Source organism: Mangifera indica, unplaced genomic scaffold (assembly GCF_011075055.1).
Source record: "Mangifera indica cultivar Alphonso unplaced genomic scaffold, CATAS_Mindica_2.1 Un_0038, whole genome shotgun sequence".
Classification (NCBI taxonomy): domain Eukaryota; kingdom Viridiplantae; phylum Streptophyta; class Magnoliopsida; order Sapindales; family Anacardiaceae; genus Mangifera; species Mangifera indica.
This window is the reverse complement of record NW_025401130.1, coordinates 197742-255554: the sequence shown is the minus strand read 5'-3', so window position 1 is coordinate 255554 and position 57813 is coordinate 197742. Positions and strand designations below refer to the sequence as shown.

Here is a 57813-nt window from a genome sequence, read left to right as displayed (position 1 = left end):
ACTGTATCTCTCGGCCTGAATCTACAGAATAAATGTTTCGTGATATGAATTTTGCAGGTTACGATAAGATCTTGTTGCTTTGTTTCTATTTATTGATGGGAATTTTAATTTCCCTTTTTTTCATTTCCTATGTCATCTTTTCACTTTTGTCGATTTCACCCTCACCTTTACGTATTTATATCTACCTCATTGTCAGCTCCTTTCTTTCCTGTACTGAGTTGTTTAACCATAAAAAAAATCTATGTCATTGATCTTTCATGGTATTTATTATTGTCGTTGACCATTGTTCTTTAAAAAACAAAAAAACAAAGAACAAAATGGACTGGTAGGGATTGCATCGACTTGGTCAGTATTAATTATTCGAGTAAACCATATTGAAAGAATAATATCAACCAAACAACCCAAAGTTTATTGAAATTACATTTTATATCTATCAAGTTTGAAAAAGTCAATTTATCAGTTATATGATAAATTTGTTAAAAAAATATGTTAAATTTTTATAAAAATATCGAAAAGACAAAACAACCATATAGCTAAATAATGTCATGCCCCCAAAAGTTTATGAAAAATTTTTATATCCCTAATTTATATTAATTTTGATAAAAATATCGATGACACATAATCGTATATTTGAGGTAAATTATACTGTTTCAAATTTGAGAGGTGATTAATAAAAGTTTTTTAGGGGGTTTTAAGAGTTTCTAAAATGTATGGGAGTAGTCTTGAAACTTTTAAATTTCAATATGTCCCTTCGTTGTTTAAAAAATTACTATTAACCTTGAAAGAAATTAATAGAATGCAAAAAATTAGGTGGGGGTGTTCAAATCTGATCGATCAACTAGTTTGATAATTTTTTAAACTGAATCTAAATTTTAGTTTAGAATAAATCATAAACCAAAATTGAACAATTTAAAAATTAATCAAATTTGAATCAAACTGAAACTACTAATTAATGGAACCAAACTTTTGTTTAAACCAATTTTTAACTGAATTTCAAAAGAATATCATATTTTATTAATTTTTTTTCATTTTTAATTACGTTCAATACTTTATTATTTCTTATTCATTTTTTTAAAATCGATTAATTGATTTTAAAAAATAGACAAACTGATACCCAAAATAAAAAAATGATTTTTTTTTATATTCTTAAATAACCTATTTTTTTAGTTTTATTTTCAATTCAAAATTGGTTTTGTTCGATTACCGGATAATTTTGAACATTTTTAAAATTAGGAGTATAAATATCATAGTAAAACTATTAAGACTATAAATATATTTTAAAATATTTAGGAAAAACATGATAATTTTCTAAATAAGATAGAGGACATGTTTATTTGTCTCAAGTAACTTTTAAAAAATGATATTTACACCCCACTTACACTTTATATTGTGATATTTGGATAAAATGATAGAAATCTCTTTAACTATTAAAACTATCCATTGACTTTGACAAGCAGGTGAAAAATTGCTATTTCAAATTTAAAGGGTGGAAAGTATCATTTCATCAAACCTTGGATGGGAAATAGTCATTTAGCCTAATATTTAACTACTAAAATTTGGAAAAGGCCAAAGGATTTTTTCCCACCCAAAGTTCATTGTATTCTCAAAATAATACCCTTTAACTATTGAAAATTCAAACACCCACCTGTGGGTGATTAAAATTAATAGCACCCATTAATATTATTTATTTTCCTCTAAATTTAGAAAACTAACAATTTTCCCTTATGATTAAATTTTAAAATGTTATTTTTTCCTTAGATTTTTTTTCTTTTCTCTCTCCCATTTTTTCCGGTGTCGTCACCTACCAGTTCTCTCTCCCTCCCTTTCATTGTAATTTTCAAAGCCTTCTTTTTATCTTTGTCACCGAATGAGGACATTTAATGACAAAGACAAGTCTTTGTCACTTCTTCCAATGACAAAGAAGATGTCTTCGTCACTAAATGTCTTCATCCCGTGATGAAGATGAGGAAAAGGCTCGAAATTACAGTGAAAGGGGAGGGAGAGAGAACCAGCGGATGATGCCACCAAAAAAGGGAAGAAAGAAAAGAAAAAAACTTTAAGGGGGAAAATATAATATTTCAAAGTTTAATTCTAAGGAAAAATAGTTAGTTTTATAAACCTAAGAGGAAATAGATATATTTTATTATTTTTAATATTATATGATGATTTTACTTCTGAAACTTAATTAAACTGCTAATTTCAACCGTCGATAAATGGGTCTTTTGGGTTTTCACTAGTTAAAGGGTACCACTTGGGGAAGGCAATAAACATTGGTGGGAAAAAGTGCTTTGGCCTTTGGAAAAATTAAGAACTGACTTGCTACCATCATACTTCTGACTGAACCATAAATATGTTTTCCTTTGTTTCAAAGAAAACCAAGCATAAATAAGGGAAATTGAAATTTTTAGCCTTATTTTAATCCGTGTATATATATATGTCACTCATCTCAAAACTTAAACAAATATATCACAACAGTAATCTACTTTCCTAAAATATTTCTCTTGGAATGACCCATACAGAGATTCTCTCTTTTTCTCTGCAATTTTTCTCTTCTTCCTCAGCTTTCAAGTGAGGAAAGAATCCATCTTGATGCATTATTCAATATCATATCGGTATATTATTCTATCTTGATACATTATTCAATATCATATCAACATATTATTCCATTTTAAAACACTTGAAATTTAAAAAAAATATATTCATAACAGTACAAATTTTAAAAATTTTCTCTCTTCTTTTTCAGCTTTCAAGTGAGGAAGGAATTCATCTTGATGCATTATTTTATATCATATCCGTGTATTATTCCATCTTGATACATTATTCAACATTATATCAATATATTATTCTATTTTAAAGCACTTAAAATTTTTAAAAAAATTATTTATAATAATACAAATTTTTAAAAAGAGCTTAAAATAAAAAAGAGTTGGTATTATAGCAAAGAGGGTTGGCCACGCCGACCCTTTTAAAGTAAAAAGGGTTGGTGTCATGCTAACCCTTTTTGCTATAAAATGGGTTGGCCCATGCCAACCCTTTTTGCTATAAAAGCATGCCAACCCCTTTTTAAAATTTGTATGGTTATGAATAATTTTTTCAGAAATTTTAAGTGCTTTAAAATGAAATAATACGTTGATATGAAGTTAAATAATGTATCAAGATAGAATAATATACTGATATGATATTGAATAATACATCAAGATGAATTTCTTCTTCATTTGAAAGCTGAAAAAGAGAGAGAAAAAAATTACAGAGAAAAAGAGAGAATCTCTATATAAATCATTTCAAGAATAATATTTTAAGAAAATAGATTACTGTTATGGTATATTTATTTAAGTTTTGAGATGAGTGATATATATATATACATGGATTAAAATAAGGCTAAAAATTTCAATTTCCCCATAAATATTAGCCTAATCAATCTCTTCTGAACTGTGTCTTCGTATACATACTCTCTCCCTCAGAACAAACACAGAGAAAACTATAGCTATGGCGGCCTCCTCTTCCTGCCATTACCAGCCATCGTTGTCCGCAGAAATAATTGCAAACAATGAAAATCTTTTAACCGAGATATTCATCTTCCTCCCTATCAAATCTTTGCTCAAGTTTAAATCTGTATCCAAACACTGGTTTTCCATCATCACCGGTCCCAACTTCTCCATCCGCCTCAGCCGTGTCCCCAAGCCCATAACTGGCCTCCTTATGCGTTGCAACAACAGCCCAGAATATAATTTCATCAATCTTGGTTCCAATCCTTCTCCAGCTCCTTTTAAATCTCTCACTTTTGGAAACATCCCATCTCGGATTCACATCAAACAATCCTGCAGTGGTCTCTTATTGTGCAGTTCTTTGCAAGAAAATGCACCTCGCCCCCACTATTTTGTTTACAACCCCACCACAAACAAATACACGATGCTTCCTCCAATCCCTAATGATAAGGGGGCTTTGTTTCGTGATTTTGTTTTGGCATTTGATCCTTTGCAGTCACCTGATTACAAAGTCGTTTGTGTGAAAGATAGTTTTCTTTATGAAAGTTCTTTTCAGATAGAGATTTACTCATCCCAAACAGGAACTTGGAGACTATGCAATTCTTCTTTCAATTATCCGAATAGTCCATTTTTCCTGGAGGGTGTTTTCTGGAACAATGCCATTTACTGGTGCAAATCGAGTCCATATATGTATTTCGACATGGATAAAGAGGAAGTCCGAGAAATGCCAATGCCTCCGAATATCAGTGGATTGGATGAGAAATGGAGATGGTATTTGGGAACATCTCGAAGCCATTTGCATCTCATAGACATTTACTGCCCTTTCAATACCATATTCAACATCTATGAAATGGAGAAAAGAGAGGATTGCTGCAGGTGGATCGTGAAGTATCAGGTTGATCTTAGTCTGATAGTAAAATCATACCCTGAGATGATTAAAAACTTCCATAGGGACTTGCATTTCTATTTATTTTCCATATTATGTGTTGTGAGGGAAGAAAACGACGATGATTCGTATTTGGTGGTGCATTTACCTGCAAAGGTAATTCGTTACAATTTCAAGGATAAGAGTTTCAACAAGATCCATGATTTTGCTTCAGCTGATTCTGAACTTCAAGGTGCAAATGAAAATGGAAATACACAAGTAACCGATTTTGATTTTGTGGGCACTGCTGCTTTTCAATTCATAGAGAGTCTTGCCTGCGTTTGAAGACTCATCTTTTACTTTTGATCTCAGCAGCAAGTGTACGTTTGTTTTATGAAGTATAATATGAATTACTTCATGCATTGAATTGAATAATTACATTTCATTTCTTCCTGCAAGTCAGTTTACTAGTTCATATAAATTCAATTACAAAGAACAAATGGGTTCAAGAAGTGCTTATTTTCGTGGCTCGCATGTTGTGATTGACCAAAAACCTACAAATTTTAAATTACAGAAGAGGGGTCGGTTTAGAAATTGTTTAATTCCCTTGGTTTCATGCTGGCTAACTAAACCGAAGAAAACCAAGCAGGTTTCCGGTGTATGTACTCACAGACACCTTGCAACAAATTAATTAATCTATGAATTTTGACCAAGTATAATCTCATTTCTTTATTCTTTTTTTATACATATAAAAAACAATATTAAATACTTCTACAAAAAAAAAATAAGAAATATCTATCCATTCGTTAACTATTTTCATGAATTTCATAATTAATTATCTATATTCTCGTTAAAACTAAATATATTGATACTTTTAAAAATAAGTTTTTCAAATTTCTAATTAAAAAACTTATAAGTCCATCATTATTGATCTTAGGGGTGTATAAAATATTACAATAGAACTCCTACTGAATTGAACTATGAACGATATTATGTAAGGTTGGATGCTAAGCAAGCTGACTTAATCTCAAAAGTCAGTTTGGCTAGATTTTGGTTTGAATTCATAATTTGAATATGTAATTTAGATTCGTGGTTTGAATTCAGTATAAATTCATAGTTTAAATTTATGATTCGAATTTATAGTTTGAATTTATTGTTCAAGTTTGCAACTTACTTACAAAATGACTTTTTTTGTCTATTATAAATAGTGATACATCAGTTCGTATAAATTAATTTGTATACATTACTTTATAACTACAGGGCTTAATGTTGACAATTGAGGTGGATAGATAGGGAAAACACGATAGAAAATCAAAAACAATTAGTTAATTCTTTTCTTAGAGATGCTTGATTCAGTCAATACAATGATTATAGAATCAAAATTACTAAATTTGTGATATATTAATTTAGTATAATTGATTTAATTTCAAAAAAATAATCTAACTTCAATAGGATTCTCCATCAACCAAAAAACAAAAAAAATGAAAATGGAAACTTAGAGGCTAACAACTCTAATGGGGTTGGTATAGGATAAAGAATGGTCAATGTTATATAAAAAAAATGTTTGTTAGAATGTTATACCATATATTATTATGTTTGGTGTATGAATTATATTATATAATATAATATTATTTTCCTGATACATGTCGAATTATCCATTTAATATCTAAGTATACAACAACAAATAAGGGAGTAATGTTGTCGGCCTCCACTTTTTTATTTTATTTTATTAATCATAGAACCGAACAGCGGAACAGGATAAAAATGTATTTTCCATTGAACAATTAGGTGTCCGAGACATGGTGGGATCATCGCAACAGAAGTGGACTATTCAATTGAAATTCGCCCAAATGAGTATTCTTCTACTCTCCAATGGGCTCAACTAAACCTGCAACACCTTTGTGCTTAATCCTTGGTCCTCGTCAGTCCACGTTGATTCCACATGTGAACAGACACAGGGTTGGAGGTCTCTTTCTCTCTAGCTATGCTTATTCCTGGTGGGTGCTTTCTGTGGTTGATGAGAGAGTGTGGGAAAAGGTGCCCTAGAATTGGGATTGCCATTTGGTAGCTCAAATTTTTTAAATGAAATGAAGTTTGATTTACCTTCCAAGTAATATTATGTACACCTATTTTAGATATATAATTATGTACAAATTTATATATATTATCATATAATTGAGTATTATTTTATCTTTAATTTCAAATCATACAATCATGTGATGATGTACATAAATATATATACATTTATGTATCAAAAATAGGTACACATAATTTTATTGTTTGTCATCCAGGGAAGGAGGATAGATTTTAGGGGGCATTTGGTTTCCGTTTTTTAAGATTATCTTGGTAATCTATCTTTTATTCTCTTGTTTGGTTTGTCAGTAATAAAATATTACAGTAATTTTTTATTACTAATGCTGACGTGGCAGGTAATATAAGTGGTAATCTGATTACCACATTCATCTTAGGTATTTAAAGATTACCAAGGTAATATTGATTTTATTATAATTATATTATTATTTATTAATTTTTTGAGACAAAAATGAATTTATTTTTAATTAATATGACAAATAATATAAAAAATATTTAAAAATAATTATATTCAAGGGCATTTAAGTAAAATAATTTACTGGTAATTTTTTATTACCTTTAATCAAACACAATAATTATTTATACATACCAAATTTTATCAAACATAGTAATCATTTATACCCAATAATCTTCTAAGTAATCTATCTTCAAGATAATCTTTCTATTTTGGTAATAAAACATTACCTAAACCAAACACTCCCGGGGCGTTTGGTTTTCGATAAACAAAGATTATCTCACTCATCAGTCTTTTATTATTTAGATTATCTTATTTAATATATCAGTAATAAAATATTATGATAATATTATATTTACCAATGATAATGTAACAAATAATATAAATGATAATTTAATTATTATATTATTATAATTATATTATTATTTATTAATTTAAAAAATAATCTCATTTTTAATTAATATAATAAGTAATATAAAAAATATTTCAAAATAATTATATCTAATATCATTTAGGTAAAATAATATACTAATATTTTTTTATTACATCTAATCAAATACAATAATTAGTTATGTCTATCAAATTTTATTAAACATGAGAATTATTTATATCTAATAATCTTATAAATAATCTATCTTTAAGATAATCTTTCAATTTTAATAATAAAGCATTATCTAAACTAAATGTCTCCTTAAAGTTTTGGGATTATTTTTGTTTTTGTTAAAAATTGGAGACCTGTGTGTGAATATTATTATACTTTTAATATTGGCTTCTTTATCTGGTTTCTAAGGAGGATGGCAAAAAGAAGTGAAAACAACCGCATGACATAGCAATGGCCCAATTGATTCAACTTTTTGTGTGTAAATATTAAATAATGAAAATGATTCAACTCTTTTTTGTGCATCTATGTGTCATTCGACCGATGCACAAATGGTTAGACATAAAAAAGATCTATTCGATATCGCACAAATCATCAATCTTTTTTAATTGTTTTTCAGTGCTTTCTACACCGAGAAACCACTAAGGAAGATGGTGGTGGAAAAGTTAGTTGACGACCTTCTCAAAGTGATTGTCGGATTTGCAAAAATCAAACCTTGGGGTGAAAATGCAAGTTTTCAATCTTTGGGAGGGAAGAAATATTAGTTTTTTAAAATAAGGAGGAGAGGGGAATGAAATGTAATTTTATTTATCTTAATATTAATGTTAAAATAATAATTTTATCTTTATAACTAACTGAAAAATTTAACGGAAGATGATTGATGAATGGGTATTTGAGTTTTTTAAACCACATGAGTAAATGATTATAAATGTACTAAAATTTGGGTGAGAATAAATCCTTTGGCCTTTAAAAATTTACTGGCAAAAGAACTTCCCCTATCAATCCTTCGCTCCCATTTGAATTATTTCACACTCTCATTTGTAAAATCTTACATTGAAAACACGAATTCAAACAAGAATGATCAATAAATCAACGTATTAAAATATATAAAATCTTTACTTGAAATTTGGGAATCTAGTTCTAGAATCATTATGTTGATGTATTGCTATATTTTTAGGAAAATCGGTACTGAATTTCAATATATAGCATATGACAATTTTGCATAATATGCTAAATGTCAAGGTCTAGTCAAAGGGGGTGTAAGTAAAAACTTTATATTCTAAGGTAGACATGACAGTGGATCCCAAATCTCTTTGGTCATCTTAATTTCAATGCCTCCAATTCCTGAAAGATGAGACGAGAGGAAATGCAGATACTTTGGTCAGCCTGGAGGCCATTTGCACCTTCTGGAAAAGAAGTCATGATCCAGGTGCTGTATAATGCATGAAAAAAAAAAAAGAAATTATCTCAATAAAGCTGACAGAACATTAGCAAAATATTGCCCTTGTAATCCTGGTAACAATGCAAGTAAAAGTTGCTCTTGAATATTTAACTATAGTGTATTTCATACTAAATTTAACCTAGGATAAAGCTACTGTAGTTCAGTCAAGCATGCCATGGTTCTGTATGCTGGGAAACTCGACATTAGTTAAATTCGTTTAGTATAGGTAGAATATTTAAAAACCCTTCTTATTGTTAAATTGTTAGTTTAATAGGTTTTTACATTTTTTCATATGAGCAATGTTATATATACCTATTTTTGATACACAATTCATATACACAGTGATGTGTCATCATATAATTAGATGATTTTAAAATATGTGTCATCATATGATAACATTTCATCTGTGTACGTAAATTGTGTACCAAAAATGGATACACATAGTTTTATTGTTTTCATATATATGGTATAAAGATAGCAATTTCGCCCATGAAATAAGGGTTTTTGAGGAGAAGATTCTCTAATAAAAACAAGTATAGGATGACAATGAAGATGGATAAAATTATTTTAAACAAGGATAAGATAGGGACGAGAATAAATATATTATTGACTCGTCTTCTCTCCGACCTATCTACACATTTTTTTAACTCTTATATATTGAATTATCCTTAAAAATTTTAAATTATTATAAATATATTATTATATTTAATAAATGTTCTATTTTTTTTTAATGAAAATCAGGAAGAGAAAGTATGAGGAAATTTTTTACAAAGTTGGTAAAGGGAAGGGGACAAAAATTTTTACCACGAGAAGGAGATAGAAATTCTCTGTCATCCTCATATTAGGGACAAGGTGAGAAAATGAAAAGGTTTTCTCTACAAGAATAAGGACGGAGATTAAGGTGTTCAACTCTTACCACCCCCATTGTCATCTCTAATATGACACACTTGATACAATTTGTATTTTTTTGTCATTTCATTTTTAACAAATGTATTTCATAAATTTGAGTTAGTTTTAAGGAAGAATTTTCTAGCTTAGATATAGCAATTTCGCCCATGAAATAAGGGTTTTTGAGGAGAAGATTCTCTAATAAAAACAAGTATAAGATGACAATGAAGATGGATAAAATTATTTTAAACAAGGATAAGATAGGGACGAGAATAAATATATTATTGACTCGTCTTCTCTCCGACCTATCTACACATTTTTTTAACTCTTGTATATTGAATTATCCTTAAAAATTTTAAATTATTATAAATATATTATTATATTTAATAAATGTTCTATTTTTTTTTTAATGAAAATCAGGAAGAGAAAGTATGAGGAAATTTTTTACAAAGATGGTAAGGGAAAGGGGACAAAAATTTTTACCACGAGAAGGAGATAAAAATTCTCTGTCATCCTCATATTAGGGACAAGGTGAGAAAATGAAAAGGTTTTCTCTACAAAAATAAAGACAGAGATTAAGGTGTTCAACCCTTACCACCCCCATTATCATCTCTAATATGACACACTTGATACAATTTGTATTTTGTTGTCATTTCATTTTTAACAAATGTATTTCATAAATTTGAGTTAGTTTTAAGGAAGAATTTTCTAGTTTAGATGGCTAGAGTTAAAGGCCCAACTAAACCAGCCCATAATTCAAGTAGAGCCCATCTGCCTTATTGGAACTGTCAGCACTGCGGCACCACAATAAGATAGAGATAAACTTAAATTTTTGGCTTACAGTTGTAGTTGTAGAGCTGTTCTGTATAGTTTCAGTGCCACGTTCAAACTAATCGAAGACCAAAAGCCAAAGGCCAAAATACATTGTCCACCCAAGGTTTGATGGAAACTCATAGTCATACCCATTAATTTTTAAAAACTTAAATACTCATCTTTCTGATAAATTTTACCTTTAAAATTAAAAATAAAAATATTATTTAACTAAAATTATTTTTAAAATTTAAAATTTATCATATTTTTTCTCTTAAATTTAAAAATTAACAGTTTTTTCTTATTCAAAATTTAAAAATTGATAATTTCCCTTTTCGGATTTCTTTTTTTTTTTTCTTTTCTCTATTGTTTTCCAGCTAACCTCACATACCAATAGGCCTTCCAATCTACCAGAAGAAAATGAATCATCTGTCGGATAAAAACTTTTAAAAGTCAACAGATGAGAACCTAGATTTGAGAATATACCCAGCCAGTCCAGTGACGCTATTTATTTCTGTTGACCTTTGTGATAGTGCTCATGTACCACATCACAACTATGATTGTTCTGAGCTAAATGTCAACAATAGCTGCTGAGACATCAACTATTTTAATGGCTATATCATTGAAGTCTTGAATAATGAATATTACAAGAGATTATATGGGGAACGTGTTTGCCGTTATACTACAAAGTAGATTGATTTTCAGATTGCCAACTCAGTACAGGGGATTCTGTCTTCAATTTTAGGCAAGGGATTTATTCCCACAATGATTATTGCTTTTCAAATTTTCACCTTAATTTAAAAAAATTATTTTATCCACCCATGAAAAATTTAATTTAATTAAATCGGTTAATTTTAAAATTTTATCATTTTTTTTCTCTAAATCCTATAAATTAATAATTTTTCTCTTAGACCGAATTTAAAAAAACAATATTTTCCCCCAAGGATTTGGTTTACATTCTCTGGTGTAAACTTAGTTTAAAAAAAAAAAATCGTTAGTTTTTAAGGTTTATAAGAGGAAAAGAAGATAAAACTTTAGTTTATTTTTAATATTACAAGTAAACTGATAATTTTACCATTAAAATTATCACATTTAATCATCTATAAGTAAATAAAAGGGTTTTTTAAAGTTGAAGGTAAAAATTTCATAAAACAATACGCTTTGGGTGGGAATAAGTCCTCTGGCCTCTATGTTAAAGGTTATTATTTAGAGTCTTAATCGGTTTGTTGGGTTGCACTGTCAAATAAAGCTTCGAATGAAATTGTCAACACTTAATACGTTTCAGTTCCGGTTGACTTATTAATTGAAAGGTATGTTTCATGAGTCTGAAAAACATAATTAAAATACAGATAATTTAACCGAAATGGGATTGTTCAAAAATTCTTCTACAGCAGGAAATATGTTCATTTCAGGATATGCTTTTGTAGCACTTTCCCAGAAAAGCATTAACAACTATTTTCAGAGAAAGCAGTACTCTTTTTCCTGAGAAAAGCCACCAAAATAGAAAATTTGGGGCAGCTTGGTTGAAGTAAATGGTGGCAAAGATCTACATAAAAATACTTCAAATCTTCTTGTAGTGATGACAAAGAAATAGTGCCTTGATTTAGTGGCAGAAGATATTACAGAATTAAAAGGAAACTTGCATCAGCAATGGGCCAATGTGTTTGGATAAGTACCATCTTAACTTATTATTTAAAAGTTTAAGAATTAAGTAATCCCCTTCACAGCTAAACATTTGAAGGGTTCAACATAAGAATGTTCTGCAGAGAATATCTGATATATGATAAGCATATTTATTTGTCTGATTATACAATTAACAAGTTCATAATTAATCAGAACAAATCTGAAAATCGATGATCCTTCAGGCAAAATATTGCAATGGCATTAACACTATGGTATTTCAGGAAGTGGGTCAAAGAATTAACCAATCATCAACCATGAAAACCGCAAATTTAAGCCAACTATGGGCATGGCATTAGAGTTTGGACACTGACCTGTTGTTGGAAGGAATAAAAACATCAGCTTCACTCCAAAGTCCCCGCAAATTTTAGGGCCATTCGAGTCTTTGAAGAGGTAACATGTTCTACTTTATTCTTCATGCAAATATCCAAACACTTTAGAGGTCCTGCTGCTGAGGTCCAAGAAGAAACATACAATTTTCCTATTGAAAATTTGGCTCTTCTCACAAACTTATGTGCCTCCACATGCTCAAGTTGGGACCAGAATTGATCCGCCATGTTGTGCCGCCGATATATTGATATTGAAAATGAACAAATCCAACCACCAATCCGCTAGGCTTTTTGGATATATGGCTAAAACATACGCAACCTTTGCCACCCAGCAATAAACTTTCTCCAACAATGTCCAGAGTCTTTGTTCCATAGCCAAAAAATTTCAACTTTTTGCTTTAATAAAAATACAATTTTCATGTGCTCCTTACATATGTCATTGTCATCACTATTGTCACACAATCAAAGATGTTGATGTTAGAAAATTTTAATATAGATAAATCAACCTTACAATGGCCTATCACCAATATCAATTTCAATTTCAGCACAATGCCAAAAGTTCCTATCTTCCAATTTCTTCAAGCTTCTGTAAGACTTGTTTAGTGTTTGGTCTAAGAGAAGGAGAAGGAGAACAACAAGACATGGCAAGCTGAAAGAATTTGAGAATGCATTCTTCGGTGACTGGGTTTTCATGACTATCGTTTTTGCTTATGAGCACATCTGGATGATACAAATCGAGGATTCTATGATCAAGGAGTGCATTTCGCATGAAATTTGGCAGATAAAAGTCCTCATCAGGAGTTGGATTCTCATTGATTGGTTCCTTTCCTGAAAGCAGTTCAAGCAAAATTACCCCAAAACTGTATATATCAGTCTCTTCACTTGCATCCTTCATTTTGATAAGTTCAGGAGCTTTATACCCCTGAGAAGCCGAAACTTCGAGCATTCCTTGCCCAGCAGTAGGATTTAATAGAAGATGTAATGCAAAATCAGAGATGTATGGCTGGTAATTCCGACCCAATAATATATTCCTCGACTTAAGGTTTCCATGAATTATGGGCTTAAGCAATCCTGTGTGGAGATAATCCAATCCTCTAGCTATACCAAAGGAGATCCCATAAATGATGGTCCATTTGTGAGACTCACCATTTCTACCTGCACATTGGAAACATTTTCCATTCATAATGTAAACTATTCAGACAAAGAAATCAAAAGTTTATTCAGACAAAACAAATCTAAATCAAGTAATAATCCCCTAGTAAGGAATAAGAAGGAAAGGACACAAGAATAAAATAAATAAAGGAAGCTACTATCACAATTAGCAATTTAAGTTAAAAGACAAATTAAACTGGTAAAAGTTTACAACTAGTTTAACTTTTATTTTTAGTACAAGTTAAAAGATGCCAAAATGAACACGATACTGCTGTTCAATTGAAGATTACAAGACACAGCAAAATATTAACTGAATCAAATGAAAATTCCAGTGGCATATCCCAGAAGAATAGTGCTAAGATGCTAAAGAACTCAAAAGAGGAATCTAAAAGAACTCCATGTAATGTTCTAAAGCTATTATTCAAAAATATCAGTAAGTATTTTGCTTTCAAATGGGTCAAGATCAAGCTTTGTCACCTTGATTGAATTTAAACATTGATCTTATAAGAAAATCGACAACTTTTCAGTGGGTAAAATTCAGTCCTCAGAATCAATCTAGAGCAGATATATAACCCAGGAAAAAAGAGACTGAAACTTCTCTCTGAAAATAAAACAAACACAAGTCAAAGAAACTCACCTCTAATAAACTCAGCCAGGTTCCCTTGCTTATAAAACGGATGAACAAGAAGCTTCTCACCTCTCGGCCCTGCATAAAATCCCAAAAGAGGCACCAAGTTGGAGTGCCTAATGCACCCTAGCAACTCAATCGAATCACCAAACTCCTTATCTGTTGCAGCACACACAGGTCTTAAAAATCTGAGCAACCTCACCAAGCCACTCCTCTGCAGCAAGGCCTTGTATAAAGTTCCATAATTTGATTTACCTATTACTTCTCCAGGCGCATCGAGAATGTCACAGATTGTAAGATCTTCACCTCCCTGGAACGTTACAAGATCCTCCCTTTCAATGTCTTCCTCTCCATTTTTGTGGTTATTGTTTACTTCCAAGTCATCTTGCTCTCCTTTTCTAGCTCTTTTGAGGTAAAAGAAAACTATGACAATGAAAATGAGAAAAATAGTGGCTGAAGTCAGCCCAAGGACTAGTTTCAACATGCGGGTGTTTCTCATATCATAAGAGTAGTGATTGTATCTGGTGTATTGACAAAGAAAAGAAAGAAACAAGATCTGGGTAGAATGCAAAAGACATAAAAGAGATAGAATTAATGGGAATATAGAGTGTTTAGCTGAGTATAATGGAAAGGGTACAGTTCAGGTGGAAAGAGAAGCAGGGGAAGGAAGACAAGACAAGAAGAGGAAGATAGATAGGAACTTTGCAGCCCAACGCAGCAACGCTTATAATTGAAAAAAAGAAAAGGATGAATAATTAGGACAACGGTTCGAGGAAGAAGGAGAGAGAGAGAGGATGATGTTTTTGCAGGTAGAAATTAGATGGAAAAGAAAGGAGAGAGCAAATGTACTTTTAACAGAATCTAGTAAGACAGATCAATGTGCTGTTGGTATGCAATTCGACTCCATTGTTTTGTACAACTCTGTAAGCGACAGTATTCATGGGTACAATATCATTTACAATATGATATATTACCAATATGGCAACATATTAATAAAAAATAATATATATTAAATTATACCAAATTAATATAATATAATAAATAATTATAAAATAAAAAATATATATTTTTAAATATAATATATATTATTAATATAAATTAATATATTTTTTAAAATATAATATAATAAAATATATCTAAAAATTTTTGACGATATTCATAATGTTTTTTAAAATAATAATATATTTAAGAAATATTATTATATAATATTTAATATATAATAAAAAAATTAAATTTTTAATATTCTACCCAACACTGATTTGATTGTTGCTGTGTTGACACAAATCTACTGCCATCCCATAATCATTCCTATCTGTACCAAACTTTTACTTTAATATTATTAATAAGAGAAAGTTTTTTTAATTATTAATTAATTAGTGATTTTAGCCAAATGTACAAAAATTTATTTATTTTAATATTAATAAAATAAATATTTTTAATATATAATTTAGATATATAAATAATATATTATATAAAATTATTTAATTATATGATATATTATTTAAATATTTAAATTATATATTAAAAACATATATATATATATATATATATATATATATATATATATATATATTACCTATCTATTAAAAATAAATATATTATTTCTTTTCCCAATCCAACATCATATATAACCTCAACTCAACACCCAGTGTACAAACAAAACTGTATGAATAGCATTGTTTTAAAGTTTGGATAGGATTTGATTGATCCAATGACCAAGATTTGAATGTAACAACAATTCACTTAAGGGTGTATGCAGTTTAATTTAAAAGAATTTTTAAACCAAATTTAAAATAAAAACATCAACAATGTTCATAAAATATTGAACACGATGTTTGGTGAGCAATTCTAAAAATTATAATACTTGAGTTATATATTATATTTTATATTAAAAATATAATTTTGATATTATATATTTTATCATATCGTATGATATATTTAAAAAAAATCTAAAAATTAACTTAAAGTTTATTTTATTTTATTTTTTATTTAATTTAATGTCACTAATATTTTTAAAACATAAATGAAAAACTAAAATTATTTTATCAAATTGTTACTAACATAGTCAAGAAAGAATATAAACTAAAAATTGTAATTAAACTTTATTATACAAAATAAGTAATGTTAAAAAAAAAAATCGAAATATGTAGCTATATATTAAATACCTAATTACTATAAGAAAATTATTTTTTTCTTTACAAAAGAAAATAGATTTAGTTGAGTGACCCATTTTTGAGCTACATCCAAAGTAAATCGGCTCAATTCTCAAAAATAAACTTAACTCGATTTGGTTTAACTTGAATTTGTTTAATATAAATTTGAGTTAAATTTAAATTAAAAGATTTTATTTATTTTTAGAACCAAAACAAACTTAAGTTAGGACATTTTCAGTTTGGTTGGGCTCAAATTTGGCTCAAATCAATAGTTTTGTTTATTATTTGAGACAAATAACATTTCATCAATAAGGTATGAACTCGAGTCATAAATCTGTATCACAAATTGAAATCATCAATTTAAACCATAAATCTAAATCAAACTGAGCCATAAATATAAACTATTAATTCGAATCGAATCATATTATATTTGAATCAAACTCAAGCCAAGGGATGTGCGAGCTCAATTCAGTTTGTATCTATCTCCTAATTATATGCCCAATTGAGTAAAAACAAGTGTATCGATCTATATCATTAATTTTATCAGTATTTATTATATCATATAATATATATACTATATTATCTCAAATTTTAATATATTTTAAAATACATATTATTTTTTGTTTATATCATATTATATTATACTATACGTCATTATAATTATGATAATAATGCCAAGTATTTTCATGGCGAACGAAATCTTCAAAGTGAAATGAAAATGAAATTTTGTGGGGGTATTAAAAATTGAAACAAATGATATAATTTAGTTCCTAGACAAACCGGTGTCATTAATTAAAATTTTAAAAAAATATATGATGGTAGAAATTGAATATATATAATATATTAATTAAAAAATTTTATTATTTTATTATTTTATTTTTTAAAAATTATAATTAATGTACGGTAGAAAAAGTAAAATTTTTGACGCATAGAGCACATTATCAAAGAATTATTGGCCTCACCCATGCTACTTTCTGTTTTTCCAGGTCACTTGCATACCTACGAAGTGTCCAGACAAAAATTGAAAGGCGGCAAGGGCGTCTGACATTGGACCACGTGTTTTATAAGAGTTTTTTTAATTTACGTAATCTTATATTATTTTAATAAAATTATATATATAAATAATAAATATAAATTTATACATAAATAATAAATTATTATCATATAATTAAATAATTTTAAAATAAAATAAATAAAATATTTAATAATATAATAATATTTATTATTTATACATATAATTCTGTTTATATTATTTATATATTAAAATTATTTATATATTTAAAATGGTTGAGGGCACAGGATGATGAGCTAACATCATGTCGGGTTTTCAATTTCATTAGTTGGCCACGTTATCACATTTCATCATTCTTTGGTAAAACGTGCGTAATCCAATCCACTTATATCTCTCCGCATAATCTGGCAAGATAATATAAATTTAATAATTTTAAAATAAAAAAATAAATAATTATATTATTTAATCATATATTATTATCTTTAATTATATCAATTAATAATATTTATTTATATATATATAATTTAATATAATAAAATAAGAGTTTGACAAGAAAATTCTAATGTCGATGGAATGTGCTTTTAGACTAAGAGATACTGTTGAGCAATTAATATATTTGATAACGCCTTCCCAAGAGTTATTCGTATGCTTGAATAGTAGATTATATTGATAGTCTATTTTTTATTATTAATATAATTTTATTTAATTTATTAATAATAAAAAATTTTAATATTTTTTTATTATCTATAATAATATAAACTTTTATCTTAAGTATTAAAACATTATCAACGTAATTTTAATTTTATTTTAATTATATCTTCATAAATTTTTATGATAAAAATATTCTAATTTTTAATTAATATAATAAATAACAGAAATAATACTTTAAAATGATTATGTCTAAGGGTATTTAAGTAAAATAATATTTTAATATTTTTTTATTATCTCAAACCAAATATAATAATTATTTATACTTATCAAATTTTATCAAATATAATAATAATTTATATTTAGTAATATTCTAGGTAATCTATTTTTACAAAAATCTTTTGTTTTTAGTAATAAAAAATTATCCAAACTAAACATACTTTTAAAGTCAGTTGTCTTACTCTTACATCGATATATATTGGTTCTTATTACATTACTTTTTTCTTTCAAGTAAAATATTAATTATTATACAATATTTTTAAAAAATTCACTATAATGAATACACATATGAGGTGTCATTATATGATTAAGTATTATTTTATCTTTAATTCAAAATCACTTAATCATTTGATAACATATATTAAATATGTACCTATTTATGTATTCGAAATTGGTATATATAATTTTATTGATATAATAACATGTATAAGTATAAAGGTGTTTTAATAACAACACTACACTTGTTCTCCAATAAGCATTTCAAATATTCTATATACTTATATTCCTAAAAGCTATTCAGTTTATCAACCCTAGATCTTAATACAACTCATTTGTACAAGCCTATTTACAATTTAAAATTCCAGTCAAAATCAAAACATATATTTTCAAACTCCCTATATATCCTTTGATTAATTGATAATCTCTAGTTCAATAGCATGATTTATTATTAAGATATTATCTATTTTAGACATACAATTTATCATAAATTTTCTTTTAAGTTTTGTAACTAAAAACACGTTTTAATATTTAAGGAGTTTAAAAAATATTTAACCAACCTCACGTTGCGCCCTCCACTTTAGGAACCACATGGTTTGAGCCTTCGCCTAGTCCAGAAGGTTCAACTCTCTACTTGGATTAGGCAAGCCAATTTAAACCCCACTAATTCCAACCATTTGTTTGCTACTGCAAGATCTTTAATACCCAACACCCAATAATTTCTGTGATTGGTGCATGATAGGTAAGGAGTAAATTGGGAGTATTTGAGTCCTAGTTACCACTTGAGTATCCGAGGAAGACACTTTTATCGATGCATGAGTAGGTAAAGCCTGAACTGAATCTAACAATCTCCAGAGATGTCATAATAAATTGTGTTTATAGTGAACAATATTTTGACAGTGAACTGAGTTATAGGACTAGGAGTGTTACATCAAATACAATAAGCAATTAAAACAACAAAAAAGATGGGTCATTTACCGCATATTGGGATCCTACCATATTTTGCTCATCAAAATATACCTCCAATTCTCACTTACCAACTAAACACATCAAGAATTAAGTGATCATTTTACTTGAAAACATTGTCAAATTCTTTATGCTACTACTTGCTCTAAGAAATCAAGGCATCTTTCATGTGTGATACCAGAGAAAAAATTTAAAAAAAAAATGTTCAAAGAATCAAATATCATGTATTGTATACTTGAGTGTATGGAACTGTTAGTTATTCAGTTCAACAATCTTTGTGAGTTCTTTACAGTTGACAAGAACAATAGTCTATATGTTTTATCAGAACTTATTATAAATATAACCAATTGAAATACAATCTCTGCCATCAGGGAATATAATACATTGGATTCGGAAGCTTAAAAGAACGAGTGGACATTGAAGAACCTAGTATATCACTCCATTGGTCTCCAGAGTTTCCAAGAATTCGAAATCCATTTTTAACCATATCATTCCTCTTCTCTGACTTGTAAATTATTGCCAATTTTCCATGGTCCTCAGCGTCTCTGCACAGCAATAAAGAGGCAAGATTCATTCAGACTTTGCATAAACATTAGCAGCACTGTGATTCTGATATATGACATAGTGGCATACAAAAAGAATGCATATAATTAAAGTAACTCATGCTTTGATCTAGACCTATTTTAAAATGAAAAATAAAGTTTCGTCAGTTCTCTTTCCATCTATTTATGATTTAGGACATATACAGAGTAGAAAAGTACAATTGATTTACCTAATAAGGATACTAAGAACAAATAATAGAAAATAAGATGAATGCTGCTATGAGGATTACAGTAAATCCCTATCCCCACCCCACAAGGAAATACCTTTCCTCTTCCCTGCCCCAACCCGTCCCTGCTTGACAGACAAGTTAGTTATGAAAGCACATAGAAACAATAGAGGAACACAACTGAGAAAGATTGAACAAGATGGATCCTACATCTGACAGAGGAATTGATCATAAACCCTGAACAGATGATTTCATTTAGAATTGGAGACATGAATCTCAAACATCAAAAGCAAGATATTCAACATCGAGATTTACAAAAGGAAAAAAAGCTCTCTTTTTTGGCAGAGTAACAAGACAATAAAAAAATTGTAGTAAAAATGGCAGGGTTCAACTCTCTGGGGTTTTGGATAACACCAGAAGCCAACAAAGCCACAAAGATAACAAGCAAAACAATTGTCTTTTAGAGTGGCACAAACTTGGCCCTTGAAAAAACAGGACAAGGGAAAACTAGAAGCGCTTAAGATCTAAATCTCAAAGGAGGAAGAGATTTTTGAGAATAATGAGGGGCAATTTATAGAAGAATACAGTGATTAGGTATGTGGGTGGAGACAAAATTTCCAATACACTCCAATTATAGTTGGTGACGAAAACTCTCATAATTAAAATAATAAATACAAAAAATTACATTTCCTCACTTTTACTATTGAACTAGTGGTTAATGCTAAGTGGCATTGAAGGGTCAAAAGGAATCTTCAAGGAACAGAGTGGGACGAGGAGATTTCTCTCCCCGTCACTGCTTGTGGGGAATTTTTTGTCCCCATCCCCGCTTATTTCGGAAATCGCTTCCCTATACGGTGTAGGGAGGTGACATGGACTTTAGGGTACAACTATCATCCTTAACACTAAGTGCACACATTCAATATATATGTGGTAGAATGCACAAACGACTATTTAAATAGCTTAACAAAGAGTGAAAAGAATTGATAATAGTGAATGAATGGATATCTCCTACCCAGAAATAAATAAATAAAATAACAAGGATAAAATGGGTTTCAATACTCTCTTCTTTGAAGATGATGCCATGCTGGCAAACACCACATAAAAACCCAGGAAAGGCATCCCTGTCATCACTCCTCTAATCTCAAAGATATAATATTTGGATTACTGTTGATTAGAAAACTAAAAAAATAACCCAGTATTTTCCCAAAGAAAAGGACTACTCATGTTTATCCTCAAATACCCTTCTGTTTCTCTAAACACAACAAAATTGTGAACTAGACTACCTTCAAAGAATCACTCTCATTGACACACAAGGAAGCATTAACAGAAGGGAAAGATACGGTGAACTTACCAACAGTCAGCATTAACCTAATCCAACAAAAACCATTTCTCCCACATACTTTAAGATAACAGACAATGCAAAGACTGTTATAATATTCACCACTTTCCAACACATAATTCACACATGCAGGTAACACATTTTGCGAGGCCTTCCCTTTTGATTATATCAAAAGTAGTAAATTCCCTAACTAAAATTCAAAATATGCCCTCTTCACAAAACAATAGAATCTGAACTAGAAAGAATGATTTACAACTTATAAGGGAAGTGCCATTATCCTCAAGATACTAAAATATAATGTATTTGTTAGACCATCAATCAAGCAAGTTAACAAAAAGCGAATTAAAAAATTCAAAGACAAATTTTCAAGCAATGAATTGGCTATCATAATCTCAGATAAAAATAACTGAAAAAAAAAAAAAATCAAACAAGACATCAAGATAAAGGCATCCATCCAAGCAAAACAAATAGGCTTCAATTAAGGCAAAACCATTAGGCAAGAATTAAGCATAATGAAGGGAAAAATGAAAACTGAAACAGAAAAAGGACTATAAAAAGAGAGGAGAACAGGAGGTGAAGAGCAAGGAATTATCCAAGGGGGCCTTCGGCTAAGGGCAACATTCACACCTCTTATCCCCAAACAACTTTTCTTCTTCAATCTATATTTTTCATTTTTCTTGCAATAAACAGTGTACTAGCATGTTGAGAGCAATAAATCAGTTTGTTCTTGTCCAGTTGTTTGTGTTAGATTAAGTAAGCTTGAATTGTTAGAGGAGTTGTTTATCAGTGTTCAAGAACAATATCAAGAAAGCTTCTATGGACGCAGAACTCAAAGTATCAGAAGCTTAGGAAAGCAGCTAGACCATGCTATTGTGTTTATTCTCATGATCAAGCCTAAAATCATATTAGAACTGAGATGCATCCACAAGATAACTAGAGCACAAGTTGCAAATGTTTTATTATAAACATACAGATATGCAAAACTAAATTATCCCAAAATTTATGTTGCAAATCATAAAGGAACCAAGACGCACCTCAAAATGAGTTTGTCCCAATTCTGAAACCCAGCATTGATCAAATTATCAATTGTTGCAGCCCTTTTATTTTCATAACGCCCGGTCAACAAGAAAATCTTAAAGCCCGATTTCAGAACCTCTTCATAGAGTTTCAAACTGGGTTCTATAGCTGGTGCCATGGCTTTCTCAACCCATTTATCAAACTCTACTGGATCAAATATCTCGGTGCTATACATTCCCAACAATACCCACATGAGAAATTAATAAAAGTAAACAAAACAGATAAGGATCAAAATTAATTTCAATAAAGGTCACCAATCCAATCAACTCAGATAGCATAATTTGTATGAACAAGAATAAAATTATAATGTTAAATCAATACAAAGTGTCAAAATAAGTCCATTTCCCATCTTCCTTCCATACTTTCCAGCCACCAAACAGAAAATTATATATGTTTTGATTAAGAAAAAGAAAGAACTTACCCATAACCATGCTCTTGATAATAAGGAAGATTGGACAACAAAGTATCATCAATGTCAAAAATCCACACATCTTTACCGTCACCGATCAATTGAACAGTATTAGCGTAAACTTTAGCCTCGTTAGAAGCCCTCTCGAGATCCATTTTATAACCTCGACCCATCAAGTAATCTTTCACGTACTCCAAACATTCACGAGGAATCGTCTTCCACGGCCCAATATTGTTGGCTTCAACCGAAAATCTCCAACTCGTACACTGTAATTTCACCTCTTCATCGAGCTCCGTCAACCGGGTCTCGATTATATTATCCGGGTATTGAACAATCAAAGGTCTCGGGAACTCGTTAGAGCCCAATGCCTCATTTGAGAAAGCAAGAGAACACAATCCAAACAAAATAAAAAGTCTAAAGAAAAATCCCATAATTGACATCATGAAAAGTTTGAAAGAAGTGAAATGTGGATTATTAGAAATGGAAGAAAAGATAAAAAGTCAATTTTTTTATGTTGGCACGGGGAGAAAGAAAAGAAAAGAAGACTTTTGAAACAGCAATGGGTTTGCAGAGAGTTGACGTGAGAGTGAAGGCAAGTGGAGGAGGAAGAAGGACGGTGTTATGGGTAACTAAAACGTTAGGGTTTGATGTTGATGGGTGATTTTGTTTGGAGGGAAAGATGTGATGGTCCACCACAGGAATAGATTTAAGGGGTGGCCGGTGGCGGGTGACGTGTGAATGACGTGGCAAATGGGACCCATTTTATCCTGTTTAATGTCCGTTGACTGGTGCATAAAGTGAGAGAATTAAAGGCCCTTTTACATTAATTCTAAATCTTTTTTTTTTTTTTAAATATTAAAAAATCACTGGGCTGAAATCAATTTAAAAATAATTTTATTTTCTAAAAACAAATTAAATTTCTATTAACCTTATTTAAAAAATTAATATTTTGTGTATCTATTTTAAAAATATAATTATATATATATTTGTATATATTATTATCTAATTAGATATTATTTTTAATTTAAAATTATTTAATTATATAATAATATATATATTTATATATTTAAAATAAATACAAATAATTTTACTTTATTGAAAAGGGTAATGCAATGATGCATTTTTAAAATTAAATATATTTACAGTTTGCTAAAAGACGTGAGTATTCAAAACCTAATTTAATAAAAGTAATCCAAATAAGTCAAATTTAAAGAATATGCTAAGAATGTGGAAAATATTTTAATGAAATTGCCACGTGCAGCATGCCCCCAATTGCACAAAATCACGAACTAAAGCGAACCTTCTGACATGGGTGTTAGAGGTGGGCCCATAGGACCCATGAGTTTAACGGGTTTTTATGTTGAGTTGGCCTAATAAAATCTCAAAATTTGGAGTATGATTAGGGTTTATGTCGTGTTCTTATGAACCTTAACGGGGCTTACTCAAAAAATGAACTTTTATTTGTTTATTTATATCAAGTTAATTTTTTTAAGGGATATTATATGAAATGCCTAAAATAAAGGGGGTTAAAAAAATTATTCAAAACTATAAAAATTAAGTAAAAATGTTTTTATTTTATGAAATGACCAAATTACCCCTATATATAAACAAAAAATTTTACATAATTCCTACGACTTTTTTCCCCTGGAATCACTGTTTAAATTCAAAGAAAAAGGGTCTTCTACAAGCGCAACAACTTTTTGTCTTTTCCATCGACTTTTTGAGCTTTTTGGCTACCAAAAATAGTAAAGAAGGTTAGTACATTATCCCTAGTATTATTTGGATCAATTTATTGGTAGGATTATTGAAATTTGAGGGAGATTTTATAGTTTGAATTTTTAAGATTCTGATCTTGATTAATACATAAAATGTTTTGATTCTTAGTTGTTTTGCTTGAATTTGTTGAAGGGTTTTGTGTTATAAAATATGTAGATTGATTTGTGTTAAAATTGGAGACAGAAATGACAATTTTAGGGCCAAAAAATGGGTTAGAATCATTGATGCTCTAGTCTGTGGGAACAGTGGATCCTACGGACCAAATGAATTCACCCACGGGTAGAAGAGATTGCCCATGGGTTAGGGGGGAAGTAGTTTTTCCAAAATTTTAGGGCCCTGGGGAAGGGGGGTAGTCCACTGGGGGTCTTTGAAAATTTTACATAAAACCATGGGCTAATGTGTGAAAGCTATAGGTTGGGGGAAAATTGACTTTTTTTAAACTGTAAGGGCTTTAAGAAATTAGAAAATTGTTGGGGGCAAGGAAAAAATATTGGACCTGTGCCAGTAGAAATTTTTCTAAGGGGGTAAATTGATATTTTTTACATCTAGGGTTTTTCGATATGTAATTTTCAAATTTGATATTTGGTTTTTTATTTTTGTGCTTTTTAGGCACATTTTGCAATGTAATGACGAAATTTCTTATCGATATTTTAGTTTTTTCGTTTCTAGAGTATTTCAATGTTTAGTTTTCGAATTTCAGTTTTTTTTTTTATTTTCGTTATTTTATGATATATCGACTTGTATTTTTCAGATTTCTGAACAATTTTCTGATTGTTGATATTTTAGGATATTTCAACATAGAGAATTCCAATTTCAATTCCATTTTTTCAAATTTTATCATTTTAAGATATATCAACTCGTATTTTTCAAATTTTCGAGCGATTCCTTGATTGTTGACATTCTAGGATATTTCAACGCATAGAATTTGAATTTCAGTTCTATTTTTTTTAATTTCGTTATTTTAGGATATATCGACTCGTATTTTCAGATTTCGAAATGATTTCTTGATTATTGACATTCTAGGGTATTTCAATACATAGAATTTGAATTTTAGTTTCGTTTTTTCGATTTTTGTTATTTTAGGATATATCGACTCATATTTTTCAGGTTTCTAAGTGATTTCTTGATTGTTGATATTTTAGGGTATTTCAATGTATAAAATTCAAATTTCAGTTCTGTTTTGGACAACTTCTGAACATACACCACGACAAGATCCCCTCATGTTACATCAAGTGATGGGTGTCCCCTAGCAAGGCGAAGGCTCTAGTGACTGTGACGTTTTTATGTTACACTTTATAGAGTGTTTGGCATTGTCACGAAGTGTGAATTTTCCCCGAGAGCATCCACCTTTATGCATCAACGTTTAACATCGCAGTTGTATTTTCACTGTATTAAATAGATCACGGATGTATATTTAGGTCGATCATTGTTTATTTATTTGATGTGGAAGTTGTTATGTATATATTTATTGTATGTGCTTATGTGTATGATATATATTACCTATCATTATATATGGATATGCATTTGATTTTATTTTTTAAATAATTTTGTCATGGAGATAATTATATATATGATATTAAAGTAATGTTATTAACTTTAAATTATGATATTAGTGAAATACTTAAAAATATTTTTAACATTAATATCATTATTGTTTATTTAATATAGTTTAGGTCCAATGATATAATTTATTGATTTTTATAAGTTCAGTTTCATACACAAATAAAATATATATTAATCAAATTAGGAAAAGTTAATTCTAATGATTGCAAAAATAATGTTCATTCTAACAAATATGAAATTAAGAAATTATTCAGACTAAATTTATTACATCACATATGAGTACAATTACTCATATGAAACAATAATCAAAATACATCAATTACATATCATTTGAATAACAGTCATGAATCATATATTTAATAAAATTAAACAAAAGTTTGTCAAGATCTTGATCCTTTACCTTTTTCGGATGAACCTTGTAGGATAGAGCTCGAGACTGGTGCTGGGTTTTTACATTAGGTTTGGACATACCTTGGTTCTTTACAACGACCGTAAATCTTGGGTGTAACATTTTCCTACTATAAAAGACGTTGACTTCTATTAGAAGGGCATCTCGGTTGATGACTACTGAGAACGGGGGGCAAGATAACTTTTTTTTCTAGTGTATACAACCATTTTGATTGGTTTCCAAGAAGATTGACAGGTTCCTCATACATTGCACGATAGAACTCGGTGCAAAAGAATGAATGAATCCATGTATTGATATTTGTGAGCCTCATGTGTCTTGCAACAGTAATGGTATGTTTGCACAGAATATGTGAAAGCTGAAAGTTTCTGCACGTACAAGATATTTCATTAAAGTCCACAAATGCCCATGTATCCACCAAAACCAATAACTTGATGCCGAAGAGGTGTAATTGGCCGAACTTTCAAGCACGTAGACTTTGACACAAGACAACTAATCTTCTTCTCTGTCCAAGAGGTGACAAAGTTGGGACATTCATTTATAATTTGAAAAAATATTAACAACACATCTGTTAATAACAAACATAAGGAAAGAATTGGGTATGTACTTGTCTAGTTTCTCCTTTTGTAAAACCATCGCTGTAAGGTACCACAAATAAACTTGACGAGCATCGTGATAAGCAGACCTCGTGCATGTTTGACAAAGGCATTAAATGACTCCATAATATTAGTTGTTATTATATTGTATCGATGCCCTGAAAAGTGTGTTCTACTCTATCGCTCAAATCTGACCTCACATAGATAAGCCCCAGTTTGAGGGTTCATAGCATCAAGAGATCGCATTATAGCCTCAAAATCTGTATTTGTATATGATTTCACGGTTTTCCAGTATGCACTCCCAACCTGTAAGGTAATAAATAATATGAGAACTTTATGATCAAAATTTATAAAATGTTAAACAAAATAAAAATTTTATACATGTTTAAACACATTACCTTTGAGTCTTGTTTGTCCTTTGTCCGTATGTTACACAGAAGGTGATGACAATAATATCCATGACAGACCTCTAGAAAGACTTCAACCATTGTAGAGTATATAGCATGATGTGGATCCCAGATTATCGCCAACTCGGGGATGTCATAGATGCATTCTTTAATTTTCTTGAGAAACCAATACTACGTGTTATGATCTTCTTTTTTACCGACATCGAAACCAATGGGGTATATCTGGTTATTCCTATCGAGACCCACCGTAAAGAATAAATGACTTAGATATCTACCTTTAAGAAAAACAGTGTCAATGCAAATAACAGGTCGAAGATATTTTCTAAATGCATGAACAGAACATACTAATGCCATAAAAAAAATACTTAAATCAATGGTCATCATCCGTTTCAATAGCGATAATAATTCCCAGATTAGTACGCTGTAAATTATAATAATAATCTGGTAAGAGTATAAATGATTCTTCTAGTGAGCCCTTCAGTGAATTTAAAATCCAATTTTTTGTCCGTCAAACTTGTGAATATGAAATGTTAATTTTATACTAGTCGACAATATTCACAATTATTTCTTCAGACCGATAAATTCGATCAATTAAAATAAACTTTGATCTCATTAATTGACCTAAATCTCGTGCCCCAGCTTGTCGGTGATGTGATATTATTTGATCAACTAAATATGTGTGAGTTGGATTCATTTTATTGATCTGAAAGACTTTATTGACTTTGGATTTGGATACAGATATATACCACTGACAGTTTTCAATCTCGCATTTAATATTCTATCACCCCGTGTCAGACTTTTTTACCTTGTGTTGAAATCCTTTTTGTAGGGCAAATTGCTTCACAACATCTTTCAATTGTTCTTTATTATGAAAAATATCACCATACTTTACAACATTCTTCTCTCGAATCGATCTTGTACCACCTGATGATGTTGATGGCTGTAAAGGAAAATCAAAAAACCACCTAAACCGATCAGTGGAGATATTATCAAAAAATGGCCTAGAATAATTTTCACTATTCAAAATAGGATCTTCAAACTGTAAATTGTTCATACCTCCAGTAACAAGTGGCTTATGCTCTGGCTCTACCTCTTCAAAAGGAATATCAATCATGTCATTTCCATCAAAGTCACCCAGTTGAAAACCCTATCTTTCTCTCCGTGAGCTGATGAGTTTGCAATATACAATACGTTATTATTGAAATTAATCAAGTTTTCTAAATCATATTCTTTTTTCACACTACTAATTTCTTCTTCTTCTACTTCTTTTTCTTTTTCCTGTCCTTCAATCAAGGTACATGTAATAAAAATAAGAATATATTCCTATAAGTATTAAGACATATCAATAAGACCCTAAACATCTTTATCATTTTGGATCTGTACGGGACAGTTGAGCTTAATTTTTCTTGGCTTTATAGATAATTGAAGATAGTTTTTCATTGGATTAAGACCACAAGACTCCTTCAAAAGCTGAAGAAATCCCTCAAATATTGTTCCAGAGGAAATTTTAATCAATGTTTAGATCCTCCAACATATTTCATTGTATTATTATTATCTTGAATCCATTCTCCTTGATAACGAATCGATGCATAACTAGTCATTTTAATTATCAATCTTACAATGACAAATTTTTGGAAAAAATCAATCATTTATAAGAAAAAGTCCACAATAACAATTTGAAATAGTCTTACAATGATTAATATTAAAATACCCCATATTTTTGTAATATTTCATTTAACCCCTATAATAATCTAATATTTTATTTAACACCCGTGTATGTTGTCTTATATCAAAATACATCTATCTATTTTTTACATTTCATTTAAAACTTTTTTACAATATTTAATATCAAAATATCCCTCATATCTTTTAAACATTTCATTTACCCCTCTAATTATCTAACCTTTAATTTTACACTCTTGTATGTCATATCAAAATATATTTATATATTATTAACATATAATTTAAAACTATCTTATAATGTTTAATATCTGAATACCCCCATATTTTTTTAATATTTCATTTTTTTTCCTATAATTATCTAATATTTCATTTTTTTCCTATAATTATTTAACATTTCATTTAACACCCTTTTATGTTGTCTTGTATCAAAATGTATCTATCTATTCTTAACATGTTATTTAAATCCTTCATATATTGTGTAATATCAATATACCCCCATATTTTTTTAATATTTTTTTACCCCCCCCCCCCCCCCCCCCCCCCATATTTATCTAACCTTTCATTTAACACTTTGTATGTTGTGTTGTGTCAAAATACATATATTTATTTTTAACATGTTATTTAAATTCTTCATATATTATATAATATCAAAGTACCCCCATATTTTTTTAATATTTTATTTTACCCCATATAATTATCTAACATTTCATTTAACACCATTGTATGTTGTTTTATATCAAAATGCATCTATTTATTCCTAACAATTCATTTAAAACATTTTTACAATATTTAATATCAAAATACCTCTCATATTTTTTAACATTTCATTTAACCCCCATAATTTTTTAACACTTCATTTAACACCCTTGTATATTGTCTTGTGTCAAAATATACCTATCTATTCTTAATAATATGTTATTTAAATCCTTTATATATTGTGTAATATCAAAATTCTCCTCATATTTTTTTAACATTTTATTTAATCCATAAATTATTATCTAATATTCAAATACCCCCTTTACATGACATATAAACTAGATTTAACAAATAAAATTAATTTTTGAGTTAAGATTTGTATAAATACTTTTTTTCATAAATTGACTTTTTTCGATTTGAATTAAAAAATATGAACTTCTTTCTTTGAAATGAATCTGTAATAATAGATATTGAATAAAAATAAAAGTGAAAGTGAGTGTTTAAGTGATATGAAAAATATATGTAATAAAAGTGAGAGTAAAAAGGTTTATATAGATACGACGAAGGGTAATTTTGGTATTTTAAAAAAAATTAAGGTTTTTGCTTAAAAATAGAAAAAAATAGATATTTTTACTTAAGAATAGGGAGGATGAATATTTTTCTTTAAGAAAAAAATTAAAATAATCGTTTAATTTAATTTCCATTTTTTTAAATTAATTTGCCCACTGTATGTTGGACCGTATTGGATGAGCTTGTCATCCAAACAATTTTAATAAAAAATAATAAAAACCGTTAGAATATTGACTTTTTTCCAGGTCAATTCAGGACATAACCTACTCAACCTGTGCATTTGGCACTGTACAAAATTCTTTGCATTGCGCTTAAAAAGTCCTGCCCATATCGAGCCGTGAGCCGGTTCGACCTATTTAACATCTCTCGTTGGTGTAGTCAGAAAATGTTGGTGTGAAATTAGTTTTAGTAGGCCTAACCCAATAAGCACGACCCAAAGAACCGTTTGAGACCAGTCAGGAGAGCTGGCGGGATTTTTAAAACTTAGTTGAGCACATGACATGACGAATCCTAGGCAAAATATAACATGATTTATTAATTTAATAATTTGATACTACTTTTATTTTACTTTTATTCTTTTTAAATTACGTAATTTCTTATTTACTTCAAGTAAAATAAAATAGAGATTTACAGAATCTTATAAAGATTTGAAAAAAAGTAAGTACAGGTTAACCATTGTGCTAAACTCCCATGCCAACTTAAAAATTAAAAAAATAATAATAACAATGTAGATATAAACTGCAAGAGTTTTGTTAGATAGAGGATAATCAAATAGTATATTATATATCATATATAATATTGTATGATATAATTTTTAAAAAATAAAAAATAAAATATTAATGAAATAATAAAAAATAATTATTAACTTATTATTATTTTAAAAAATATCAAAAATACTTTTAAAAATTTAAAATTTTTCATCTAAATCTCTACTGCATTATCATTTTTTTTTTAAAAGTGTATTAATCCGTATTGATAAAATATATTATATTATAAGATACATACGTGTTTTATAAAATGTTTATTGTATTGTATTTATTTGATATATCTCATAATTCGTATCATTTTTTTTCTGTATCATATTATATCATATGATATGTATTATATATCATAAGAGAGTGATAACTATGATTTGATCTGAATCTAATAATAAGAATTAGACAACAAGCTTGAACATGAACAAAGAATGGGCAAACCCGATAGATCAAATACATTATGCAATAAACTAAAACAAGGACAAAACATTTGAATTTTCAGTTTAAAATCCTACAATTTACTAACGGTGATAGCTGACACTCCAAATATTTTAATCAATGAGCGTTGACAACCGGTGATGACAATGAATACCGGGAAAACTTCTTGTCGTCTCAAAGAAACATACCCTACCCACCTTGAGCACAATAAGGTTAGCTTCCTCCACATACCCCAATGCCTTCTGTTCCTAAAATATGCTTACCCTCACAACATGCAGGAAATACAATTTAACAAGCCAAGTAAACTTCAGAAACATGCAGGTAAGATAGCATAGACTCTCACAACAAAATAAGAATTTTCCCAAACATAGAAGTGAGCTAGGCCAAGTAACCAAATCAGTTAAATCATTTGAGGAAAATACAATTTAACAGCAGAAAATGTAACCAGTTCACATGAAAAAGAAGGAAAACATCAGAAGCCAAACATTGTAAAGGACTCAATAAGCATCCATAGGAAACAGATTTAAGTTCAACATTAGAGAATTGAGTAATAAATGGGATTAATAAGCTCTTAAAGTGACTTCTCCAAGATGTGATCATATATATAAGATCCAACATTCTATATAACAGAGCACCAAAATCACATTGATCAAGAATTTATATACTTTTGTATTCAGTATTGTAATTATATTAATAGACAGGCCATATACTTACGAAGCAACGATACTTTCCTCCCTATAAAATCTTCAAATGCTCCAAAGGCCAGTGAGAATACCCAGATTGAATATAATAAAAATCCAAATGATATTGATATTATGCAATGGTATGACTAGTCAAACTAAATAATCAGAATTGTTGGATTTGTCAGTCTCTGTCCTGGCTGTTATCACTGATCAAGCAACGAACATTAGAATACAAAAAATTAAATTGAGAGAACACTGGTGAAGGTGAAAGACGTATGGTTTATCAATGTGGAATGGATAGTTGATAAGATAGGCCTTTAGAATCAGTCTCCCCTATCATCATCAACAATATTACATTTTGAGAAACATCAGCTATCGACAACTAGTAAAAATGGCATAAACTAATCATATATAGCTTGAAAAAAAATATGCAGCTGAGTTTTGGTGCAAAATTTTTACAGCTATACACAAAAGTTTCACTTGAAATACAGTTAAATTCCAGATATGAACCCTGGAGAGTGTTGGGATGATCTTTGAGAAAAAAACTCTAACACAAGTAATAAATAAATTGTTGAAACATGAAAGATACATATTCACCTAATCTACAAGTCACACAGTATGACAACCCAGGTTATGTTGCAGGAGCGATATTTGGTATTTCAAAGTTACCAATTATTCAAACTGGAAAAATGATTTGACAAACCAAATGCAAGATTAATAAAAAAATCATATGCAATCACCAAAGGACAAATCTAATCTGATGGCTCGAATTACCTTTCAATTAAGGAGCAATACTTGCAAGGACCTAAATCATTTCATCTCTGCCATAAACTTCTCATACTTGGCATCTGCACCATAAGTTGCCTTTCTCTGGAGAAGAAACAGGAGGTGGCACTAGCAGATTAGTAGCCCAAGGAACATTAACAAAGCTATGTGAATGGTCCACAGTTGAAACTGCGGCAGGTGGAGGGGGCGGAGGAACTGCACTGTAGTAAGGTGGGTAACCTAATGAAGCAGTTGCATATGCAGGTTGAGCATTTGGTGGCATTAGTGACATAAAGCTCCATGCATATTTGTTGATACAGCTAGAATAGAAGTGCTGCCTTCAGATTACACACCTGGAGGAAAGCTTTGTTGTTGTGCTTCACTTGAAGTCACAGTCTGTGATGGGACAGACAGCTGAGCTATCTGCACTGGTTCACAGTCTGTGATGAGACAGACGGCTGAGCTGTCTGCACTGGTTAAGGACAATGTACTCCACATAGGGGCATTGGTTGACCAGGAACAGGAGGGTACATGGTTGAACCAGGAGGAGGAGGATCATAAGGTGGAAGAACTGGTGCTCCCCATGGAACCGGAATCCCTGTGTAGCTTGCCGGTGGTGGATTTGGAAGAGAACCACCAGGTGTAAACTGCTGAGATGGCTAGCCACCAATTGGTTGAGAAGAAACAGGGTAAGTGGGACCTGTTGATGTTGGAGGCCAGGAGGCAGATTAGGCTGAGGTGGCTTACCAGCAACTCTCACAACAATGGTTCTTCCCTCAAGCCAGTAATCATTCATGTGTGCAATAGCATTATTAGCCATCTGAACATCAGAATACTTAAAACAAACCATAATCTTTTTTCCCTCTTGTAACTCAGTCTTTAATAACCTTAGCCATCACAATATCAACAAAAGATGAAAACAGCCTAATCAAACTGTCTCATTAAGGGTTGGTAGCAAATATCCAATGTACAAATTTGTATCATCAAATTCCTTAGTAAACTTAACTCCATTTAACCCTCGTCCAGGGTGTGAAGAACTCTCATCGCAAACCAGGACAACCCAATAACAACAAAGTATTTTTCTGAAGTTTCTTTCAGTCACCGATACTACAAAGGTAAACACAATAACAATGCATATAATTTTCCTGATAGTTACAAGACTCATGTTCACTAGAGACAACAAGGCCCTGCCTTTACCATCAAGTTCTAAAATCTTACTAGAGAAGATAAACAGTAGAAGTCAATTGTACCATTTATTTACTGAACCTTCTGCCAACAATAACTACAGATATTTCTCCAATTACAATGCATGAAATTTTCCTGAAGTTTACAAGAGTCATGTTCAAGAGAGGCAAAAAGACCTTTCTTTTTACTTCAGGTCATGATGGTAAATCATTTACCAAAGCTACTATAATAAAGATAGTACAGCAAAGAGATATGTAATGCACATAGGCAGATGGAAGGATACTTAATGTGATCATGTAGAGCCGCTTGAAAATCATAAGCTTGTGTTCTTTCTCGGAATCCAACACCAATGAAAGCATGCCGAAGGCAACCACCTACAAGACTTCCAAAACATTAAGTAAGATAATTCAAAATGGAATAGCCGAACAAGAATGCAAAGTGACAAGTGAAAAACAATAAAGAGTAGTTACATTTATGAAAATTTCCTCTTCAAATTTAACAAGATGCTTCTGAAGGAGCAGGGAGGTTAATCTTGGAATTTAAGGTTATGCAGGGTCATAATCACAGCCAATTACAGTCAGCAGGAAGTTCGAAACATGGAACAAAAATCAACAAGATATGAGGAGCCCAAGTTTTATCTACTTAGTCAAATGTGTATCAACAATTTAACATTCCAGTCATAAGCCCATGAACCATAAAATGATGCATCAATCATCACATACAAACAGCTAAAGTTTTAAAATCCACTGATGCAAATCCCATCTACTGGATTCAGTTCCATAATGCAGTAACACTTCAAAATTATGTGACATCACAAGAATACGAAGTGTTCTGTGTACAAGAATATGACAATATTTATAATAATCGAGTTAACCCACAGTTTTCATCTTAATAAACACAAAGTCAACCTCCCCAGTGGATTTATCCTCCAGTTTGATAATACACTCCTCTCCCTTGCTAACAACTTTCAGTTTCCCCTCCCATGCCCATTTGTTGACATTCCATTCTTCAGCCCTGTAATTGGCTTCAATGATATAAGTATCCATCTACAATTCTCATAAAAACAATAAAAGGACAAAGATCCTGCATCAAATTTAATGCTGACAGAAGCCTTTCAATATGAAGCTGTATCACTCACTGAATAGACAAATTAAGAAATGGACAATTGGAATCCAGTCACAAGGTTGGATTCAGAAGGAACTTGCAGACATCAAGCTTCTTCCTTTAACTTCTAGGTAGTGGAACATAGTCTTAGAAATAAAGTATCAACTATGTATCACTTTACACTGATTTTGTTATAAAATGTACAGAATAAAGTTAGTTGCCTCGATGTTTTCATGAAGAGTCTGAAAGGGGCTCTGCTGTCCTTCAGCAGTCAAACAGGGAATAATCCAGATTGTGGCAAAGAAAAAAGAGAGAGACGTATCACCACAGCAAAGAAACACACATACCAAATTATAAACCTCAATATTGTATCAAGAATCTAGATTGTGGCAGAGGAAAATCAGGTTACATTATTTGTGGAGTTGGTAACATTATATCAAAAGTAGTAAATTCCCTAACTAAAATTCAAAATATGCCCTCTTCACATAACAATAGAATCTGAACTAGAAAGAATGATTTGCTACCTACAAGGGAAGTCCCATTATTCTCAAGATACCAAAATATAATGTATTTGTCAAACCACCAATCAAGCAAGTTTACAAAAGGAAAATTTTAGAAGTCAAAGTAAAAATTTCAGGCAATGGATTGGCTATCATAACCTTAGATAAAATAACTGAAGAAGAATTCAAACAAGACAGCACGACAAAGACATCAATCCAAGCAAAACAAGTAGGCTTCAATCAAGGCAAAACCGTTAGGCAAGAATTAAGGATAACAGAGAGAAAATGAAAACAGAAACATAAAAGACTATAAAAAGAAACTAGAACAGGAGGTGAACAAGAATTATTAAAGGGGGCCTTGGGCCAAGGGCAGGATGTGCACCTCCTCCTACCAATACAACTCTTCTTCTTCAATCTATATTCATTTTTCTTGTAATAAACAGTATACTAGTGTGTTGAGAGCAATTAATCAGTTTGTTCTTGTCCAATTGTTTATGTTAGATTAAGCGAGTTTGAATTTTTAGAGGAGTTGTCTATCATTGTTCAAGAACAATATCAAGAAAGCTTCTATGGACAGAGAACTCAAACTATTAGAAGCTTAGGAAAGCAACAAGAACATGTTATTATGTTTATTCTTGTGATCAAGTCTAAAATCATATTAGAACTGAGATGCATCCACAGGATAACTCCAGCATAAGTTGCAAAGTTTAATTATAAACATACAGATATACAAAACTAAATTATCCCAAAATTTATGTTGCAAATCATAAAAGAAAGATGCACCTCAAAATGAGTTTGTCCCAATTCTGAAACCCAGCATTCATCAAATTATTAATTGTAGCATCTGTTTTACTTTCACTACGCCAAGTCAACAAGAAAATCTTAAAGCCCAATTTCAGAAAATCTTCATAGAGTTTCAAACTGGGTTCTATAGTTGGTGGTATGGCTTTCTCAACCCATTTATCAAACTCCACCGGATCAAATATCTCGGAGCAATACATTCCCAACAAAATCCACATGAGAAATTAATAAAAACAAACAAAACAAGTAAGGCTCAATATTAATTTCAATAAAGGTCACAAATCCGATCAACTCAGATAGCATTATTTGTATGAATTAGAATGAAATTAAAATGCTAAATCACATATTCTACATAATCTGTTTTTTTTTTTTTTTTTCTGGAAACAACTAAACCTGGTGAGAAGAATATTAGATAAGATGTTTTACCAACCAATCAGTTACCCTTGTTAATTACAAATAATAACCACCAAATTACACCTTTATACGGCTCCTTCCCATCAAAGAAATCTTTCAATAATTCCTCCGACAAGCAGAATCTCATCAATGTCAGATTTCTTCAATCAGGCATCTGCCAGTGCCTTCTTCACTGGCCCCATGGTTTCCGTGAACAAGTCCTTGTTCAAAATAAGTCCATTTCCCATCTTCCTTCCAGACTTTCCAGCAAACAAACAGAAAATTGTCTATATTTTAATTTTTTTTTTTTTAACTTACCCATAACTGTCTCTTGCTAACAAGGAAGATTGGATAACAAAGAATCCGCACATCTTTACCGTCGCCGATCTAGCGTAATCCAAAATTCACAAGTAATCGTACTCCAACCATAGGGGTCAGGTCTTATAACAAGCTATATTATATTAACGATTTGTACATGAATATTTAATATAACAAAATTACAGTTGGATTTTTAATTAATTTTTTAATAAAATTAAAAATTTTTGCAAATGAAAAATGAAAACTCATCATGAAGAAACATACGTAAACAGCGAACTGAAGTCGTTGGCCATTATCATAGAAACTAAAAATTACAATTGACAGCAGATTTAATGCCCTTAAAAAAAATTACAAAAATTATACTCTTCATCTTTTAAACTATTATAAAGGCAATGCCACTGTATCAGCAGTCGACTTAAGGATTTCAAAGCTCAAAATCAGGAACACTTGATTAATGCCTTCTGATCTTCCGATTTCCAAGGCTGCTTTTTCCCAGCCTCTTCACCAATCTGATCCTCTCTTCAAGTTTTGTAGAACCAATTGAAGAGTATTGATGGCAGATGGTTGATTTAGTGGATTGAACAGATTGCTGGGTTTTCTTGGAAGAATCAATATATAAAAATTTCCCTTTGGTTCTTGAAGAATATTCCTTGATCTTCTTGCTCCATATCTCCATCAACCACTTAGCCATTAATCGAATCTTTCCCTTTTTATGCTGTCTGAGATGTCGGAGATGCTTATCAATTGCTGTTGAAACAAGAAGCTCACCAGTAACAGGGAAGTCCTTGAGGCGCTTCAAACAATCAATACAACGGGAAAACTCTGGCCCATTTTCGGAGATATTGTCCATGGCAGCAGCGACAGATGCTTTCTTGGCGGCTTCACAAAGAGAAAACAGTTGTTTTTCCATCATCTCTGAATTTCACTCACTGACTCACTACCTAGAATTTGAATATGCGTGGGTTCCACAAGAGAAAAGAAAGGGATGGAAGAAATGCAGAGTTTTACAGATCAATCTGTAGTTAACACAGAACGTGAAAAAGCAGAAGGAAAGAGATAAATTGGGAATAAGGGGTTGAACATATATATATATATATATAAGAGAAGGTGCTTTCCTGTTTTGATTAAATCAGCTAAGAAATAGCCGTTGGTGGAGACCGGCAACCGGAATTCAAGAAAGACGTTGGAAGTTAGGACAGTGGCGGGAATTCAAAAAAGAGCTATTACTGTCAGCTAAGAAAGGGATGTATTGAAGAAATTAATAGCCATTGGAGGCCCAGAGGCGGGAAATCAAGAAAGCGGTTATGACAGTTGGCAATCTCTGACTGTAGCTTCCATTACAGTCAGTTAAGATTTGTCAGAAGTTGCATTTTACTGAACAATTTCTTTCAACAGTAATAAGAGTCATTTACCAAGTAGCAATCTAGCTACTGTATAAGTTCTATATGCAAATGAATATCTACTTCGTATTTATTGTTTTGAAATAGAGTGATTCCAGAATTGGCAGTTCCAATAAGTTAGCAATCTAAACATTACTCCAAACGTTCACGAGAAATCCATATGGGTTGAATCTCATAATAAGCTATATTATATTAATTATAAGTACTTGTTTAATTTAACAAAATTACAGTAAGATTTAATTAATTATTTTAATAGAATAAAAAATTTAAAGAAAATTAAAAAAATAAGACTCAAGAAGAAAAACACATAAAAAGCAAACTGAAGCAGTTGGCCATTAACATATTAGAAACTAAAAATTACAGTGACATCAGATTAAATGCCCTTCAGAAAAAAAGATTACAAAAATTCTTCTGTTCAATTTGTAAAGAGAGCTAACGTCAGGCTAAATCCTTCACGTATCCTACTCCAACAGAATCAGCAAATTCTAGGGCATAGGGCAACACAAATTAGCTTGTGAAATTCGTGCTCCAATTCCAAGGGATGATTCCACTCCACCGTTTGGACAATCTTGTCAATTGCTTGTCGGGCAAGTTCCCGTTCTTTTTGCCTTTGCTTATTCAACTTCATCTGTGCTTCTCTAATTCCAGCTTCTACCTCTGCCTTCTTCCTTTCCTGCATTTTCTTACTCTGAATCATCTTGTCTTGAGCCCTCAAAATCGTTTCAGCGAACCTACTCTTGAGCATTGCCTTCCGGATACTTGGGTCTAGATCAACCCGTGATGTTAAGGAGAAGTCATTTGAATGAGAAAGATTGGTGAAAGAAGAAACCAAAGAAGCCATAATTTTGCGCTGTTATCTTCCAACAGAAACAGAAAAGTAGACAGATAGTAGAAACAGACAAGTCAAATATGAAGAAGAAAGTGTAGAGGGAGGTTTACAGAGAGATTAACGCAGAAAGTGAAAAAGCAGAAGAAAAGAAATAAGTTGGGAATAAGTGAAGAAGATAGTTTCTGTTTAAATCAACTTCCAGTTTCGCTAAAGAGCCGTTGAAGGCCCGGCAGCGGGAATTCAGGAAAGACGTTAGAATTATTGGCTTGGCGGGAAAGTTAGTTGCTCAGCTGGTTTAACTTTTTATTTTTCATTAAAAAATTTTCTTTTAAGGACAAATTAAAACGATGGAAATAAATTTTTATTTTGGTCTTGACAACAGTAGTGACTTTGAGGAACATAAGCATATCCTCCATGGCTTTCTTCTGGATGAGCAAACAACCCTGTGAATGTCAAACCCCAAACGCCATACCCAACTTGCAACTGGGTGGTTGCCTCTAATGGGTCATCAAAGTTCAGTTTTGGTGCCAAAATGTTGAGCCCAATCAAGACCCAAGTTGATAAAAACCCACAAACAATAGCAGCCCATGGCTCAACCAGTGAACAGCCTAGAGTGATCACGACGAACCCACCAAGCAACCTGTCCCGATGGCCAACTAGTAATCGCCAGCCGACTAGTGTTACAAGTCCGGCTGTTGACCCAGCTAATGTAGTCGTAACTGCAGTCCTACCAACTCTAGTCCAGTTTGGTGGGGAACAGGCAGGCCACTAAATGCTATATAATACCAACTTCAGTGGACAATATGAGATTTATATACATAGTCATAAACCTCACCCAAACTTCCAAACTTGTGTCTGACCAAATCAACAGAGATAATCAGATTTAACATTGTGTATTAAATGACTTTAGGAGAGACATAGGCACCAAATCCAAGATGGCTTGAGCCTCTTTCCTTAATATAGAGAAACTAGCATGAGCTAGTTCAGAACCTTTCCTCCATCAAACTAAAATTTGTAAATGAAAAAGAAATAACTGCTCAAAGGTTTCAGAAACAATTAACATGCCTTCTGGAGATCCAGATCTTCACCATCTTGTCCATCAAGTAACAAAAACTACAAAACTGTTGTTGGAACATTTGGAGAAAGCATATGTTGACAATATTGGAAATAGCTAAGAAGCAAGGCATATTGTCTGAATGCAGAATGATAAATGAAGGTCAGAGACCTCCAAAAGCAATTAGTGGGGGACAAATGGCATGATAAAAGTTGTTCATATTATGTATCAAATGTCTCCAAGAATTTGAAGCATTTGTAGAATAAATACTATAAACTATATGACTAAAAATATAAATTTACCTCAACAATCAGAGACTATTCTATTAACAAATGAAGTTGGGCAGCTTGTTCCTCAAGGTTCTTATTGTACTTCCATCCCCATCTCAACAACTGTTATTTTGTCTCCCTAACATCATTTAGCTCTCCTTCGCAGCCAAAGTTACTCAACTACGGATAAACAGAATTGAATTTCTGAAACAACAGAGCAATATTAGTAGCAGCATCTGCCTTCTGAAGTTTCAAGGGGACAAGTTCAAAATAAAATCCTACTTTTAGGTAACTCTAAAGCAATTAAAACAAACATTCACCAAATATCCTAAAGCCAGCAACTTCAGAAGACAGAATATGTGAAGAAGCAGCATTACTGGACAAGATTCTGCTGCAAAACACAACCAGAATTGCAGCCAAGACAACATGGAGGGAGACCAGCAAGTACAAGTAGCACACAACATAAAGAGAGGGAGCTGGGCAGAGGAAAAACGCCCAGGAAGCAGCAGCCACAGCAAACAGCACTCAAACAACAATGACCTCTGCGTTTTACTTCAACTGCTTCCTCTCTTCCCGCGCTATTCTCCTCTTCCCCATTCTATTTCTTTGCTTCGGCTCTTCTACCATTGTACCGTTCAGTTTGTATCAACTACCCCATCCCCAACTTCCTTGTCCTCAAGGGAGAACAGGGGAAACTGAGCACGTAACACATCAGCGAATTCCCATGTGGCTGTGGCAAGGGTTTCATGCTGCCATTGAATAAGCAGTTTCACTGCAGGTGCTGTGCCCTTTCTGACAGGCTTCCTATTGAGAATACAGTGGGGATAGCACTGAGGTGTGAACTGGGGTGGTAGAGTAGGAGAGGCTGCAACATGAGCATAGGCAGGCCGTAATTGTGATTCATGAAAAGCATCATGTATAAGAGCCTCGGCTGGCAGTTGCGAGGGACAAGCAACCTTACCAATTGCTTCTGCAATTGGAAATGGTCAAAAGAACTTCGGTTGTAGCTTTGGATTGCCATGATTCACACTAGTTTGGCGATAAGGTTGTAGCTTAAGGTAAACCATATCACCCACATTAAACTTCCTTTCTGATCTCCTTCGATTAGCCATTAATTTCATGTGCTACTGTGCCTTTTTCAAGTTATTCTGAAGAATGTGGATGGTTGCTTCTCTAGCTCATAGCATAGTACCAACTTCGGTTATTTTCAAATCCCTTGGAAAGTAAGGAATTTGCAAGGGTGGAAGGTAGCCATAAATTGCCTAGAATGGAGACATATCAATGCATGAGTGATGGTTTGTGTTATACCAATATTTAGCAAGTGGTAGCCAATGTGACCACTTGTGGGGCATCTCTTAAGCCATACAACGCAAGTACCCTTCTAAGCACCTGGTGACTACTTCACTTTACCCATCTAACAACTAATGTAAGGCAGTAGTGTATTTTAAAGCAACTCAACTTAGGAAGAGAGTTCTTCTATCACTAATGATGCTAGTAGGATTACCATGAAGCTTATACACATGTTCTAGAAACAATTGAGCGAATGTATAAGCTGAAAAAGGATGCGCTAGCCCCATGAAATGGATATACTTAGTCAAACGATCAACAAAAACCATAATAACTAACTTCCCTTGTGACTTAGGCAACCCCTTTACAAAGTCCATGGTGATTTCCTGGAAAACTCCAAAAGGTATAGGAATAGGTTGGAGCAACCCGAGAGAAGGCACATTCTTAGGCTTGAATTGTTGACATATGGCAAACCCTCTGATGTAATTTCTAACAACCCTCTACATGTCTTTCCAGTACACAAATGAGGCCAATTTCTTCATTGTTGCAATGACTCCAAAATGGCCTCCCATTGGAGAGTCATGGAATAGTTGAAGTGGCTGAGTTTACAACTATACACTAGCAGCCATTACAAGCTTCCCTCTCATTTTCAACTATTGATTAACCCACTCATATTGGCCATGGCTATTGGCATCCCTTTCCTTGTCAACAATAATAGTCCTAAGCTTAACATTTGTAACCCAACCCTTTTGAATCTACAATATCAGCTCTTGAGGCAGTATAGTAATGGTCAGTTGGTGAAGCTTAGGTTCAGAAACTCTGGAGAGTGCATCAACTACCATATTCTCCTTACCCTTCTTATAGCAAATTTTGTAGTCATACTCTATTAATTTCGCAACCCAAGCTTGTTGGGATACGGTTTTGAGTTTTTGTTCCAACAAATATTTAAAACTTTGATGATCAGTCTTGATCACAAAAGTGTTGGCTACGAAGGTAGTGCTCCCACTTCCTCTAAGCAAACAAAATTGCAAACATCTCTCTCATACATGAAGAGCAATTGATTCTCTGGTGAAAGTGTTTTACTAATGTAAGCAACAGGATGTCCATTTTGCAAAAGAACAACCTGAATGCCACCATTCAATGCATCAGTTTCAATCTAGAATAACTGTTTTAGATCAAGTAGCACAAGTACTAGAGCAGTGCAAAGGCAATTCTTTAGTACCTCAAAAGCTTTTTGTGCTTGTAAAGACCATCCAAAGCAGTCCTTCTTGAGCAAATCAGTCAGAGGCCTAGGCAACTGTCCATAGTTTTTAGTAAACCTTCTGTAGTAACTAGAGAGGCCTAGGAACCCTCTTAGTTGCTTCATAGTTTCAAAACAAGCCATTCCCTTACTGCCTTCATTTTTTAGGGATTAGTAGTAACACCTTCCTTACCTATAACATATCCCAAATACTCCACATTAGATGCTCCAAATATACACTTACTCTTCTTTGCAAAAAGTTGATACTTGTGAAGTAACTTCAACACCTCTTCCAAGTGTTGCAAATGCTAATTTTTGCTCCCACTATAAACAAGTATATCATCAAAGAAGACTAAAACAAAACTCCTCAAGTATGGTCTGAAGATACAATTCATGATATTTTGGAATGTGGAGGGAGCATTTGTGAACCCAAATGGCATAACCAAGAATTCATAATGCCCTTCATGTGTCTTGAAGGTTGTTTGTTTAATTGAAGATGGATGCATACGTATTTGCCAATATCTTGAATGAAGATCCATTTTTAAAAAGATGGCAACCCCACTCAACTCATCAAAAAGCTCCTCTATTAAGGGAATGAGACATCGATCATTGATAGTCACTTGGTTCAATGTTTTATAGTTTATGCACATTCTCCATGTGCCATCTTTCTTCTTTACTAACACTATTGGACTTGCATAAGGACTAAAGCTATCTCTGATCACCCCAGTCTCTAACATCTCCCTAACCATCTTCTCTATAATATCTTTTTGCATTCCTTCATATCTATAAGGCTTGAGATTTATAGGTTGTGCTCCTTCCTGTAAAATGATTTTATGATCCTGAAATTTGGAAGGTGGTAGCCTTTTCTGCTCTTCAAATACCCCTCAATATGTGTCTAATAATTCTACTAACTCTTCCTAATCTTGTCCTCCTGCAAGTCCTGTCACATGGAGATCATACAACTGTCCTATAGCTACTTGATTTTTAGTCTACCATAATTATACTGAAGCCAACTAGTGTTGTTTACAGAGGAGTTTACATAACTAAGGTTCTTCTATAACACTTAACTCTTCCTTTCTTTCTCCTTGCAAAAGATATTGTTGGCCTCCCTCAGCAAACCTCATTGTTAGTGCTTCAAAATTCCATGTGATGTCTCCGAATCTAGCCAACCATTGGGTTTCCAATATCAAGTCATAACTCTCCAAAGGTAATGTATAAGCGGTAATAGAGAGCAACTGCCTTTGCACCCTAACTTGCAACCCTTGACAAAGTCCCCTACATTGAAATTCCTACCCATTAGCCACTGTAATATGCACACCAGTTACCTTTTGAATGAGACAACTGAGCTTTTGTGTAGTATGCTCACTAAGAAAGTTGTGAGTACTATCTAAATCCATCAAAATATATAACCTGTAATGTTGTGCGTCCCATTAAGCCTCATAGTTCTAGTTCCCATGGATCCCTGTAATGTTTGCAAGGAGAGCTATATCAAGCCATGCTCTTCCAAGGTCAACTCTTGCGGCCTGACTTCACTCACTACTTCCATATCTTCGTTACCCTTTGTCTCTACATGCAATTATATCACATAAGTCTGCTTCCTTCTACATTTATGGCTTGGTGTATACTTTTTATCACACCAAAAACAAAGGCCTTTTGCTCTTTTTCGTCAAAGGTTCTATTGGTAGTTAACCTAGGAGCTGAAAGTTGTGGCAATTTAGGAACATTAGGGGTCAACAGTAAGCCTATAGAATTATAGGGCTTGGTTTATGTCATTCCTACAATAGAATTATAGTTTATATGCTTAAAAGAAGGAGGCATTTGGGGGTTTTAAGTGCAGGCTTAGGTTGGTCACTCATGGCTGCCGAAGTAATTTCCTGAAGCCTTGCTAATGAGCAAGCTTCTGTTAGGGTTTTTGGCCAAACATTCTTACAGGCATAAGAAATCCTTTAAACCTGCCAAGAAAAAACTCAAGGCCTGGTCTTCCCTAATGCCAACCTTATGGTATAATTCTTCAAAAGCATCTTGGTAATGTTGAAGAATGCTCACCTATTTCAGGTTTTTCAAGTCTACAAGTGGGTCATCATATCCATGGCTACCGAACCTGGCCCTCATTGCTACTGTGTACTCCTCCCATCTCACTAGTGCCCCACCCTCTGCTTTCATGAAACTCTAATGCCACTAGATTGCCCTCCCATTGAGGTGTAAAACTGCTAATTTCAGTTTGTCGTCATTAAAAGTAGCATCGACCTCAAAATAATGCTCCACCTTCAACATCCATCCATCAAAGTCCTCACCAAAGAACTAAGGGAAACCTATATGCATCTCTCTCTCATTGCTGTCTGGGTTCATAACCAAACTGTGATCCCCCTCATTCTCTATGATTAGCCGTAGTCAACACTGCTTCTGTGTGTTGTAAACTAAGGCCAGTAATCAGATTCTTGAGGTCCTCCATTGTGTGTTGCATGCGAGTTGGAACATCTTGCAGTTTATCTTGCAGCCGTGTCTCAGCTTCAATAACCATCTGGAAAATCATTTGCGTAATTTTCCTATGAAATTCTCGATTACGGGTCTTTGCCATTGCCATGATAGTTGCTCTGATACCAATAATACAACTTATTGTAGAAATTACTCAAGAACACACAATGAACACAGAACAAGAAGAGAAGAACACAATAACACAGAGAAGAATGAAAGGAGAAGAGAATTTCATTAACTCCCAAAATTGTTTTTCCCGCCTTTTTCTTATAGCTTATAACTACCCAAACGACAACGTTTTACTAATTACAATTACATGAAACGATGTTGCATGCTTATCACAATTCATAATCTGAACGACGTCGTTTCTTTCTTCTTAAACGACAACGACCTTTGCGTTTTACTTCAACTGCTTCACCTCTTCCCACGCCATTATGCTCTTCCCCATTCTATTTCTCTGCTTCTGCTCTTCTGTCGTTGTACTGTTCAATTTGTATCATACAAAAAAAGAGCATAGTATCTGGGCAAAACCAAGTTTCAAAATCCTGTGTAAATACAGATTGAATTTGAGAATGTGCACACAACTGAGATTGTGCAATACTTTGTTGGAATCCACACAACTGATTGAATTTGACGAAATCAAGGAAGCTTTAGTTGGAATCTGTAGTAATAGTGGTATATCAAATAAATAGCGGAATCGACTTACTATAGCAGTAGAACTTGTTTCTAATCTATCCATAGTATTCATGGATGGATGCCAGAGCAGCTACAGTCATTATGTGAGCTGTAAAAAATATTGTCCATACAAAGAGGACGGTCTTATGTTCCATTCACCAGCCAAGCATTGACATATTTGAGACATTTGATGAGGTAATTAACTTGTATACTCTTACATATGTGAAGGATGTTAGTTCTTTTTTAAAACATTAAATTTTTATGATGCTTCTTAATTTTTAAGAAAATAATATGAAAATTATATGTTTATGAATAAGAGTTTATTCCCAGGTTGCCAGTAACAAATAGCCAAATTATAATGGACTGCTAATCACAATCTCCTGCAGTTGATTTTGATGAAAAGAGGAGGTAAAATAATATTTTCTGGAAAGCTGGGCCTAATCAAGCGAGCTTATTGAATATTTTGAGGTAAGCCTAAAAACAGGAGCAATGTATAAATTTCCATTTGTCTCTCTCTGTTTGACAAGTTTGCAGTACATAATTTCTTTAATTTGGTAGTTAAATATTTAACAAAAAAACACGGGCAAAATGCAGATTCAGAAGCTGCTCTATCAACTTTAAGCATACGCAATAATAAATTATAACATCTAATACAATGTACATTATGTCAGGGAATTTCTAGGGAGGCGAAAATCAAAGAGATCTACAATCTAGCAACATGGATGTTTGAGGTCACTAGCCCTGCTGCAGAAAGTCAACTGGGTTTGGATTTTGCCCCATCTCTATAAAGAGTCTCTTTTATTCCAGTAAGCTTTCCAATTGTAAAGATACAGTGGTTTGTTTATATGTTAAGATTTTGCTCTTACTGATATTTAATAATCAGTTCTAACACAAATTGACTAAGAAAAAGGCTTTCAGCAGGCAGTGTTTCTTCTCTATATTTTTCTACATGAAACAAAGTGACGTGGGCTCCAATTATTCTTTAGGAAAATATGGAACTAGTCAGAGAATTTAGTCTGCCAGCACAATGTTCAAAGGAACTACATTTTTCTTCATGCTTTCCAGAAAATGAATGGGTGCAATTTAAGGCATGCCTGTGGAATCAGCACCTCACATACTGGAGAAGTCCCAAATAAAACTTGCCACGATTGGCGCTTGTTATCATATCATCTATTTTACCTGGAGCAGTTCTATGCCAGAAAGGGCAGAAGATGTAAGCCATTTACAATATTTTGGTTCTATTATTTTATAGCCAGTACCGAAATGTCGTGAATCTCACAGTTTCCTAGTAAAAGAAAGCCCGCATTCACATCAGTATGATTATTTTATCCTACAAGGTTACTTAAAACATGTCAATCTAAAAACAGGATCTAGGACTTTTTATTGCACAATGCTGGGAATTCTTATAAATCATCTCATCATTGACCCATGTTTTGTAGAGATGGCGAGCAACATCTTCTTACTATATTGGCATCCTTGTTTATTTCGATGCTTGTCATAGGAGGATCCAATTGTTCCTCGGTTTTTCCATTCATAGGTATTGAGAGACCTGTAATCTGTAGAGAAATGCTTGCTGGAATGTACTCCTCATGGATGTATTCATTAGCACAGGTCAAAAAATTCATAGATCACTTATTACTCCCTAACAGTCAATATTTAATTCAGAACCCATGTGTTTTCCTTCAAGCTGTTTTGTTTACTACATTCGCATATCCAGCAATAAATTTCTACTGGTCATTTTACAAAGTTTTTTGGTACTTGTACACTACGTTTCGCACATGACTCTTCTTCAGTTACTTTGGCATGTTGCTTGCCTCAGTGACCCCAACTTACCAAGTGGCTTTGATATTGGCAACTTTCTCCTACGCCATATTCAATTTATTCTCAGGTTACCTCATACCTAGACCAGTAAAGATGATTATTAGCTATAACTCACAATTTGCTATTCTAGCTTTTCTAACAAAAACAATCCTCACTTCACAATACGGAGATATAACAGAGCAAATTGCAGCGTATAGAGAGCACAAAGCAGCCAATGCCTTCTTGGAGAGCTATTATGACCATCAATACGATGATTTACTTATTGTAGGTATTGTACTAGGTGTATTTCCATTAATTAGTGACATTGCTTTTGCATGCGCAATGGCAAAACTCAATTTCTGGAAGAGATAGGAGACATGCTTCTTAACAATCCCTCCTAGTTTTAAGGAACATCATTCCTGTTATTGCATGTATTCTTATGAATTTCCACGTCACTGCTTGCATAGAGTTTTTTCTTTTTTTTCTTTTTTTGGGTAATTCAAAGTGTATGTTGCAAAAAAACCAACAGGACTACCAAGGAGGTGCCCAGAAACAACCAAAGATCACTTTTCCCAGTGGAAAAGACAGCAAACTAACAAAGGCCTACACGGTTATGCTGCATAACATCTAAATTTACATCAGTCTTCTCCAAGCTGATATCATCAACGCACTCAACACCAGCAAAAAATGAAGCTGGGCAGTGTATGGGACAGCAATCTCCTCTGCAGAAATCAAGACTTGTAAGAGCAGAAAGGAGCTGCATAGAGGTTGCAGAATAATTACTGCAACAGGTCCAGAAAATATCAGCCACCATCTTGCTAAACAGGGCAGAATCCCAGCAGACCCAGGGAGGAGCAGGCGCTGGAGCTGGTTTACTGGAGCAGAAACTATCACTGCAGAAGGTGAGCATCACTGGTCTGGAGTTTGCAGTGAGCTGGAAGCCAGGATTGCAGCGAACAGGTCTGCAGCATCTAGGAGTAGAGCAAATCTGGGCAGATTTTCCATTTGGAGAAGCAACATTTTTTGGTAGCAACCTGCACTTCTTCTTGCCCAAGATGTAGCAGCTAAATGTTACTGTAGTACTGTATGCAGCAAGGAGGATGAAGCCACTGGACCAAGTGGCCTTGGCAGGACCCAATCAGAAACTTTCTTTGACCAGGAGCTGACACAGGAAGAGACAGATTAGAGCTCCAAGCACTAGAGCTGGAAAATGCATCCTTGAATATCTGTAGAAACAGGCCCAGGAGAAGCAGCAGCTGCACTCTAGCATTAGTGGAGAGGAGAGAGCTGTCTGGCTGTTCTGCAGCATGTGAATAACATGTGACATCCTGGGAGGAGTCAAAGAGAAATTCATCAGGAATTCACACTGAGATTTGGAGAGGCAGAGCAGGCCAGGAGAAACTGGACAGCACATTTCCCTGCAGCAGTTCGCAGAAGGCATCTGAACCAGGACAGAATAGCAGCCTCCTGCAGGTGACCTGAAGCAAGGAACATAGTCTGGACAATGCAATGAGACCCTTGGAGTAAATAAGCAATGCATAAACTCAACAGCAGGAAGTGGAGACCAGAAGGAATATCCAGCAGAAGATAAGCAGACCCAGACCAGTGCAGAAGGCCTGCCCAGAAGGCAAAATCTGAACCCAGAATGGAGTCTGAAACTAATTACCTCATATCAATTGCTTGAACTTCCAAGATCAAAATCCATGGTGTAATCTTATTCAACGGTTGGAATTTTAGAGGCCACAAATTTCAAGAATATAAAAAGGTACCTACAAAGGGCACAATAAGAAGATAAAACATATAAAAGTAATAACCAAAAGTCGATATAAATCACAAGAAAAATATATTTAATAAAAAAAAAAAAAGAGAAAGGATAAAAACAATGCATAAATATGTATACGTAAGCTGAAACTAATGGCCACTGACTTGTGAGAATCTAACTCAAAATAATGTTTAAAGTCACTACTTTTCTATGTTTTCTTGATCCTCAGAATCTTCCTACAAGTCTTTCTGCAGGATCAATCATTGCATAGCGAACACTTCTACAAAATTGACACTTTCACACTATCCCCAGCAGCCTGAGTGCCACAGGCAAGAAATATGTGAAATAATGGGAGTTTGTCCGAAACATGCTTCGATAGTAGTCAGTAGAACAGTTTACATTGGTGCATGATGTATAAATATAAGGGATAATTCAAATGTCAATTTTTAATGTAAATGATGAGCAAAAAAATATATATTACTTGTCAACTTCTGGCTCCGCTACACTAGACAATAAAACATGAATAATCTTCTTCATCACTGTGCCATGTCGACATGGATGCTTCCCTAGCAAGTGAGGATGGTCTTCTATGGTTACCTGTGTGTAAGTAAATTTACAGGGAAAAAATCACATTTGAACAAAAATCTTAGATATATACATATGATTTAATCCAGTCAAAGATAGAAATAAATGTCATCATCAACAAACAGTAGAGGCAGAGAATATAACAAGGGGTCCATATTTTGGTAAAGATTTTGAAAAGCCAATATGCCTCCCCTTCCCCCCCCCCCCCCCCCCCCCCCCCCCCCCCCCCCCCCCCCCCCCCTCAGCACACAGTTATATCCAACCATATTTCAAATAAACAAGCAACCAGATTAAAATTTTCGATTGAATGTTTGACACTCAAGATTTTACTAGTAAATTGATAGACCTCCCATAATTACACAATATCACAGGAAGGGCAAAATGAAGAAAGCACCAATTCCAGTTGTAATTCATTCAGCAAATCAAACCAATTTAATTATCTTTAATAAAGCAGATCATTAGGCAAGAACCAAGGGAGAACAGAAGGCTAAACAAAAGGTTGAAATGATACAGAAACTGAAGGAAGAACAGATGGTTGAAATAGTGCAGAAACTGAAGATTAAGTAGTTTAAAAGTAGAAGAAGAACGAAGGTTCAGGCATCCAAAAAAAAAGAGAATGAAGTCTTGGGTGGGAATTAGGTGGCCTTTGGCCTAGGATGGGGAACTTGGTTCTGTATCGAGTTTATGTTTTTTAAGCATTCGACAATAAAATCTCTTGCTGTAAACCCTTGTTTTATTCAGCATTTCAACAATAAACCCTCTGTTGTAATCTCATATTTCATTCAATAAAGCAACATTACTCATTCAAATATAATTGTTCATTATAACTTTCCTTTGTTTACAATTACATTGTCATTACAAATTCATTATACACAAATAACCATATTCCTAGGTATCCAATAGCTGAAGCAGACGCAAAATCCATTCAACCTTAGTAAATAGCCTCTGATCCTGTGGGTACGCAACATAAATAATGATATGTACTTAACATTATATATGACAATTTTAAAGGTTAAAAAAAAAAGGACAAATTTGAGGTTTAACCAATATTTGAAAAAAGTAATGCCCCCAAAACCTGGTACTTGGTGTTACAGCTTAAAAAATTACACTTAAGTGTATGTTTGAAGTGAGACTAACATAGTCCTTACCTGAATGATCTGAAGTATTGGCATATTATGCCCTTTTTAATTGGATAAATCCTAGATTTAATTTTTCAACTATGAAAAGGATATTTATACAGTTAATATATTATGAATAAATCTTTCATAGTTTCTTTTTAAATAAAGAAAGAGAGAGAAATTCGTACAAAATTATTTTCAAAAATCTTCTCAATGATCCTTCATAAGAACAATGGACCATTAGAATTCTCATAAATATTTCCTAGGAGTCAACAAAAATCAGCCTCCAGTGCTAAGAATAAAAGACTCTTTGCTATTGCTAATTAATGGCAGATTTTTGCATCATTGAATGAAATAACAGAAAAGCCACAATAAGAATATTCCAGTTGAAATTCTCACAGGCCACTGAAAACAGTTAAATACAAAAGCCTGCCATAATTGTTAAACACACAAAAACTTTCAATCCCATTGTTTTGCCTGGGTGGTCTAGACTAACATCTTCAAGTACAAGCTCAGGTTGCAAAAGCACCCTTGACTATGAAAAAAACCAAGAAATGGTCACCTGGGTCAAGTACAATTAGTTCAACAACTGCTATCTCAATATAAAATTACAGATTAATAGTTTTCATAACCAACTCGATATTGCATTAGGTTCAAATTTGTAGATTTGAAAAAAATAAAAAGAGAAAAAAAGAAGCATCATGGTAATACAAAATGTGAAGCAAGAAGAATATATATCCCCACGGCTAATAAGTTTATTGTGAAGCATTCATGGTAATACAAAATGTGTCCCTGGCTATAAGATGTAGGAACCTTTTTTATTGCAAGATCCAAGTCAAGAAGTAATTTATGCTACAATTGATCAGACTTTACCTATTCGCAAAAGGAAAAGATGAAAATGAAGACAGTTTGAGAATAAAGGCAACTTGTCTCACTAGAATCAGAAAAGAATCCTCATAGTTTAACAAAAACAAAACAGACTAACTGACAAATCTCATCATATCCGGTAAGCCAAACTTGAGGAGTTCAATAATATTTGTCATACCTGAAATAGATCGATAGCAAACACATTTTCCCTGATTTTCCTCACAATTCTCTGCTTCCTCCTCTGCTGTCATTTTTTTCTTTGCATCTGTCATAACAAACTTGCTCTCCATGATATGGCCACCTTTCGTTGTCTCCTCTGTTGACCCTTGCAACTGAGTGATTGACACATGTCCAAGCTTGCTGCTGCCAGGTGCCTTCCTCCTTCCCTATTCTCTCCTCTTACGTGTAATATATATATATATATATATGAGTTCTAACAGTGATTCACCACTTTCCAGGTTCTGGTCTTTCTAACTTGGGTGTTCACCACTTTGTAGGCAGAGGCGGTCAGGGTTAGATAGCACAAAAGATAAGACCTACCTAGGCCTGCACAAAAGGAGACAAACCTAACACCCTCACCTCTTGGAAACTTATCTAAGTTCCTACAAAGATAGGATTCAAGAGGGAGCACAACCAACCTGAAAAAAAAAATCTATATTTAACACAAAAAGAGCAGGCCTAGCCAAGGCAGCCAATAAATACAAAAACCATCTGTCCGAATAGTATACATCTTAGAATATTTATCTTTTACACAAGATGAAGGACATCAAACAGCCTCCAAGAAGAAACCAGAAATAATTCCTAGTCAAAACCCCTGCTGCAGAATTGAAAATGGGAGGGTGTAGCAGCAAGACACTAATAGGAGGATAACAAGGCAGAAGGAACACATCAGGATGCTGTATTCTGAAGCATACAGTGAAGGTAGCATGATTAAGATTATTAGCTCTCGGACTACAGATGAAGGATGTTGCATTTAGAAAACTTGATTTAGAACTGCAAAAGGTGAAAGAAAAACCAGACTGAGGGGAAATGCTTCTGCAGATTCTGGAAATCTGCAGCCTGCAGGAGAAAACTAGGAGCGATCTGCCTCCAGCCTGGATGTGCCTGGATAAAGATGAGCACTCGGCAAAATTCTGGTGCAGCCTGAGGCAGAAAACTGGCGAAAGATCTGGGCTGATAGGGTGTTCAGTGGCTTGGTAAGAAGTAGAATTAAGGATGCACCTTGAAGATATAAAAAGAGAGCATAGCACCTGGGCAGAACCAAGTTTCATAATCCTGCATAAATACAGGATTAAAGGCAGCCAAAAAAAAAAAACACAGCAGCACAAGTCTCCGCCAGCTTGCAAATTCTGGAGATGAATCCTGCCTGAAGCAGGCAGTTTCTGCTTTCTGGAGAAACCAGAAAAATACTGGACATTGTAAGCTTTCAGGAATTGGACTGCTGCACACGGGGAATATCTTCAAAATCTGCAGCAAAATAGACATTTTGCCACCAAGTTCTTTAATCTGTCAGGAGCTGAATTACTGCCCCAAACCTGACCATGGCAGAAATCCAGAATCCAGAAGATCAGCTTAGACAACAGCAAAAGGGGAAACATCAGCCTGTAAAAAGTAGCAGTATCTACAAGATGCTCAGCTAAGCTAGGGAAGCAATCTGACATCCATATCGACAGCAAATTTAACATAGAAAAACACTTGCAGAATTCTGGACCGTAACCTGCAAAATGAGCACCCAAAGAAAAGGACTGCTCATGTTTATCCTGAAATATCCTTCCGTTATTCTAGACACAACAGAATAGCGAACTAGATTACCTTCAAAGAATCCCTCTCAAGGATGCACAAAGAAGCATCCACAGAATAGAAAGATAAAGAGAACTTACCAACTGTCAGCATAAAACTAATCCAATCAAAACCATTTCTCCCACATACTTTAAGATACTAGACAATAAAAAGACTGTTATAACATTCACCACTTTCCAACACATAATTCACGCATGCAGGTAACACATTTCATGAGGCCTTCCCTTTTGATTATATCAAAAGTAGTAAATTCCCTAACTAAAATTCAAAATATGCCCTCTTCACAGAACAATAGAATCTGAGCTAGAATGATTTACAACTTAAAAGAGAAGTGCCACTATTCTCAAGATACCAAAATATAATGTATTTGTTAGACCAAAAATCAAGCAAGTTTACAAACAGGGAATTAGATAAGTCGAAGGCAAATTTTCAGGCAATGAATTGCCTATCATAGAAAGTAGTTGGCCATTAATATAGAAACTAAAAATTACAGTGACATCAGAATAAATGTCCTTCAAAAAAAAAAAAAAGATTACAAAAATTCTGTTCTTCAACTTCTAAAGATATCATCAATTTCCAGGAACTGTTGAGAGTCATCGTGTTCAAGTTCATACACAAATTGGCTGACAATCGAACAATATTCATCATCTTCAAATTCGGCTGGTTGTTGCACAATGGTGGAACTGTCAAAGCAAACTGTAACTGGAAGTCTTCCTAGTGGTGGTGATTCAGAATCCAATTCTTGAACTTTAGTCCGCTTGTTCTTCTTTTCAGGATCAGCTTCTACAACCTTACGTCTCTTAACTTGTTCACTCTTTCCCTTTTGATTCTTCCGCAGAGCTGATTCATTCTTTCTTAACCGGCAAACCACATAATCATCACATTGATCTGAACCCAGGAAAGACGAATCGAGACTATACTCATGCATTATCCATCCACCGTGTTGATTGGAGTGTTTGTTTTCGTACCGAAATCGCTTTTTCATCCCAATCCTCCGATTTTCATGAATTATTTCTATACCAGCATCTTCACCATGCCAGGTCCCTCTCCCAATCCTACGATTTATTTTTGATCCTTTTGAAGTCCTTTTCTTCAAATGTGTGAAGAAAAATAGATCATTACAACGTTTTGCTTCAAGGTGCTGATTGAAGAAATCCCAAATCTGCCAAGGTTCTTCAAGACCATAGAGGTTACATTCTGGAATGAAATAATCAATATTTGGAATGACTTGCTTCGCAATCTTGTTGTAAAGAAAGTAGCCCAACAATTCTATGTCTGTGGGATCAAAAACACAGCCAACAGGAAGCAAGAACTTGGTTGTTTCCATAGGTCTTCCTGCCAACAGAAACAGAAAAGTCAACTCAAATATGAAGAAAAAAGTGTAGAGGTTTACAGATTGCTGAAACAGAGAAGTAAACACAAATATGAAGAAAGTGTAGAGGCTTACAGATTGTAGAAGGAGAGAATTTAACTCAAATGTGAAGAAGAAATTGTATAGGTTTACAGAGCAATCAGTACTCAACAACGCAGAAAGAGCAATCTGTCCTCAAAAACGCAGGAAGAGCAATCGGTACTCAACAACGCAGAAAGAAAAATCTGGACTACTCAACAAGACAGAATACGAGAAAGCAGAAGAAAAGAGATATGTTGGGAATAAGGGGTTGAGCATATATATAAGTGAAGGTACTTTCCTGTTTTGTTTGAATCAGCTAAGAAATAGCCGTTGGATGCCCGGGGGAGGGAAATCAAGAAAGCCGTTAGGACAGTTGGGGGGCTGAATTTGTAATATCTGGAAGTTTTTTCTTGCTTAAAATTTAAAATAATGTGGGGGTTTAGTTCAGATTACAGAGATGTTATATTCTTGTGATACAGTTTAAATATAAGTGAACAAGGTAGTTTTCATTTTGGTTAAAGAGCCGTTGGAGGGAATTCAAGAAAGACGTTGGGATTCTTGGCTTAGCGGGAAGGTTAGCTGGAGTGAAGCTGGATTATTATTATTATTTTTTTTTTTCCTCTAAGGTAAAATAAAAACTGGAAATATTGGACAACCTTAACTATCTGGCTCTTGATTCAGAAGTGCAAAACGCACCTGTACATACAAAAATTATTAGCACCCTTGCCGACGAAAACCCCAGGTAAACACTCTACCAGTCTGGCGATCTCGAATTCGGAGGCGACGTCAAGGTCGATGAAATACCGGTTTTGCAACTTGTACGAATTTTATTGGACAACGTCGATGAACTCGTAGTTGCTGGCGGTCAGGCCGCCGAGGGAGTTCCATTTGGCTTTGCAGATTGCCGCATTGTGGCCTAGTTCGCGTAGAAAGGTCATAACTTTACACCTAAAAACACTTCTTTGTTGTCTCAAGCAGAAAACGTTTCCATTGCTTTAAAGACATGAGTTTGTAGAAGATTCTCAGATAAACCCACATTGCTGTTTTCCGTCGTTTTAAGAATGTCTTCGATCTTATCTGTGAAGTCAGCGACGGAGTCAACTCAGTCAGAGTCTGAATCCTAACCCTTGGACTCACTCTAGAACTCATCTTCCAAAAAATCGTGAACAAGTTCTGATAAGCACGGAAAGTCATCGTCGGTGCCTGAGTATTCGCTTCCGCTGCTGACATAACTGACTTGATGACCAACGATTTGAGCCCTGAGCTTGTGGTTGAGTGGATCAGTGGGTCGTTTATGTGTGGGACAGGGCTGGTTTAAGGAGACGGGGATTTGGTATTTGGATGGAAAGATGGTGAGAGAAATAATGGGAAGGGTGAAAGATTTTAGTACCAATTTTGTCATTTCAATTCTATCATCCTGTTCATATTAATAATTAATTGGATTGAATGTTATTCATGCAGACAGACCCCGTATACATATATACAGCAAACTGAAATAGTTGGCCATTAACACAGTAGAAACTAAAAATTACAGTGGCATCAGAGTAAAT

The 57813-nt window shown here is 32.9% G+C and overlaps 3 protein-coding genes and 1 non-coding gene across 4 annotated transcripts; 1 reads left to right on the top strand and 3 right to left on the bottom strand.

The window, feature by feature from the left end:
• The first annotated feature begins 3437 nt into the window (after positions 1–3437).
• Positions 3438–4808, top strand: LOC123206495 (F-box protein At5g07610-like). The gene has a single exon (XM_044623726.1). It carries the CDS (start codon positions 3487–3489, stop codon positions 4693–4695), a length of 1209 nt encoding a protein of 402 aa, XP_044479661.1. The 5' UTR covers positions 3438–3486; the 3' UTR covers positions 4696–4808.
• A 7268-nt stretch (positions 4809–12076) lies between these two features.
• LOC123206496 (putative kinase-like protein TMKL1) lies at positions 12077–15047 on the bottom strand. The gene is made up of 2 exons (XM_044623727.1): positions 14212–15047; positions 12077–13577 (listed from the first exon to the last, which is right to left on the bottom strand). Exons 1-2 carry the CDS (start codon positions 14699–14701, stop codon positions 12985–12987), a joined length of 1083 nt encoding a protein of 360 aa, XP_044479662.1. The 5' UTR covers positions 14702–15047; the 3' UTR covers positions 12077–12984.
• A 4631-nt stretch (positions 15048–19678) lies between these two features.
• LOC123206480 (acid phosphatase 1-like) lies at positions 19679–23708 on the bottom strand. Its single transcript, XM_044623708.1, has 3 exons — positions 23083–23708; positions 22619–22828; positions 19679–20021 (listed from the first exon to the last, which is right to left on the bottom strand). Exons 1-3 carry the CDS (start codon positions 23511–23513, stop codon positions 19844–19846), a joined length of 819 nt encoding a protein of 272 aa, XP_044479643.1. The 5' UTR covers positions 23514–23708; the 3' UTR covers positions 19679–19843.
• A 10942-nt stretch (positions 23709–34650) lies between these two features.
• On the bottom strand, positions 34651–34780 carry LOC123206501. The gene has a single exon (XR_006500029.1). It is a non-coding gene; the product is annotated as a small nucleolar RNA snoR74 (small nucleolar RNA).
• Between the last annotated feature and the right edge of the window lie 23033 nt (positions 34781–57813).

What these genes read in the sequence shown, in the direction of transcription:
- LOC123206480 (XM_044623708.1), bottom strand. Translation starts at nt 23,513, where the DNA reads ATGATGTCAATTATGGGATTTTTCTTTAGACTTTTTATTTTGTTTGGA. An exon ending in TATCAAGAGCATGGTTATGG is followed by an intron (nt 22,829 to 23,082) that starts GTAAGTTCTTTC and finishes GGGAATGTATAG; the next exon opens with CACCGAGATATTTGATCCAG. An exon ending in TGGGACAAACTCATTTTGAG is followed by an intron (nt 20,022 to 22,618) that starts GTGCGTCTTGGT and finishes ATTGCTGTGCAG; the next exon opens with AGACGCTGAGGACCATGGAA.
- LOC123206495 (XM_044623726.1), top strand. Translation starts at nt 3,487, where the DNA reads ATGGCGGCCTCCTCTTCCTGCCATTACCAGCCATCGTTGTCCGCAGAA.
- LOC123206496 (XM_044623727.1), bottom strand. Translation starts at nt 14,701, where the DNA reads ATGAGAAACACCCGCATGTTGAAACTAGTCCTTGGGCTGACTTCAGCC. An exon ending in CCTGGCTGAGTTTATTAGAG is followed by an intron (nt 13,578 to 14,211) that starts GTGAGTTTCTTT and finishes TCCAATGTGCAG; the next exon opens with GTAGAAATGGTGAGTCTCAC.